Source organism: Rattus norvegicus, chromosome 1, assembly GCF_036323735.1.
Source record: "Rattus norvegicus strain BN/NHsdMcwi chromosome 1, GRCr8, whole genome shotgun sequence".
Classification (NCBI taxonomy): domain Eukaryota; kingdom Metazoa; phylum Chordata; class Mammalia; order Rodentia; family Muridae; genus Rattus; species Rattus norvegicus.
In genome coordinates this window covers 197,365,283-197,437,371 of record NC_086019.1, presented here as the reverse complement: position 1 = coordinate 197,437,371, position 72,089 = coordinate 197,365,283, and the positions used below count along the sequence as shown (strand labels likewise).

At 46.1% G+C, this 72,089-nt stretch overlaps 3 pseudogenes; 1 reads left to right on the top strand and 2 right to left on the bottom strand.

Moving 5' to 3' along the window:
- Window positions 1-1,318: 1,318 nt before the first annotated feature.
- Window positions 1,319-2,067, top strand: LOC108349861 (high mobility group protein B1 pseudogene; annotated as a pseudogene).
- A 3,618-nt stretch (window positions 2,068-5,685) lies between these two features.
- LOC108349784 (ATP synthase subunit g, mitochondrial pseudogene) lies at window positions 5,686-6,061 on the bottom strand (annotated as a pseudogene).
- A 17,262-nt stretch (window positions 6,062-23,323) lies between these two features.
- Window positions 23,324-71,286, bottom strand: LOC134484825 (small ribosomal subunit protein eS21-like; annotated as a pseudogene).
- Between the last annotated feature and the right edge of the window lie 803 nt (window positions 71,287-72,089).

The window sequence follows — 72,089 nt, the reverse complement described above, 5'->3', positions numbered from 1 at the left end:
TTACAGTTAAGAGGTTTCTTTGCTGGGCGTGGTAGCACACTCCTTTAATGCCAGCATTTAGAGGGAAGAAAGGCAGGTAGATCTCTCTGAATTCAAGGCCAGCCTAGTCTCCAGAATAAGTTCCAAGACAGCCAGGGCTTTGGACTTTCTAATTTTAAAGGCTGTTAAGAGAGAGACTTTTGATGTTGGACTAAACGCATTTTACATTATGCTATGATCACAAGGCTGGGGGAGCCAGAGTTAGAATATAGTGGTTTGAATGAGATGTTCACTATTTGAGTACTTGGTTCCCAGTTTAGCACCATTCCAGTGTATTTAGGACATGTAGCATTGGTAGAGCAATTATGTCACTGGGGGTGGTTCAATGACTCAGGCCATTTCTAGTTCACTCTCCACTTCCCAATTGCTGCTAAAAATGTGACCCCAGTTTCTCCTCCAGCTGCTGTCGTCTGCTGCTTGCTGCCATCCCCCTCCCCCACCCCACCCCACCATAAGGCACTCTTTTCCCCTCTGGATCAAAAGCCAAGTAAACCTTCCAGTCTCTGAGTTGCCTTGGTCATGGTGTTTTGTCACAACAATAGAAACATAACTAACACGTGGAGGCCAAATTACTTAAAACATGCCATTTGTAGTAGAGCATCTAGTGACACATTCCTGTGGAATCATGGTACACGTTACCCTTTATGTGGTGATGTCTTGGTGAATCTCTGTTACTATGTTACTAGTTTGTTAGACTCACTTCTGAAGTGCTACCTGCTCCATTGTTTTAATCACCATAAAAATATTGAATAAAAGACAGGCATAGTGGTCCACACCTTTAATCCAGCACTTGGAAGGCAGAGGCAGGAGGAAATCTGTGAATTCAGTCAGCCTGGTCTACATAGTGAGTTCCAAGAGAGCCAAAGCTACATAGTGAGACCATATCAAGAAAAAGAAAGAGAGAAAGGGGGAGGAGGGAGTGGTAGAGAGAGGAAGGAGGAAAGGACTGAAGGAAGGAGAGAGAGAGAAGGAGGGAGGAAGAAAGGAAGGAAAAGAGAGAAAAGAAAATATAGCATAAAAATTTTAATTTTAGACCTCTGAAAAATATTTATGCCTTTAGAGAAAAAATTATCAGAGTCATGGTTTTTCAAGATCAAAATTAAATATTTCCATGTTTTTTTAAAGGAAAAAATAAAAATAATTTTAAAAATTCTGGTACTGTGTACAGTTAGCAACAGTGATAGTCTTGAAAGCACCTGTTAGAAGATTGGTACACGGCGTCTGGCTCGCGCTCTCACAGCCATTGCAGTACATCGAGCTCCATAGAGATAGCGCCCGGGCAAGCGAGAGCCGGACGGGCACTGGGCGACTCTGTGCCTCGCGGAGGAAAATCAACTAAACATGGGCAAAGGAGATCCTAAGAAGCCGAGAGGCAAAATGTCCTCATATGCATTCTTTATGCAACCTGCCGGGAGGAGCACAAGAAGAAGCACCCGGATGCTTCTGTCAACTTCTCAGAGTTCTCCAAGAAGTGCTCAGAGAGGTGGAAGACCATGTCTGCTAAAGAAAAGGGGAAATGTGAAGATATGGCAAAGGCTGACAAGGCTCGTTATGAAAGAGAAATGAAAACCTACATCCCCCACAAAGGGGAGACCAAAAAGAAGTTCAAGGACCCCAGTGCCCCCAAGAGGCCTCCTTCGGCCTTCTACTTGTTCTGTTCTGAGCACCGCCCAAAAATCAAAGGCGAGCATCCTGGCTTATCCATTGGTGATGTTGCGAGGAAACTAGGAGAGATGTGGAACAGCACTGCCACGGACGACAAGCAGCCCTGTGGGAAGATGGCCGCCAAGCTGAAGGAGAAGTGTGAGAAGAATATCGCTGCCTACAGAGCTAAAGGAAAACCTGATGCAGCGAAAAAGGGGGTGGTCAAGGCTGAGAAGAGCAAGAAAAAGAAGGAAGAGGAAGACGACGAGGAGGATGAAGAGGATGAGGAAGAGGAGGAAGAAGAGGAAGACGAAGATGAAGAAGAAGATGATGATGATGAATAAGTTGGTTCTAGCACAGTTTTTTTTTCTTGTCTATAAAGCATTTAACCCCCCTGTATAAAGAAAAAAATTGAAAGCACAAGGCCCTGGGTTCGGTCCCCAGCTCTGAAAAAAAGAAAAAGAAAAAAAGATTTGTTTTTAAACTGTACAGTGTCTTTTTTTGTATAGTTAACACACTACCGAATGTGTCTTTAGCTAGCCCTGTCCTGGTGGTATTTTCAATAGCCACTAACCTTGCCTGGTACAGTCTGGGGGTTGTAAATTGGCATGGAAATTAAAGCAGGTTCTTGTTGGTGCACAGCACAAATTAGTTATATATGGGGACAGTAGTTTGGTTTTTGGTTTCTTTCTTTTTTTTGTTTTTGTTTTTTTCTTTTGGTTTTCTTTTTTTTTTTTTTTCCATCTTCAGTTGTCTCTGATGCAGCTTATACGAAGGTAATTGTTGTTCTGTTAACTGAATACCACTCTGTAATTGCAAAAAAATGGCGGCTGTTTTGTTGACATTCTGAATGCTTCTAAGTAAATACAATTCTTTTTTATTAGTAAAAAAAAAGAAAAGAAAAAAAAAATTGGTACACAGTACCAGCTGTAAGAATTCTTGCCAGGTGGTGGCACTGCACACCTTTAAGGAGGCAGAGGCAGGTGAATCTCTGTGAGTTCAAAGCCAGCCTGGTCTACAAAGTGAGTTCCAGGACAGCCAGAGCAACACAGGAAAACCCTGTCTCAAACAAAAAAAGAAAGAAAGGAAGGAGGGAACAAAGGAAGGAAGGAAGGAAGGAAGGAAGGAAGGAAGGAAGGAAGGAAGGAAGGAAGGGAGGAAGAAAGGAAAGAAGAAAGGAAGGGAGGGAGGGAGGAAGGAAAGAGAAAGAAAGAAAGAGAGAGAGAGAGAGAGAGAGAGAGAGAGAGAGAGAGAGAGAGAGAGATAGAGATAGAAAAAGAAAGAAAAAGAATTATAACCACAATTGATTGAGTGTGGACTCAGCAAGTTCAAGGACAGATGATCTAACGTGTAAGTGATTCTTCAACCAAGGGTGATTTTGTTGTTATTATTGTTGTTGATGTTGTTCTTCTTCTTTGTCTTCTCCTCCTCCTCCTCCTCTTCCTCCTCCTCCTCCTCCTCCTCCTCCTCTTCCTCCTCCTCCTCCTCTTCCTCCTCCTTCTCCTTCTTCTCCCTCTTCTCAGGGAATAATTGACAATGGGTTTACAAAAAAGGTTTTGGTTGTCACAAGTGGGAAAGGGGAGTGGGCTGCTGGGGAGTGGAGACAGTTTGTTCCTTAAACATTCTAGAATGAACAGGACGGGCTCCCACTACAAAAACCAGGAGCAACCCCAGTGTGGTTGTCCATTAATCTGCAACACAAGCTCCCAAGAATGTGTACTGTGGGGCACTCACAGACCCAGCCTATAGGTAAGGAGGTTGAGTTCAGGAATTAAGAAGACTATGTCAGCCTTTCCATAATTAATTTGTAAATCCTTAGACTTTTCTATGAGAATAGAAACAAAACAGCAGACACCAGACAAAACAGAAACTAGAGAGGAGATTCAAGACAGCAAGAATTTGGGGCTAGGACAGTAGCCCAGTGGCTAAAGTGCTGACCTAGCATGCATGACGCTTTGGATTCAAACACTACAGACAGGAGAAACAGAAATTCATCAATAGTGAGTTCGAGGTCAACCTGGGTTATATGGGACAGTATCTCAGGAAACAAAAATCAAGAAATTGAGGATATTGTTGGCACTCAACAGTAAGTAGGAGTGTTACTGTAACCCTTGTGGCTGCCTGTTTTGAGTGTTGACCATGAGCCCATCATGACGTCAAGGTGATCGAGTTCTTACACAACCTGCTGACCCAACTCTGCCTTTCTCAGAATTTTCTCTGAGCTTTATCATCCATAATTGGATAACTTTGCTCCAATTTTCTCCTTGCAACAGGGAAGATAAGGTCTCTGTTTAATCATCCCCCTCTAAGCACTTGCAATCAGGCAGGATATTGCTGCTTTTAAAATAAGACAATGACATTTAACGACTTTCATTTCTTCCTATACAAAAGATTAATTTATATGCTAGAGTCATCGGTTCTTTGGAAAACTCAGCCTATTCTTTTAGAAACACAGAGATATGATTAACAACTCAATCCCTCCTTTATATTTTTTAATCTTGTGACTTTTTCCTGTGTATTTACCTACAGGGTCTAGTTCGGTCTTTGCTTTATTATGATGCTAATATTAGCAAGCAGGACAGAGGAGTAACAGGACCTCTCAGAGGTGCCCCAAATCAATCTGCACCATCACTAGGTATCAACAAAACAGGGCCACCAGGGATGGAGGCCTAGGGACCTCACCTGGAATGCCTGCCTAGCCCACAAATCAAGCTCCTTAGGATCTGACCCACTGCAGAATCTTTTCACCCCTCCTTTTACCTCCAGCCATTCCAGGTAATGTTTTATTCCCCAGATCCTCGGTGATGCCCACACAGCTGTTTCTTCTCAGGATCTCCCTTCCACCTCCTCTCGGCCACCTCCACCAACGTCTCATTTGTCCTTCAATGTCCACCCAGAACATCTCTCCCTGGAAGTCTTTGTAGAGTCCCCTGTGGAAATGGCTCCCTCCATCCTGACTCATACGGTCCTTGTTCTGAATGTCCTTAATCTATCCTGTCTTCTATAGCGTGAATGGCTGTCACATGCTGATTTCTCTTGGTCACCAATCATCATGGTGTCTGTGTGAAGCTTTGCGACAGCCCTGTGCTACCTGTCACCTTATAGATGAGAAGAACGAAGTTCAGAGAATTCAAGTTCACAGTTATTCAGGGGAGATAATCAAATATAGGCTCAAATATTGGGGAACCTTGGTCTTCCTCGAGTTCAGTGACAAGCCCCAGTAGTCTGAGACACGTTTGCCAGCAGCAAGGAGTCATTGAGCCCACAGTTGAATGGACCTTCACGAGCCACATGGACCAACGCTTCCAATTGCTCTAAATGGTGGCCACACCCCAAGATCCACCTATAGCCATGGGTTTTTATTTAAAAATTTCATTTAAAAATTACCACATAAAATATGCATATATTAAATCTTATAAAACTTCTAAAAAATGGTGCCAGGAGTTAATATTGATAAATATATTTATCCATCATTTGCAAGAAGATTTTTTTTTGTTTGGTTGGTTTGGTTTATTGTTGTTGCTCTGTTGTGTTTTGTTTGAGTCAGGGTTTCTCTGTGTAGCTCTGGTTATCCTGGAACTTGCTCTGTAAACCAGGCTGGCCTCAAACTCACAGAGATCTGCCTGCCTCTGCCACCCACCCCCGACTCCCACCCTAACTGGTGCACAGGCCACCAGTGCCTGCAACAAGGTTTTTTCTTTTTCAAAGACAGAATTTCATTTAGCCCAAGCTGGCCTCAAACTGGATTATAGAGCTGAGAATGGCTGTGAACGCCCATGTCCATGGAAGCACAGCCTCCATGTCTTGAGGGCCAGGATAACCACAAACATACACTATCAACCCTGTTCACACAATGTTGGGAATTTGTGGTGATTTCTAAATGAACCCAGGGCTTTGCCTTTGTACATGCTAGGCAAGGAATCTACAAACTGAGTTCTATCTCAAGCCCTCGCCTCAAGATTTTTACCATTTAAAAAAAATTTTTTCCCCACAGCTAGTATTCTATTCAGATAGCACTCTCATTACACATGGTCCAAGAACATTCGAATAAGAACTCAAATTGGAAGTTAAAGATTGATCTTCAAACATCATAGCCACAATGCCATGTTTGCCTGTGATCTCTCCGATATAAAACCATGTCCACACCTCAGTGGCCAACAGACCACTGAGCACAGCTTCCTTCACTGTAAGGTGTTTGGATAACTTTGAATAACTTTTTTCACGCTCTGAATAGCTGTAGGGATTTCACCAGGGATTGGGGAACCTGCTCAACCTTGGCATAGCGCCAAAATGTGGCCACTCAAAGCTTCGAGTAAGTCAGAGCAGTGGCCACCACTGACGGGGCCTCCTCCGAGAAGTTACAGATGAACTTGGCCATGGTCTAAGGTGGAAAACACCTCTCCTCGGATCCAATTGTTTTTGTCACAAGTTTCAAAGATGGCTCAGCAGATAATGCTCATCCAGAGAATCGAGCTAGGTTCCCAACAACCTTTTCAGGCAGTTCACAGTCTCCAGTAACTCTCGCACCAGGGCTTCCAGGGCTCTCTCCTGTCTTCCATGGGCACCTGTACTTGTGCGTACATCCATACACTCGTACACACAGACATAATTTATTAACTCATGTGATAAGCAGAAAAAAAAGTCTGAGCCAATCCTCAGGCCAAGTTCTGACCTGAGCAACTTGCGGTTAATTCTTCCTGATGATAACTACCCATGTGTGCTCTGTTTTCTGAGAGAAAAGACTCCCCTTTGGATGGAATCTGGTAGTCCCTGTTGTCTCTAAAGCTCTTAGATGACTTGATACGTAATGGCATGATCCTGCTATTCTCAAAGCTGTGCATTAGAGAAACTCAGAATTCCTACTGCAAAGGGTGAAGGAGAACATCCCGTCAGAAACAGGATCATGTCTGCAGCCATTTTTACAGACTGGCTCATCTCCAATAGAGAATGTCCGCGTGTCTCTCTGTGTTCAGTGATACTCCCGTAACCACCGATGTGGACTGAGGAGTGGTCCTCCCTTCCCTTCCTAGGTCCTCCCACTGTCAGCCACAGTCTACTTTAACCCACCTTGAACTTCCAGAGAACTAAAGGCAGTCCAGAAAACAGTGGCAGCCAAAGCTGGAGTGGCCCCAGCCAGAGTCATACTTGTCAGTTCCAGACCCTTTAAAGAGAAAGCCAAACACTGAGAAGGCCAAACACTGGTGAGGTGAGGAATCCCCCATGGCTGGGAGAGATGTGGAAAAGGACAGTTCCTGTGGAAGGCATTTGGGGGCTCTCTCACAAAACCACCAGACTCCGATACGATGAGGAGTAGAGATAGGAGGATGACAGCAGCTTTCACCATGTTCTCACTGTATGAGTTTCACTTAAATGATTTGTTTCTTAAACAAATGGTAGGCCTAAGTTTTTTGTTTATTTTTTGTTTAGGGTTTTAGGTCTTATCAGTTGGTTTGTTTTTGTTTGTTTGTAAATTTGAGGGGTGGTTTATTTGCTGTGTTGTGCTGTGGTGTGGTACTACGGTTTAAAGAGAGAGACTCATGAATATTAGGCAACGCTTCCACACGCTGAGCGACATCCTGGCCCTAACTCAGTTTTACTGCTGTGGACATTTGTATTATTTTTACTTAGGGGACTTTTTCTGCAGCAAAGGATCTCTTATCATTAAATGCACACAACGACTTTAAGCACACACATGTTAGTGGAGAATGTATTTTGTTTCAGTTTGGTGTGCAAACCAAAGGTGTGTGATTCACACCTTTTAAATTTTTTCAATATTTTAAATTTTTATTTTATGTATATGCGTGTGTGACTGAGTGTATAAACATGTGTGCTGGAACCTGCATGAGCCAGACGTGGTTATCAGTCTCTTAGAACTGGAGTTACAGGATGTGAGCTAGCACGTGAGTGCTGGGAGCTGAACTGGGTCTTCTCTAAGAAGAGTACACGCTCGTAATCCCCAAGCCATCTCTCTCACTATTCTTATAAAACATTTGTTCAAGTTCTTCTACCCACCTGCCTGTGCTTTTCTGTTGGGCTGTGTTTTGTCTTTTTCTTTCTGGCTTTGAGAGTCCTTGACATCGATGAGTCCTTACTCAAATAGATGTACTTGGGAGGCTGGAGGCATAGCTTAGTTAGTAAGGTTGCTGTGCACATGCCTGGGTTTCATCCCCAACACTGAAAAAAAAAATTGTCATGGTGGTGCAGGCCTGTAATCTCAGTATTTGTGAAATAGTGGCAGGAAGGAGAGACGTTCAAGGTCATCCTTGGCTATATCACTTAGTTCAGGCCAGCCTGGACTACATGCAACCTTGTATGGACAACAAATATATATATATACACACATATATAGTAAGATTTGTCTTCTTATGTGTGTTTGCAAACAAAAATGTTAAAGAAGTTTAAGATATATATAGATATAGTGTTTTTGTGTCTCACCTTATAATTTATCCCTAAATCATGAAAATATTCCCTGTAATTTCTTTGAGAATCTTTGAGAATTGTTTTCGATATATTGCCCACACTTGGGTCTGTGATTCTCCTGGAAAACTTCTTTGCATAGCACTTGGGGTTTCCTTTTCTTTCCCATACGAATTCAGTGCCACTTATTAAAGAATACCTTGTGAGTGCTCTAGCAGAACCCTGAGACTCTCTGGTCAGTTCCGTGTCCTTCCCTAGATCCAGTGTAGCAGCCAGGGAGACAACGCTCTAACTGTGTGGCCCAGATGAGGGGAGCCAACCTTACTCCAACCCAAAGACCCCAAGGAGTGGGAAGATTAGTGTTCTCCCAAGGAAAGTGAAGGAATTATTATCAGAAGACAGTGATGGCTGCCCGCTGGGGAAGGCGGAAGCCTTGCTGCCTGACTGAGGAGACAGCCCAGCAGGAAGGCTGTTATCTAACCCAGCTAGCAAATTGCCCCTGGGGACCCAGCTGTCTCTAAAGAAAACACAATGGCTCTCAGCCAAAGCTACCATAACTACCTAAGGCTCGTCTCCAGCACGGCTGGTTATGCCGTAGAGCTCTACCCACTGGAATATGACCCTCTAACCTGTCTGATTGCTGAAGCTTCTGGAACCTTCAGTGGCTGGGATTCCATTCACAGTGTGACAGCTGCTTCTCATGGAGTCTCAAGCTCACTGCTCTACCTTCCTCTGACTCTTGGCTGTTTGCGCCTCCCTGAGGAGGATTACCCCTGCCTTGGGGAGGAGACATCAGTTTCCTCCCCAGAGAGCTGTAGCTCCTCCACTTCTTTTGATCTCTGCTCCTAGGGGAAGGCACCATTACTCTTTTCCCAGCTATTGGTGACAGGTGCCTCTCCTGCAGGTGACAAGGCTTTTTCTAGAGTGGCATTCCCTGGTCAGCTTCCATAAGCACAAAATGCCTTGAGCCAGTGTACATAACCTTTGATTTATACCATTCCCATTTCTAAGTATTTATCTTAAGGAAGTTATCGCAGCCATTCGCAGAGGTACTTGGTAAGTGTTGTTCACTGAGGCATTAACCTTAACAGTAAGAAAGCAAGACCTTCATGTCTACCAATAGCACAAAGAATGCAGGAAGGATGCCCTCAGCTGAGCGAAGGAACCTTTAGCAAAGTCATACTTGGTAACTTGCTTAAGTGGGAGAGAGGGCTCAAAAGTGGTGTTTCCAATTTGACCTTCTAAAGCGTAACTCTAACGTCTTTGTAAATTCATGCAAGAAACTGATTCACAGGGAAATTCTAGCTGTGGTTGCCGCTGGGTAGTGTGACACCCAGCAGCTTTTGACTCTTGTGTATGACAAGCCAGCATCCTTAGTGAGATGGCAAACCTCTACACCTGTCCCCACAGCAAGGGCTTTGTCCGAATCGGTCCCAAAATACAACATCTGTTTTGAAGAAACACACTTCCATTAACTGGGCTCCAAAGGACAATTGAATTTTTTAAAGCAGGAATATTAGGGCTGAACATGGTTTTATTAGTGGGGGAAAAAAATGAATGCTATAATGTTGGGAAAGGGCCCAAGTCTCAAAACCAGAAGCAGGTTTGTGAAAGCCAAGAGTCCCAGCCTGGACATAAAAGTCGGAGGCAGGCCTCCCACTGGGCTGAGCAGAGACAGCACTTCCCTTCCCTGCCTGGCCAGTTCCAGACTATTGTCTCTATGACAATGAGGTTCCCAAGGATGAAACAAGGGGTGCACATAAGGTTCCAGAGGGTCTGCCAAGCCCAAGGTTCACTCAAGTTTGGCCAGAAACGAACTCCAGGATGAAAGGTGCCAGGTAGGAATGTGAACCTCTTCTAAATGTTCAGTTTTTGCTATCCCTGGTCTCCTTTTTTGTTTCTTTTTCCTGCTTTTCATTATCTCTTAAGTTTGATCATTATTTTAACTTATAACAAATACATGGAGATGGAGGCAAATGGATCAGAAGTTTTGCAGCCTGGGCTATAAGAGACCCTGTGCCCCCCTCAAAAAGAAGAAGAAGGAGGAGGAGGAGGAGGAGGAGGAGGAGGAGGAAGAGGAGGAGGAGGAAGAGGAGGAGGAGGAGGAGGAGAAGAAGGCGGCATTGTTTTAAGCGCCTTTAAGCGCTATTTGAAGAAATGATATTTTGTGTTAACTTAATTTACCAAATGCACAGCCTCGTTTAGGGGGAGATAGGAGAGACTGACATGATAGATGGTGACTCAACTAGCTGTTGGCCCCAAAGGCAATAATTCATGTTTTGAAATTCCTTAATTATATATGTACACAGCAACTCTAAGAGCCCCAGTAGAGGCACATAGGTTGGCCAGAGTCCCTCAACACAACACTGTCACAAAACCAGGAACGAAAACTTCTAAAGGAAGAGTTATAAATCAGTGACGGGGATAGATCATATTTTTAAAAGATCTGCCATACAGAACATAAGACATTCTAATCACCGTATCTGTAATTACAGAGCAGAATAAATCACTAACAAAAATGAAATGCCTTTGGTGCGATAAAGAAGAATAATTAACTTTTAATTCAAAGCTGCCATCTCAGCGTTTGATGTTTGGGCTAGCCCTAGGGGTTGGCAAGGAGGATACAGGAAATCAACTTCCGAAAGGGACCCCGATGGCCAGATGATTCCCAGGACCACAGTGGGAAATATATCTTATTGTTTCCCACGGCAAGATGAATAAATGAGCAGCTAAAGTGATCAAGAGTAACCACACCTCTGGGAAAGTGCTCACACTTTACACACAAAAATGGTAGGCATGATGTGTCTCCCAACAGGCAAAGAGTAGCTTCACACAAAGCTGGTAGTGTGGGCTAGGGATAGCCTGCTGGCCCAGCTGCATGCAAGCAGGGTGGGGTCGTGTTCCAAAGTGACCCAAGCAGAACCCAAGTCAGCCTCTGAGCTGCTGTCCAACAGGTAGCAAGGCAGGCCCAGGAGAAACTAAACAAGTCACCTGCCCCCTGGGACATGGGCCACATAAGAGGCTGGAAGAATGCTGCTCCACAGAGCTGGAACCCAGAAACAGTGGCCAGGCATCGTTGGGGCAAGCTAAGTAAAAAGGAGTTGCTTCTGCCTGGAGCCCAACTCTCTACTCTTACTGGTGGCCCAGCTCCCCTCTAAGGAGGCAGCAACCTGGGGACACAGGCTAGTCTCACGATCATCCCCTAGGATATCTTGAGCAACACACAGAAATGTTTCCCATATGTTTCTTCTCTTTGTAGGCAGACCAAGACTCGGGAAAGGGAGACAAGAAGATTATGATGAACATGTAAGCAGGAGAAGCCACTGGCCTCGTGGGAAAAGAAGAGGAAGAATAAAGAGATGGAACTAAGTCTCAAAAATCTTAGGCAAGCACTCCACCACACCCACCCGCCCCGGCTTCTAAACTATACTGAAAATAGAACAGCGCTCTGAGTCTCCACTGTGACTCTGGCCACTCGCAGCAGCAGCAAACAAACGGCATCCCAACAGTGTAGAAAGTTACCTGTCTAGATTACACACTTTTCTCAATGCTATGAGAACTAGCCAAGAAGCAGCAACTTAAAGGAAGGGTATATTTTAGTTCCCAGTTCAAGAGGTTGCAGACCCTTACAGTAGGTTTTGTACAAGACTAATCTCTGAACCAAACCTTCAACTTGTGTGTGTGTGTGTGTGTGTGTGTGTTTGTGTGTGTGTGTGTGTGTGTGTGTACTTGCAAATGATGTCCACAGCTGGGCTTGTTGACAATGTCCCCTCATCAAAGGAGCAATAGAGATGGCAGTGGAACCCTCAATGGAGTATCCAGCTGTTCCTCCAAACCAGGTGTATGTAAGTCTGCCCTAGTGCCCATGACCTCTGGGAGGGACTAGAAGTGTATAGGCAAGGAAGGACTGGGTGGGGCGCTCCATTTGTGCAGCCATAGGGGAGTCATCGTCAATACTGAATGCACTCCTTAGTGTGGCTGTTTTAAGGCCACCCATACTCTTGCCTATAACCCCCATTGCTCCCTAACAACCTCGTTGATTCCCCCAGATCAGTGGAACAGTACCTTAGTTTGTGCCTTTGGAGAAAGGGTGCATGTTGTTTATGCCTCCCCAAGGAGAGGAATTTTAGTGGGAGGCTTAGCAGCAAGAGGGAACACATCTGGATGTGCAGCAATTGGGAAGCAAAGTGAACAGGAAGTGGGATATGGCTATAAAATCTCAAGGCCTGGACCAGCAAGATGGCTCAGTAGCAAAGGCACTTGCATGCAAGTCTAATGGCCTGACTTCAGTACTGGATCCCACAATCCCACATAAAGGTGGAAGGAGAGACTGACTTCAGAAGTGCATTGTGGCACAGCATATCCTCTCCACACTGGTACACTATACATACACAATAATAATAAAGGAAGTGTTCTTTAAAAAAAATAACGACCCACTTCTTCCAGCAAGACCCTATTTTAAAGGCTCAAAAATCTTCCCAGAGAGTGTCACCAGCTGAGGACTGGGTGCTCAAACTCATGAGCCTATGAAAGACATTTCAAATTCAAATGCCAACAAAATCCTAGGAGTTGAGAGAATTCAAGTCTAGACCCAACTTTCCCTGATGCTTTCATGAACTTGAACAAGAACACCTGCCTTCCAAAGCCTCATTCCTGAACTGCTCAAAATCCTTTGACACTCTCCAACATCTCTTCCACCTTTTCCTACATCATAGCAGGTGAAGAGGCATCCTGTTAGTTTGTTTATTAACAGTATAGATTCTTGCGCCGCCCCTACAGAGATGTTAATTCTATAGAAGGCATAGAAACCCATCTGCTTGTGTGACAGGCTGGCCAGGGAATTCTGGTCACACACAAGTCAGGAAGCAATAGTACCTCCCAGGGGACAGAGACAGCCCCTCTGAAGAAACATGAACCACCCAGCATTGTACCCCATCAGTGAGATTCCCCTCTGCCAGCTTTGAAAAACCTTAGACCCCATAGTGCACCCCAAAACCACATCCCTGAGCTCAGCTACAACTCTGAGCTTCCTAGTTTCTTCCTGTCCTTGCCCAAAGCTGTCACCTCCAAAAACAACACTTCACTGCCCCTCCCCCATCACAGTGATAAGGGATTCTGGGCCAGGCCCATCCCACCCTTTTTTTTTTTTTTAAGCTGGGGACCGAACCCAGGGCCTTGCGCTTGCTAGGCAAGCACTCTACCACTGAGCTAAATCCCCAACCCATCCCACCCTTTCTTGATCCCAGGTGTTTTGGTCCCAGGACCCACTGGATCAGAAGCAGCCATACACACAGCATTCAAGAGGAAGGTCACTCCAATTCTAGGTACTTGTCACAGTGCCTGCTTCTCTGACGGGGGCATGCAGATCCAGCTGGCTTTCTTCTGGCTTCAGGTTCTCAGGAGCCTGGGGTGACATGGACACCACTAGTCAGTTAGATCAGTCCTTCCCATTGCCTACCAGCTCTGTAATCTTGTTCAAGGACTCTGTCCTTATCTTTGAGGAAGGGATAATAAAACACCCATCTGGAGGGGCTGTCCCCCTGGACAGCGGGCATAGATGGCTGTTGCCTTCAACTGAACCCCACACTGGCCCAGGAAGAAGCCAAAGGTCCACATGGGTCCTGCAAGGCAGGTTTGCCATGTTCACACCCAGAGATTTGGAGGAAACGTGATCATGGACAAAGGGGTCAAGTGGAAGCCTGGCTAATCGGTCCAGGACTGGCTGAGGTCAGGAGCCCTGTAAGAGTATGTAAAATGGGGGTCTGAGGGAGGCAGGGTCAGGGAAAGCACCAAGCAAAGACCATCTCCCAAAACCTTACTCAGCTTCTGACAGTTGTCCTTCAGCCCTACCCCTCATAACCAGCAGGCCTTTCTCTACCCACCCAGACGGCCCACACAGCAAAGCATGCCCTAGGTAGTTGAGAGAGAGTAGGGGGTGGGGGTGGCTTCCAAAGGCCTGGACCTAAGCAGTTTAGAGAAGTCGAATCCAAGGTCATACTTGAGGCAAGTGCACGAACCAACCGGAGGGTGAGTAATCCTCATTAGCTGGTGTGTGCTGACCATCCATCCACACTTCAGGGAGCAGATTTCAGCACACTGCTGGTCAGAGTCCTACATACAACCGGAGGCTCTCTCAGGCCTCAGTGAGAAGCTAGCCCTCATTTGACCCAAACCTGAAGATTTTCTGTGACACATCAAGCAGAAGGTGCCGATCCAAAGGGCCCCTGCAATCCCATCTCATCTCCATGCACCTCTTCACAGACAGAGGGCTAAGGGGAAAGTGGCCGTGGGCCGTAAGTCATTTTTGGTGAGTGGAGAGTAAGTTCCCTTGGAAATTAAGGGACGGCTGTTGACAAGCTGGACCATCAAAGCAGCAGCTGCCTAATGAAGCAATAAAGACCTTTGTTTCCCTCTTCTCACTGCTCTTACACATACAATTACTACAAAAATCAAAGAGAGGAATGTTGCCTTGAGATATGATTTCCATATTGGTATGGATTTTATTATACACGCAGTACAATACGCCCCATTATCATTTTGATTATATGTGCCTTTCATTTGCACCATCGGACCATTATCTGCAGTTCATTCATTACATTATAAGAAACTGGAATTCCATCCCAAAGATGAATTGTTTAAAAAAAAAAAAAGGAGTTTCTATTTTTTTGCAGATTGATATTTCAGGAGAGAACATTAAACAGCAAACATTATTTGTAAAGTTATTCTTTTTTAGTAACATAAACTCTTAAAAGAAGGAAATAACCCTGATATTTCTAACAGACAGAAAAGCCCCAGGCTAGATACAATGAATGATTGCAATTTAGAATGCGTGTACTATTAGGGGCTCCTGATTAAATTGTAAGTTCCTTGAGAGAAAGGAAGTCAAACAGATGAGGTTGGAGAGTCTGCCTGGTGCGGGGAGAGGGCAGATCTTGGACTTGGTGAACAGAAGGCTTCCCCTTGAGCCATGGGCTCCGCACTGGGAAGTCAGATTCACAAGGTTTCTGGGGAGAGACGTGGTTATTCATAAGGCTGGGTAGAGGCTCGATGCTGCCAAGCTCAGATTTCCTTCTGGAGAAATTGACCTGGCTGGGGTTCCGAGACATATATGTCAGCCTGTGCTGCCGTCTGAGCAGGAGAGGAAGGTGGACAGGAGATTCTGTGCAGCTCAAAGCAAATGCTTGGGATCCTCCCTCCCTCCCCCTGCCCCACCAAGCCTACCCAGAGATTCAGCCCCCAGTTTCCCAATGCCAAGGAGACTCAGAGGCGGCAAATCAGCAGACTGAAGTTCATACCTGGCTCAGCCAAAGCCTGACAAAGCCTGCAAGCTGTGGATCTGTGGGCAAGGTCCTTCCTTGTTCTGTGTAATGGTTAATAATGTCAGCTTGACAGCGTCTAGAATCACTTAGAACAACCTCTGGACATGTCTGTGAGGAAGTTTCTAGATTGGGTTAAGTGTGAACACTTACCCTAAGTGTTGATGGCACCAACCTGTGGGCTAAGTGAAAAGAAGAAAGCATCCTTCTCTCTGCTCCCTGATGGCAGGCACAATGTGACTGGCCACCTTATATCTCTGCCACCATGGCTTCCTCATCATGATGGACTATGTCTTCAAACCGAGTCTGTGGCCAAGGTCAAAACTCTGGTAGGCAGTGGAGAAGGAACAGCCTAACTGGCTAAGGAAATCCATCTCAACCCTGGGTCCTGAGAATCTGGAGCCAGAAGAAAGCCAGAGAGGTCTGCATGTCCCTGTCAGAGGGGGGGGGGCTGTGGCACATATCTAGAACTGGAGCAAACCTATACCTTGCTCTCGAATGCTGTGAATCTGGCCAACTTCTGGTCCAGTGAGACTTGGGATCAAGAAAGGATGGGATGGGCCTGGCCCAGGAGCTCTCATCACTGTGATGGGGAGGGGACAGTGCAGCCAGTGTTTCTGGAGGTGTCTGCTTTGGACAAGAACAGAAAGAAATTAGAAATTTCAGAACTGTAGCTGAGCCCAGAAAGGTAGTCTTGGGGTGTATGATGGGGACTAGGCTCTTCAAAGCTGGCAGAGGAGGGTCTCGTTGATGGGATGCAATGTTGGGTGGTTCATAGTTCTCCAGATCACAGGGAAATAAACCCTTCCTTCCTTACGTTGGTTTTTGTCAGATGTTTTGGAACAACACAAAAAGCACAAAGTCTCTGTTTCCCCTTTTGATAAAATGTCATCAGTATAATACCGTGTCTGGTTAGTTCATAGGTGTGTAAGGACACGTTAACAGAGTCATAGGTGGGACTGTCCCTTAAAAAGGAAAGAATCATTTCATTTATTAATAAAATTATATGAAGTAGGCTGGGGGTAGTAGTCCACAGAGGTAATTTCAGAGCTGGGGAAGCTACAGCAGACAAGCTCAAGACCAGCTTTGGCTATACAACGAGACCAGACCCTTCGTTTCTGTCACTGTGATGAAGCACCCTGACCAGAAGCAACGTTGAGGGATGAAGGGGTTTGTTTTAAATTAAAGTTCCAGGTACACTCACTGCAAGCAAGTGAAGGCTGGAACATCCTGCCTCACACATACAGTTGCCAGCAGAGAGAGCCAACATGTGGATCTGCGCCCGCCACTGCTGCGCCCGCTGCTGCTGCTGCTCCTGCTCAGCCCTGCCCCTCCTGTCCTTTACTCTACAGCTCAGGGCCCCACATTCAGGGTGGGCTTCCTCATTGACAATAAAGATAGGCCCCACACTCAAGCCCAAAGTCCAGATAAATCCTCACTAAGACTCACTTCCCAAGTGATTCCAGATTGTGTCAAGTTGATAGTTAAAATTAGGGGCTGAAACACAGCTCAGCAATTAAGAGTACTTCCTACTCTTGGAAAGGATCCGGGTTCTTGCGAAGTTCCCAGCACCCATATGATGGCTCAGAACTATCTGTAACTCCAGCTCCAAGGGATACAACAACTCTACAGGCACCTGCATTTTCAGAGTGCATATACATACATACATACATACATACATACATACATACATACATACATCATACATACATACATACATACATACATACATACATACATACATACATCATACATACAGGTGCCTATACATAAAAATAAATACAAATATGCTATCATAATTTTAACTCAAAAAGTAAATAAACCAAAACATAATAACCTGAGTTATTATGTCACAAACTTCATGACTCCTTCATGACTCAGAGCAGCTCCTGGAAGGCATTTGTCTGTTCTGTCATCAGGCCCATCTTAGATGTCACCTCCTCTGTGACACCCTCCATGACACTCTTCCTGATGCCCCAGTCAGAAAGCCATAGCCTGGGGTTGGGGATTTAGCTCAGTGGTAGAGCGCTTGCCTAGCAAGCGCAAGGCCCTGAGTTCGGTCCCCAGCTCCGAAAAAAAAGAAAAAAAGAAAAAAAAAGAAAGAAAGAAAGCCATAGACTCTCTTCACTCTGTCAATCACAGGCTCTTCTGTATCACTTTCCCCTTGTGTTGTCCAGTTAGAGAGGAATTTTTTCAAACTTCAAGACACTATATATTAGTTGCATGTTATGTAACTTGCTTAATACATATTGCACATAATTATGCCTGTACACATATGCATATTAATAGAAAGCCAGGAGATCAATTTTTCAGTTAGCAAATAGCATTTTGTTTTCCTTTCAACAAAAGAGACTGCAGTAGAAATACCAACACACTTCATAATGCAGAAGCAGACAGTGGAGCACACTTCTTATCAAGAAGCACAGGATGGACTTTCTGTCAGTGGGTCAAGTCTCAAAAATTGGAAAGCCAGAGTTGGGACATTAGCTCAGAGGTTGAGCTCTTTCCTAACATGTGTGACACCCTAGGTTCAACACCCAGTACTGACTGCCAGGGGGAAAAAAAAACAGGGGAAATCATTGAGTGGAGGCAGCCTTGGCAATATTTTTCAGGGTTGGGAGATGGCTTAGTGGGTAAAGGGATTGCTAAACAAGCATGAAGAGGTGAGTTTGAATCCCAAGAGCCCACATGGAAACCAGGCACAGTAGTGTATTTCTCATCCCAATGCTCCTACAGCAGTGTGGGAACTGGAAATAGACAACACCAGGAAGTCTGTGGGTCAGCTAGGTCATATCATGCAGCAACAAAAAACAGACCCCTCTCAACCAAGGTAGGTGTCAACCGACACGTGAGGTGGCCAGCTGCCCTCCACATGCATGCTGTGGCACAAAAGTGCCTATACACATGATTGTATACACACACACACACACACACACACACACACACACACACACACACACACACAAAGATTATTTTTCTGTAAGTTGGAAGACTTACCTTAATCAAATTCCCTCGGTCCAAAGCTTTGATGACAAGTTTGTATGTTTAGAGCACAGAACTCAGCCCCTGATTTACAGGAGGAATTTAGTGTTTGTTGAATGAATCTTAGTTATTACCATAGTTATTATATGACTGCACAGCTTTCAGCTCCAACATGAGGACAGCAAAGAAAAGCATCACTTTTGTCTGATGGGAAAAGTCAGATCTGCATTACCTTCTCCAGAAACCGCTAGCATCCATTGGGTTTGGACTTTAGTTATTGTTTGTTCAAGACAGGCTGTCACACAGTCCAGTTGGCCCACAACTCACCATGTAGCCCAAGATGACCTTGAATGCCTAATCCTCCTGCCCCTGCCGTCCAAGTGCTGGGGCTACCGTTAGGCTCTACCACACCCAGCTTGTTTGCAATGGGTGCTCTTTAGAAAGCTTCTCCACCTGCATGAAAAATCGTACAACTACTCCCCTCCCTTTAGCTGCGAGCCTGGAAGAACTAATGTTCTCCTCTCCTATCAGTCACTGTGGTCCACTTGTCTGCGGACGGGGCTGACACAGTCTTTAGAAGATCCTTTTATATACTGTGGTATTGATTTTTAAAACATTTTTAGTCGACACAATGAAAAGCTCACCCAGGGGTCCTCCTTCAAATCTAGAGTTTAAAAAAAAATCCATATCTTAACCCCTTTTACTGTCTGAGCCTCCCTGGGCCACAGTGACTCTGAAGGCTGCACTGGGTGAGGGTGGGGGTGGGGAGGAGTTCTACTCACGCTGGTTTTTTTTTTTTTTTAACCCTTCTTAGGATAAAGTCATTGATTTTTGAATAAACATTTTCATCGTCCCATTTCCTAATTGCTTGACATAGAGTCTCCTGGGGCGAGTTGCGTGTTGATCTTTGCTGCATTTAAGGGAAAAGAAAAATGGAGGAGGAAGAGGTGAAGGAAGGGGGTAGAAGGAGGGGGAGAGGAATAAGAGAGGAGAGGAAGAGCAGGAGAAAGAGGAAGAAGAGGGAGAATAGGGGGAGGGGGAGGGGAGGGGGAGGAGAGAGAGAGCACGAGAGAGAGCGCCTGGAGTGTTATTGTTAAGGCTCATAGCTCTGAATCTCCTGGACAAGTTCATCCATTACTTTAATGCTCACTCAGTGTGGCACCAAATGGTGATTGCTGCCAGAAGGTTCATGCACCCTTTTAGTTCTTGGTGTAAATCTTTTTTAAATATTTTTAATGTGTGTGTGTGTGTGTGTGTGTGTGTGTGTGTGTGTGTGCGCACCGCACAAGCACCATACTTCAACATGTGTTTGGAGGTCAGAAACTAGTTCTCTCTTACTACTGTATGGGTCCGAGGGATCAAACTCAAGTTACCAGCTTCGGCAGAAGTGGTCTCCACCGTCCCTGAGAAAGGTAGGGTCTGGATGGGGGTGCAGAGAAAGAGGTGGAGGGGTCTTGCCTTTTTTCTGTGAAGACACTGATAGAAGGGCAGGGGATGTAGCTCAGCTGGGGTAGCATTTGTCCAGTGTGCGTGAAGCCTTCAGTTTCCCCTCTAGCACTGTGTAAACAGACTGCAGCTTCGCACGCTCACAATCCCCGTATTCAGTAGATGACTTTGCTGCATAGTGAGTGCAAAGGAACCAGCTAGTAAATATTTTAGGCTTTTCACAAATTTTTATTGATCGGTGAAGCTGATCAATGGAACTCCTAATGTGTTTCTGTAACACCGGTGGAAGCTCAGAAGAATAGGAACCTTTGTAGGAAGGGTGGAGCTTCGGTTTGGCGAGGACTGTATTAATGTTCCCTAGTGTCACATGAATTGCCAGCATTCATCTATAAAAGTCATTCTTACCTTGAGGCCTGTACCCAAATGGGTGACCTCAGCCTGAGCATGTGCAGCTCAAGACAGACTAGAGGTTGGGCTAAATGTATTTTGCCTTATGATAAGGCCTTGAGCCTATGGGTGCAGGGAATGGATGTGACGGTTTGTTTGCATGAGAAATGTACCCCATAACCTCGGGTGTTTGAACACTTGGGGCCCAGTTGGTGGCGTTGTTCGGGGATATTTGGAAGGAGCAGTCTTGCTGAAGGAAGGCTTTGAGATTAAAACTCAGAAGCCATTTCAAGTCTCCTCTCTCTGCTTTGCACTTGTATTTCAAGATGTGAGTGCTCAGTTTCCTGCCCCTGCCGCCTGCCGCCAACTGTCGCTGCTAGCCTTGCTGCTAACGTTTGGGGACTGTAAACTTCTTCTTCTTCTATCGTGTTTTCTCACAGTGACAGAAAAGTAACTAATCTGGAAACTGGAGAAAGAGTCCCAAGCCTTGGGAGGAAGAAAATCCAGAGGAAGCTCCGAGGAAGGCATCTTGGAGGAGGCAGGACCAAAGGACAGTACAGAACCTGGGGGAGGGACACAATACCCTGTAGCCACAGTTGGCCATCCCAGTCACAGGGCCAGGTATCCTGGGAACAAGCTGGTGCTGCAGGGCTCACAGTGAATGTGTGGTGGGGTGGGGGGATCCAGAGCTCCCCAGAAGAGGATGAAAGCAGTCATTTGAAAGATCTCTTTCAGCTCCTGGACAGAGAAGGAACCCAGAGGTTTGGACTGGATTAGAAAAGAGAGCTGCTGAGCTTCAGGTAACAAAGACACCGCCTGCAGGCAGGAGTGGTGAGGCTGCAAAGGAAGCCATTGGGAGAGAGATGTGGGTACCTGGGACGGGAGGACGTAGGTATCTGTCTTGCCTTTACAGGAGCTCTGGAGTTTAGGGTGATATTCAGGGGTTCCTGATGCCGTCAAGGATACCATCCTGTAATTTAGCATCAATAACTGAGCACAAGAGGTCTAGTACAAGACTTAAAAAGAGTTGGTCCCTCAGGGTCTACTAGAGAGAAAGCCTGGAATGGAAGATTGATGGTAGAAAGGGGGAGGGACCAAGGAAGAGGAGCTGAAGAACAAGAACACCAGACATATGAGAAAGCCAGAACAGCGCACCCAAAGACAATTCTACCCAGTGGGAAGGCCAGTACTGCTGGACGAGGAAGCGGTAGGAAAGGGCAGTCAAGGCTGTCATGGGGTGGGGACAGAAGTAGGAGATGCAACAGGAGGGCCAGAGCAAGGGAGGAAGAGACACGATGCAGAATAGGACAGGGAACCTCTCCCAGAAGCTTGTCCGGGAGGGAAAAGAAAGACTGGGACGGAGCTGCAGAGCAATGCGAACTCTGATTAGGAACCAAGAAGGAACAGAGAATGAACGTGGATGTTTTGATGCTAGAGATGCCACAAATGGGCCTATGAGTCGGTTCAGCAGGTAAAGGTGCCTGCTGCCAAGCCTGAGAACCTGAGTTCAGATCCCCCGAAATCCACATAGGATCCTCTCCTAAGAAAAGCAGTACCCCTGAGTTATCTTCCAGCCTTCATGAAAGCACCATGACACCCAAGTTCTACACACACACACACACACACACACACACACACACACACACACACACACACATAAATAATAATGTTTCTTTTAAAAAAGAGAGCACAACTCTATGCAAGTCTACCCTGCACAAACTAAACTGCGAGAACCAAGTTCTCTGTTGAGGGTAGAGTTAGCTTTCTTCTTAGTCCTCTCCTCCCGCCTTTTCTCTGTTTATAGTTCCAGGAGTCCCTATGTATGTGAGCATGAGGGCTTGCAAAGGCGGGGTGTGTGTGTGTGCACATGTGTGTGTGTGTGCATGTGCGTGTGTATGTGTGTGCACTGATGTTTGAGTGGAGGAAGACGCAGACATCAGGCATCCTCCTCCATCAGGCATCCTCCTCCACCACTCTCCACCTTATTTTTAGAGGCAGAGACTGGCACTGAAGCTGGAGCTCATCAATTGCGCTACGGTGCTTGGTCAATGAGTTCTAAGGGATCCTTTTGTTTCTGTCTTTACAGATTCATAACACAAGCCAGGTTTTTGTGTGAGTCCTAGGAATCTGAACTCGGGTCATCTGGCTTGGTGATGGGCACCTTTACCTAGTAAACCATATTGCAGGACCATTTGTGGAATCTTTTGCATTGTTCGTGGAATCTTTAGCATCAAAAACATCAACACAGGCACTTTCCTGACCGAGCCATCTCCCTAGTCCCTTGGATTCCAACCCTATTTTTCCCTTTTTGTGCTTATATTACACTGTTTTTCTCCTGGTAGCTCATCCGAAATATGCTGTGGAATGAAACAACACTTCTATCAACTATTCTGCTTTTGACAGGACTTACCCCAGGCCTCGTCACTGGATACCAGAATGCCAAAGTTCTGCAGCACATGCAAGATGCATCAAGACACGAGGTCTCTATTTATGGCCCCCACCCTCCCAGCTCTAGACTCAAGGCCACTGTCATTAAACTACTGCTTACATGTTTGGTGAAGAAAGCAGGAGAGAGCCAGTGCAATTTCTAACTAATCAGGAATAAGTCAGATATAGGAGGTTTTTTCCCCACCTCTGGGAAGATTGTCAAGTGAAACAATGTGGCTTTGAGCTTCTGACAGATGCTAATGAATTGTTGTTTACATTTTTGATTTACTGCCTAAACAAAGATAAGACATGCTCTTGAAAACACATTGAATGCACAATCCAAACACATCCATTAAATCTGTCACAATAAACATGACAGCTTTCTTCTAACCTAACAACTGGCATGCCTCATTTGCATATTAATGAGAAAACCAGGATCAGCCCGCACAAATTACTTATATCTCATGAAGGGGCTGCTCCTGATGACAGCGAAGCATTCCGGGTGTAAAAACACCAAGTTAATACCTTTGCCGGCTTGCCGGCTTCTCCCTCACTTTGTTTCTGCAGCCCTGGAGCTCTGACATGTTTCCTTCTGATGATGATATTGGATACAAAGGTCCCTGGTAAGTGGGGTCAGCATGACTCAGAAAGAACAGGCTCTGCTGTCAATACTTCAAGGATACTTGCTGGGCACCTGCGATGACTAACTCGATGTTTTCTAAGGAGCCTACTTGATTGTTAATTGAGTTGGAGGGAACTGAAAGAAATACACAAAGAGGTATTGATAACAGCCAGATATGAAGAGCTTTCATGTGCATTTTCCCAAAGTCACCAGAAGTCTTCAGACAAAATAGACAAAAAAACAAACAAGCAAAAAAACCAAATAACAACAGAAAAAATAAAGATGCATATACCTCTCCTTCCCTTCCTCACCTGTGGCAGACATGACTAATCAATGCCAGAACTCCTTTCAGTTTACTTTAAAACTCACAGTTGCCAACCTGAAGACTTCATGAAAGCCACGAAGCCCGGTAGCACAACTGTTTCTAGCAGAGAAACCCAGAAAGGCCTGCTCGGAAAGATTGGGTCACCTTACAGAGAAGTAAAATTGAGATTCAAGTCTAGATCCTTCAGCTACCAGCCAATCCTCTCCCTTTCTGCATCTTCCAGAGCATCACCCCTTGTTTGCACAGATTCACCTAAGCATCTTGGTAGATGTCTGCGTGGCTAGAAAGAATGTGTATGGACAATAACTCAGACTTAAGGGCCCAGAAAAAAAATGCTTCCCCAGTCAGAAGCGTTCCAATGCCAACACAGCCAGGGTCCTTTTCAGCAACCCTGGCGCCCTCTTCCCTTTCCTGCATCCCAAACGGATATGAGTTTAAACAACACTCCGGTGGTCAGTGTACTTGGCCCTCTGAATCTTCTCTGTGCTGGGAAAACAGCAAGCTCTCACATCCTCCAGCTGAGGTGGTGCTCAAAAAAGAGCTTGAAACCAATGACTCAGAAATACGACCTACCAGTTCTGGTGGCTTCCTAGCTCATGATCTCCACGGTTCTGCCCTAAACCCTTTCTACTTAATATTAACTAACCAAGGGAGTAGCAGGTTCGTCTCCCCCCAGAGGACCAGTCTCTGAGACCTGGGCCCTGCCTACACCCCAACATGCCAAGGTCAAGTAACTCAGCCATGGTTGGCCCCTTTCAAACCCTCCACGCTTGTTTGCAGTTGGCACTGCCCTACCTTCAGGACTTTGCCCCAAGGCTTTAAAGGGCCTCCTAATAATGACACTTAGGATCTTAGAGGCGAGGTGGTCAGAATAAGCTGGCAAGAGAATCTGAGGAGCACAGGATACAGTAGGCCAAAGATTCTGCCTAAAGTAAGCATCTAGAACTGCCCTCAGTGGTAGGTTTCACTCCAAGATGTTCCACATCGTCTCATGGGAGGAAAAGCTTCCTATTCTCATTAAGACGAAAGCGGAACCCTCTCCACAGCTGCAGTTGTCTCCCCTCGTTGACGTCCTTTGCCATCTCTGGCAGCTGCTTTTGGCTGAGTGTCACATGCTGTAGCAGGAAGCTGCCGAGATGTGATCTTGCCTCATGGTTTGGCACCTTTGCCTGGAGTGTGGGCAGCCGTGATAAAATATCGCTTCCCAGATTAGATTCCAAAAAGGCTTTAACCTCAGGCTGCTCCATTGCTCTGTGGATAAAGGTGTTTGCAAAGAAGGGCTAACAACAACTTGAGTTCAGTTCCTGGAACCCACATAGTTGAAGAAGAGAACCTACTCCCAAGGGCTGTCCTCTGATGCCACGGTGTGTGTGTGTGTGTGTGTGTGTGCGCGCGCGCGCACGCGCGCATGTGTGTGCTATTTAACATAAATGTCAATCTGTGGAAAGGCCTGTGTGGCAGAAAACCAGGGTCACCCTCCACCAATGGCCAGCAAGAAATTTAGGAGCCCTCCCCTCAGCTCACAGGTTTATTGTGGATGCACACAGCGTCTAGTGGGGATTCCTCATGGCTGGGTTTTCAGAGGTAGCAGTAGCTCTGGCCCACAGCCTGACTCAGTCCTGCAGAAGCCAAGAGGGGGAGCTCCAGCTCAGCCCCACTGGAGATCCCGATGGCCAGAAAGTGTAAGAAGGACTTGTTTCATCTGCTGTTTAAAGACAGTTCATAATGTAGCAATAAGCAATACTAGTAGTGGAGACCTATGGCATTGCTGTTCGGTTAGTTAAATATCAGCAACTTCTTAGGAGTCGATCTAAACTCTTTAACCTAATCATTCCCCCTCTGCATCCCTCAAGCTGTGCATGATTGCTTTAAAAACACAGAGGCTTGAACTCAGGACCTAAGACATCCTAAGCTAACACTCTACCCACTGAGCTACATTCCCATGCCTAAGCTATGTACTACTTAGCTTTGCTCCAGACATGAAACTGGGCTCTCAGAGGTTACATGACGCCTCCCCCCTCTAATGTGTACAATGTCAGAAACCTGAATTCAGGACACCAATTCTTAGGTTCTTGTCAGCGCTCTGAGACAAACACAGCACAGTACCCAGGGCCAGGAGAATGTGTGAATGGACAATGTACCATAGCCACTGAGTCTCTAACAGGCTTCAAAGAGAAAGCTAAACTGCCCTGGAGGCAGAGCCAAATTTGGGATCATTTGGGTGGTGGGGGATCCTTCAAACTCCCCAGCTGACCCAAGGGTAGAATATGAAACACGCAGCCATCAGACAGTAATTGTCTCTGATACATAAGACGGGTGACATTTGTAAAAGGAGACCAGTTCTGCCACAATTCCTTCATCAATTAGTCACTCTCTCACAATTATTTTGCCTTTTCTAATCAGCACACAGACGCTTAAAGCCCTCTCTTGAGCACATTCATCATGTCCCCTTCTACACTGAGAGCATCAATGTTATTTACAATTGCTAAGCCCACAGAATCCATTTGTAACTAGGAAAGGGACCATTGATGCCTAAAACCAGGCAAATGTTCCCATCCTTGGAATGTCCACAACATGCCTGGACGACTGTTCAGGGGCAGCTCAAGACACTGGATAAGTTCCTTCCCTTAAATCAATAGTCAAATCTTCCTGTCTTGGTTAGGGTTTCATTGCTGTGAAGAGACACTGTGACCAAGGCATCTTTTATAAAGGACAACATTTAGTTGAGGCTGGTTTCAGAGGTTTAGTCTACTATCATCATGGTGGGAACATGGCAGCATCCAGGCAGACATGATGCTGGAGAAGGAGATAAGAGTTCTACACCTTAATCCAAAAGCAACCAGAAGGAGATTGTCTTCTGCAGGCAGACAGGAGGAGGTTTCCTTCTGAGCTCTGTAGTGGGCAGAGCTCAAGCACTAGGAGACCCCAAAGCCCACCTACACAAGGACACACTCCCTCCAACACAGTGACACGCTCCCTCCAACAAGAACACACCTCCCAATACTGCCACTTCCCGTGGTCCAAGCATATTGAAACCACTGCTCATGGCCTGCCTAAGTTACTTCAGGAACTGCCTCTGCTGTCTCCAGACTGTCCAAGGGAACTGTTCTAGAGAGAGATTGCTCCCAACCTTCTGCAGCTACACTGGTCTTGTCCAGCTCTAGCAAGATCTTCAGATGAGGACGAAGCCACAGAAGATCAAGGGAGATGTCTCTTCCAAAGACAGGAAACATGCAGAAGGAGAACAGATTTGATTCTCCATCTATGTCTCTTTTTCAAGAACCGTGAGGGCATCACTGATCAGCTGTGGAGTCTCTTGGGAAGCAGGGAGAAGAGACTTCCATTTCAGCTCACAACCTTGAGCCCTGCTGGAAAAGCTGGTCCAATGTCAGCAGAGCCCCACCCTCCTCATGGGCGATCTGGCAATATTTCCAGGTCAGGATCGGCCCCACACTACAGCTCCCCTCTACTGTCCCCACACAAAATAGACTTGTCTTACAGCTTCTTTGACAACAAAAAAGGGGGCCAGGGATAGGAAGAGCAATATCCCAAGGCAGGAATCCAACAGACTCTTCATTTCTTTCCTTTTCACATTAAAGTTCTCACTGACAGCCTGCCCCACGGAGAAGCCTCATAGGAATTAAGATATTCCAGATATTCTTAGAAAAATGAAATGTTGAAGAATGGCTTCCTGAGCTGATAATAGCGGTACATTTGAAAAATAGGCCCGAATGCCGCGTTTAAAAGCCCGAAGTCATAAAAGGCATTATGAATGAACAGAGTGTGAGCCTCTACAAGCAGACTTCATCGGTGTCACCGTAAACGATGAATGCTGTCACTCTTTTTTATATATAACAGGAAGATATGCCGCTGCATCCAGATCTCAATGTAGGCACTGTCAGGCTCACTGGAACGGCATTGCACGAGCTATTTACGACAATACCAGAGGAAATACAAGGTTAGAAGATCTTTATCTGCTGTCTGTGGAAAACGTGCTTCCACGCTGACGCGCTGGTGAAATAGCCTGTGACAGCGAGGGAGCTGGGAAGTGCGATTAGGCAGTGCAGGAGGGACTGTGTCCAGACAATACTGATGCTCACACTGGTGAGCCTCCTGAGCCTTTCTCCCAGCATCCTCCAGGAAAAACCCATACTGGTATTGACAGCAATGGCTGGTATATCATTCACAACTGATCCAGCCAGGAATGCCTGTTCCACCTTCCAGAATGCAGTGAGGCTTCTAGGAAGAGCTGCCAGCTGGGGACTACATCTCCCAGACATCCTTGCCTCCAAGTGTGGCCCTGAACCAATTACCTGAATCTGGTGAGATTGTCACTTTAGAGAGGCACAGGGACTTTTGAATGGCAAGTGAGCATCTTCCCTGGTTTCTCTCCCTTTCTAGTGGCTAAAGAGAGAGGAGTCCCAGGTCCTAGAGGATAGTGGAGCTGAGCATGAAAGGACCTGAATCTTCTGAATGACATCGCAGAATAATAGCTCCCCAACTCAGGGCCAACCAGTAGCTGCACTGTATGTTAATGAGCTATACTACTGGGCCAATCAAACTGCAGCCTATATTTCAGCAGCTATTCCTGGGTTTGCTACTACAATTAGCACCTGCCTTCTGCAGCACTCGCTCAGTTGTCCATCTCTGAAGATGGTTCTTCCATCACGTGAAGAAATGTGAAGTAAAAACCTATAGGCATGGACTTAGGAGTAACCCCTGTCCTTACGTGGCCTGTCACTTGGGGTGTCTTGGAAAAGTGCTTCCTCTCTTACAGCCTTCGTCTTCATGTTGGTAACTTGAAGATTTTTAAACTCCTGGACCATAGTCACAACAGGTGGGAGCAACTGGTTAATAAATAAACAGTGGGCGGGGAGGAGGGAACGGGGATGGGGGGGACAGATAGCACAATGGTTAATATCATTGTCCGCTGCTGCAAAGGACCCAGGTTCAGTTCTCAACACTCACATCAGTCAGGCCATCACTGCTGTTAACTCCAGCTCCAGGGGATCTGACGCTTCTGACCTTCAAGGACACCCAACTCACAAATTAATTCACACACAGGCACAAACACACATGCACCTGTGTGTGCACATGCACACCCACAAACACACCTGCAAGCGTGCGCGTGCACACACACACACACACACACACACACACACACACACTTTTAATATAAGATAGATTTTTTTTTAATGTGTAGGATAAGGCCAGGAATGGTGGCACATACCTTTAAGCCCAGCACTCAGGAAGCTGACACAGACAGAGCTATGTGAGTTTGAAGCCAGCCTGATCTGTACAGTGAGTTCCAAGTATGTAGTGAGACTATCTCTAAAAATTAAAATAAGTTTTAAAAAGTTAAAAGTCAGGAGGTAGAGGCACACACCTTTAATCCCAACACCTGGAAGGCAGAGACAGGTGGAACTCTGTGAGTTCAAGGCCAGCCTGGTCTACAAAGGAAGTTCCATGACAGCCAGGGCTATGAGAGAAACCCTGTCTCAAAAAAATATTTAAAATTAAAAATTAACTGTGGGATATACATTGATAGTGACATTATTCCACATTAAAAGGGAAAGAACATGTGATGTGGGTTGGGAGACTCCAGTCATAAGGGACAGATATTGTTAGGATTCCACATTTAGAGGATTCCCAAGGTTTACAAATCATAGAGACAAAACGTAAAATGGGGTCTGGGACAGACGGTAGAGGAAGTTGGCTGTTACCATTTAATGAGGACAGGGCTTCAGAGATGAAGACATGCACCCACCCAGTAATGCAATAGCAGCATGGTTGTTGTGGGAGTAACCAACTGCTCTCTGCTTCAGCTGAGGCCCTTCCCACATGTAGAGGGAGTCCATTTATGCTACTGTAAGCCTGGTCCTAGTAAAGCTCCCAGCTTGGAAGGTCACGGGCCCTGAGGGAATGGTGGGGACCTGCTACTACTATTGGTCCATGGCTTGGGAGATCATAGGCCCTGAGGGAATGGAGGGACCTGCTACTATTCTTTTGCTAAATGACCATGTTGTCAAACTGCCTCCTAAATGTTTATGTTCATACGCAGGGATCAACGCAGCTCTCAACCTTCTCAGAAAAGCTTCCCTTTACAGTAAGCAGAGGTTAACGCAGAGACTCACCAATGGTCAAAGCGCTGAGAATAGGTGAGTGCTCAGCCCTAAATGAACATTTCTATCAAATTGACCTCTACTCCTAGGCTCCGGGAACACTACAAAAGAGAAAGCAGAACGGAGACACAAAGAAGGGAGTAGGGCTGTCTTCTGGACAGGACATAGCATTGCACTCATGGATTCACTGCACAAGACATGCACAACATCAAGCCAGTCTAGAGTCCAGCATAAGTTGGGGAGCTGTTCATGTAGCCCCATGCCTCATGAGGAAGTACTAACAATGATGGCTACTGAAGGAGACCGGGTCCTTTTTCTTCAAGGCGAGGCTGCTGATAGGTTTTCTGAGTTCTAGTTAATGGCCCCACACACATTCAAGCAGGACTAATCAGACTGAGTGGTTTATTTTAAAAAATGGTGAAGTGTGGTGGTTTGAATACACTTGACCCATGGGAAGTGGCACTGTTAGGAGGTGTGGGTGTAGGTGTCACTGTTGGGGTGGGCCACCTCCTGGCTGCCTGCTGATGAAAGTCCCCTTCTGCTGCCTGTGGATCAAGATGTAAAACTTTGGGATCTTCCAGCACCATACCTGCCTGAATGCTGCTATGATTCCTGCTATGATGATAGTGGACTGAACCTCTGAAACTGTAAGCCAGTCCAATCAAATGTTGTCCTTTATAAGAGTTACATTGGTCATGGTGTCTCTTCACAGCAATGAAAACCCTCACCAAGACAAGAACATGAAATGGGAGGGGGATATTTTGGAAGGGGGAGTCCAGGCAGAGTTGGAAAGCAGAGCTGAGGGAATGACTATGATCAGGAAGGATTACACACATGCATAAAGTGGTCAAACAATTAGACTAAAATGTGATTTTTAAAAAGGGTTAGAATGGTAAACTTTGCACAATGCATGTTTTACCAAACAAAAGTTTAATAGAATGAAGGCTGGGCCCTATGGAGCCACTGGAAGAATAAGTCAAATGATGTAAAGTGCCCAGCACAATGTATGACAGCAAAGTCTCCATGCTGGGCAAGCATCAGCTATGTACTAAGGGCAAACTATGTGTCATGCTGGTTCTGGGACGCCACCGTCAGTAGGGAAAGGGGAGACAGGTAGGCCAGTGAGCAAGGCCAACTTGGACAGAAGTTATCAAGAGCCAAGGGCTGAGAAGTCCACAGGAATTCACCACACAACCTTAGGGGGCAGCTAAGACTTCCTATGCCCCATCAAAAGTCCTCAGGCTTAGGCATCCTCTCGCCCCTGTCCCTAAGCGTTGGCCCAAGACCACTCCCATAAGCTCGTCTCATTTTCTCCATTGATTTCTTGGAGTTTCTTGGAGGCAAGACTTTTATTTTCAAGATCCAGGTCTGGAAGGAAAAACTAGACCAATATCAAGATGTCCAAAGACATGGGCCATCCACATAAACCATCTCCTGATTCACAGCTCAGAGCCTCTCTGGTAGAAGCATAGAGACCTAGATAGCTATTGAAAGCCTGATAAAGAAACCAGACACGGCCCTCCGAAACCCGCAGGCAGCAGCGGGAAGAACAGTTCCCATTCTGTGGGAATGCCTCAATGGAAAAACAAACTGCAGTTGTAACGGCTCCAGGAGAAGAGTTTGGCCCATTCTGGATAGCCAAGGAAGGGTAAGGGAATTTAGGGTCTTGACAGATGAATGAAGTAGACCCTTGCTGTCTACTCTTATTCAGCACCCCAGAGAATCTTGGATACTCACCTGCCCGGCCTCAGTCTACCTGAGCTCCCTGAGACTCAAGCAACTTGGGTGTCATTCCACACCATTCCACAGGAGGCGCTGCTGTCCGCATAGGAATGTAACAGCCCCCTTCTCAGGCAGCAAAAATCAAGAGGCCTCTCTGCAATATCCTAGTAAGAGCACCAGTGGAAGGGGAAGCCCTGGGTCCTGCTAAGACTGAACCCCCAGTGAACTAGACTGTAGAGGGGAGGGCGGCAATGGGGGGAGGGTTGGGAGGGGAACACCCATAAGGAAGGGGAGAGGGGAGGGGGATGTTTGCCCGGAAACCAAAGAATTATTATTAAGTATTAAATAAATTTTAAAAAAAAGAGGCCTCTCTGCAAAATTTCATTATGTCTTTGTTTTTAATAGCTGAGTAGTATTCCATTGTATAAATGTGCCACATTTTTTTGTATCCATTCTTCAATCGAAGGACATCTGGTTTTTTGTTTGTTTTTGTTTTTGTTTTTTTCAGTTTCTGGCTATTAAGAATATTGTTTCTGTGAATACAGTTGAACAAGCCCTTGCGGTACGGTAGAACATTTTTGGGTATATGCCCAGGAATGGTACAGCTGGGTCTTGAGGTAGAATTATTTCCAACTTTCTGAGAAACTGCCAGATTGATTTCCAAAGTGGTTGTATGAGTTTGCACTCCCACCAACAATAGAGGAGTTTTCCCCTTACGCCATATCCTCACCAGCATGTGGAAACTCACTTGAGTTTTTGATCTTAGCCATTCTTGTTGCAGTAAAAAATAAATAAAGCACACGACCGGTTCCTGCACTTACCACTCCGCACTTTCTCTCCCGGGCTCCCTCTGACCCGGGCGATCTGCTAGCTGTGGCACCCTGCCCTCACTCACAGCTCCATCCCATCTCATACTGCCAACGGCTACTCTCTGAGCCCGGCAGCAATCTCTCTACCCATCTAGTTCCCAAGGTGGGTCGCTGCGGTGCCAGTTTCATACAAAGACTGTCTAACTCGAGGCTCTCCTACTGTGGACTCAAGTCGCCACATGAAAGAACACACCACACAATAACCTCTGATCCAATTGATAAGATATAATTCGCCCATCTACACAGCACAAAATCCTGTACATACCCATCCCTTAAAAATAGTCATAACAACCTGTATCTATGTGCAGAGAAGAATCTTAACATCTGCCACCAAGTTCTCCTAGCTCCTTATCCTCAGGCCTCTTCTCTCTGCCTCTCCCTACCTTTTAAAACCTCTGTTCCCGCCTCCCTTCCTTCTCGTCCAATGACAGGTCTTGTTTTATCTTGTCTGCCTTGACCTGCATAATGACATCAACCTACACTTCACCGTTTCTGTCCAAACAAAACTACTTTTCTCTCAAACATAAGCTGAGCACAACTATTATCATTTTGTAATTTAAAAGTATAAAATATACCTAACACCCAGTCCAACACTTTATCAGTTAAACAGAACATTTAGTTATCTGTTCCAGCTTAAGAAAGGCTTAAAGTTCATGTTATATCCTGGCTAACTTGTATACTATTCAATAACTATCTGATTAAATATGTATTCTCAAAGTTAAACAGCCTGGGCAGACTATAAGACTATAATTAGTCTTCAACCCCATCAGAAATCTGAGAATGACCAATATCTCTGTAAATATAGGAAACCTGACACAGCTTCTAGAACTGAGACAGGTTATAGAGACGATTTTCTACTTGCACAGTCACCTGTCAGCAACACGTGAGAGCAAGTCTTCAGCCTTCTGGCCGAGGATCATCTGACAGACTTTTGAAACACAGAATTTTGAAGGGCTGATCATCTGGGTCAGCAGAAATTATCAGTCGACTATTCTGTAATGTGTCCTTTTCTGGACAGCATTTAATCTGTAGATGAATTGAGGCCAGTCTTGCCTAGTGGCTGTCTCTCCACAATACATCACCTCACCTGGAGGTGAAGATGTTCAATTTCTTCTTTGAATCCACCAAAGGGAAGCTGTTACGAGCAGACGTGTCTCAACAAAAGATAAATAACATTAAATGTCAGATTTTGTGGATTTCTGATGTTTTTGAAAACCATCTAACTATGTAAGTAATCTGGACTGTTGTCCATTAATTATCTTAATAAATTATCTTGAAAGCATTCCAACAATAAACTTAGAGCCATGAATTTGCTATCTGGCCCTCAACTCGCATGTTTAATCATCTCAGATTAGTTTTTTGTTTTTTCAGATTAGTTTTTTTATATCACTCTTCATTTATTAAATACATATTTTTACTTTTTCTGTTCTTTGTGCTTGCTTTAACCAAGATAAATGTACCACAGAGTGAAACTTGCTTAACATTGTCTGCATACTTCTTTTTTTTATTAACTTGAGTATTTCTTATTTACATTTTGAATGTTATCCCCCTAACCCCTCCCCCTCATCAGATTAGTTTTTTAAGAGCAGTAAAGAGCTGGGTATAAGTCTTGTGTACTTAAATATGTTATAGAGGCACAATGTCTATATATGAGAGTAACAATATTAATTTTAAATCGATAAGAAATTCATATCAAAGAAAATCTAAACATATCAAATAAATTCTGTACCAATGTAAAAGACATTAACTTTAGCTTGGTAACAAATGTAAGGATTTCTACCAAATGAGATTATGGCTGTACAATCAATTCTAGTTCATTCCTCCCTGTCAAATTATGACCATTTCTAAGTTCTCTAGAAAAGCAACCTTAGAATTTTAGCCTCCCAAAGTTTAGGAAATCGGGGCGATGACTCTTCAATGACTTCTTCAAGCTCTATGTGGGCGTTGAGATATCCTTGGGGGCAGGGGGTTGGGGGTAGGGAAGGTGAGGGAGTTGTAGCCTGATGTCTGTCTTGACTGGACCCAGCTGAAAGTCCTTGAGATCAGGAATCCAAGCAGGTACATTCTGCAGTATATAATTCTCAAAACAAGAGTTTAGTGTCAAGATATCTTTTTGTTTGATTCTCTTGAATTTAGTTTTTCAGGAGGTCTACCTGTATCGAATCTAATCCGTATAACTCTGGAAGGCGTCTAATGCCTAATCACCCTTTTTGTAAACACAAAGATAAAAACTTTCTCCCAAAATACCGTGTTCTTTAGTCTGTGACCAGAAAAGCTTGTATCTTGTACTCTCTCCCAGAGAAATAATATAACCATAAGACTCAAAATCACACCAATTATGAAAATTAAAACAATTTTTAAAAAAGAAGCAAGCTAAACAATACAGTCTGAGCCTGTTTAGGCTTTTCTAATTTGTCATGCCAGGAAATTAACCCAAAACTCCCATGGAGCCCATGTAAAGAGAATCTGAGCCTACTACTGTGGTAAATATTAAAATAACCACAAAACCTCGCTAGCCAGCATCGTCGAGCCATATGGCATTAGCAAGTTAATTTATAAACCAATTTAATCACCTTTTTATTAATACTATACCAATAAGAAGTAAGCAACTTGTCAAGCTAAGATTTTTAGCCCAAAATACATCTATCTGTTAAGCTCTCTGCCTGGAGTGTCAGACTTTTATTTATTAATAACTTCTATAATATATGTCTGTTTTCACTCTGCCTGATGTTACAGACTTTTATTTATTTCTACCTAGTTCTGAAATAGGTGGACTCTCAAAGTTGTTTTGATTTGCACTTCTCTGATGACCAAGAACACTAAACATTTATTTCTTTAAGTGCTTCTCGGCAATTAGAGATTCCTCTGTTGAGAATTCTATTAAGCTCTGTAGCCCATTTTTAATTGGGTCATTTGGGTTGTTTGTGTGTAATTTCTTGAGTTCTTTATATGTTTTGGACATTAGCCCCCTGTCAGATGTGTGGTTGGTAAAGATCTTTTCCCATTCTGGAGGGTGCTGTTTCGTCCTGTTGATGGTGTCCTTTGCCTTACAGAAATTTTCAGTTTCATGAGGTCCCATTTATAAGTTGTTTATCTTAGTGCCTGGGCTATTGGTGCTCTGTTCATGAAGTTGTCTCCTGTACCATTGCATTCAAGGCTATTCCCCACTTTCTCTTCAATTAGATTTAGTGTATCCGGTTTTAAGTGGAGAATTCTGATGCACTTTGGACTTGAGTTTTGTTCAGGGTAATAAATATGGATATCTTCTACACACAGACATTCAGTTAGACCAGCACCATTTGTTAAAAATGCTTTCTTCTTTCCACTGAATGGTTTTGCCTTGTTTGTCAAAAATCGAGTGTCCACAGGTGTGTGGGTGTATTTCTGGATCTTCAATTCCATTCCATTGATCTGTTCATATGCCAATACCATGCCCTTTTTTTTTATTACTATTTCTCTGTAGTACAGCTTGAGATCAGGAACTCAAATGCCTCCAGAAGTTCTTTTATTGTACAGGATTGTTTTCACTATCCCGGGTAGAAAACCATGCTACGATCCACAGACTCAAAGAAGCTAAGTAACAAGGAGAGTCCAAGGGAGGGGGATGCTTGAATCTCACTCAGAAGGGGAAATAAAATAGTCGTCGGAGGTGAATGGAGAGAGGGAACTGGGTGGGGGAGGGGTTGGGAAGGGGAATGAGGGTGGGGATCAGGCGCAGGGAGAGCAGAGATGGGGTGGGGGTAAGAGGACCAGGAGAGAGAAGGGAAATCAGTGGCGGCTGGGCATCTCTGGGACAAACTGAAGACCTGGGATGTGGGAGGCTCTGGGGAGGATATGGAGATGACCCTAGAACTGAGACTCCTAGCAACAAAGAATATGGACCTTGAAGTAGTCATCTCCTGCAGCCAGACAGGACTCTCAGTGAAAGGAGGGTGACAACAACTCACCCACAAAATCTTTGACCCAAAATTTGCCTACAAGATGTCCAGGGACAAAGATGGAGCAGATTGAGGGAACAGCCGACCAATGACTGACCCAGCATGAGACCCACCCAATGGGGGTGAGCCCACCCCTGACACTGGTGCTCTGCTAGGCTTGCAGTCGGGAGCCTAGCATAGCTGTCTTCTGAGAGGCTGCATCCAGCAGCTAAAGAAAGCAGATGCAGCAACCCACAGCCAAACATTAGGCAGAGCTCAGGGACTCTTGTGGAGGAGTCGAGGTCAGAGTTCAGAGGAGCCAGAAGTGTTAGAGACACCACAAGAAGACATACACAGCCAACGAAGCTGGGCCTCTGGGGAGTGAACAGAAACTGAACCACCAACCAAAGAGCATGCGTGGACTGGACCCAGGCCCTCTACCTATATGTAGCAGATGAGTCACTTGGTCCTCGTGTGGGTCCCCCAACAATTAGAGCCAGTGCTGTTCCTGACTCAGACTCTGTTGCCTACCTTTGGATCTCTTTCCCCTAGCTGGGCTGCCTTGTCAGGCCTCAGTGGGAGAGGATGTGCTGTCATGGTGCACCTGATGAGACTTGATGTGCCAGGACTAGCACATCCTTTTTGGTACCCAGATAGGGGATAGGGGCTTCCTTTCTCTAAAGAGAAGGGAGGGGGGAAAGGGAGAAGGAGGTGAGAGGGTGGGGCTAAGATGGGGATATAAAGTGAATAAATAAAAAGTTAATTTAAAAAAGAGATCTCTCTGCTTTGGGCTACCTGATTCAGTAAACTCTAGCCTAAGGCGATTTGAATAATTCCCTAAACTGGCATCAGTCTCTCTCTGATCCTGAAGGTGTCTTGTTCAGCACTCAGTCACCAGCTCTAAGCCTGGGAATAACTGCTAAACAAAAGATGTTCATTTTGTGGGTGACCAATCAACACAGTCTTCTGGGGACAGATGTTTAAGTGCTGAAAGGAGCTGTCAGGAACACAGGGACAGTTGACCCTGCCGTGTTTGTTCCCAGTCTCCCTCACTTAGTTGTAAAACTATCTGTACTTCCTGGGAGAGAGCAGTGGGAGTCAGGAAGGTCCCCAGGAGAGGGCTAAACCCATCACCACTGTCCATGTGCAGAACTCTTCCCAGTCAACACGTCACAGTCTGTTCTGGGCAGGGTTATCAAGAAGAATGCCAAGCCTGGACACCACTCCACAGCTGCTGGTCTCCAAAATGGCCTCTCTTCGGGTGCTCTGAGCTGAGGCCTGCCATCCACAAAAGCATCCAGTGGTTTCTCCCTCTGGCAATGAACTATCTTCGAGTCAGTATCAAAGGAAAAAAAAAAGTATAGGAGAAGACGTTTCTATAAAGTGAGGTGTGTGTGTACACGCATGTGCATGTGCATGTGTGTGTGTGTGTGTGTGTGTGTGTGTGTGTGTGTGTGTGTGTAGAGGTGAGAAAGGGACATCAAAAGCCCTGCTTTATCACTCTGACAGCCTTTCACTGGGAGCTGGAGCTAGCCTGGCAGCCAGCAATCCCCAGAGATGCTCTTGTCTGCCACCCTGACAGGACTGTTTTTAAGTATGTGTGCATTTTTTATGTGTGCACTGGAGATCCGAACTCAGGTCTTCACATTTGTAGAGCAAACACTCTTACCCACCGGGCTGTCTTTCCAGTCCCAGAAAGTGAGATGGTTCTTCCCTTCTCCCACCATCTTCGATTATGTTCTTCTGGTGACTGATGAGGAAGGCTAGTTCCACACACTTTCCAGACTCTCAGGAACCCTTTTCAAACTGCAGCTCCCAGACACGGCAGACCTGGCATCCGTACAGGACCCAGACATCGGTGCTGAAGGTAGTGGGGACAATCTGTTTGAGGGGAGAGGGGTATATACACTGTGAAGCAGACTGCAGGGAAACCCTGCTGTGAAGTAGATCACGGCACCCCCACCTCCAGCAACACTCTCCAGCCTTCTCCTTCCTGTCAATATGCCATTATCTCCAGTGACTCCTGTCCTCCCAAGAAAAACGAGGCAGGAAGTAGACAGGGTGATAGGAAATGCGGGGAATACACACTTCCTGTCAACAGTGTGCCTTACTAATAGGTCGTCAGACGAGTGTTTTATTAGAACAAGGATAATGAAGGCAACGATAACTCCAGAGACAAACCAGGGAGGGTCTGAGTCAGAGCAGGACAAGAAGAACCATGCCAAGAAACAGCATGGGCGGCGGGGCTCGAGAGCCACAAACCTACCCGTTCTAATCTTAGATCTGGCTCCAGCTTCCAACTGGCCATGTGCCTGGCCTGGACAGGGACTCTATGTGTCCCCTCCTTTCTCCCTCTCTGGCCTTTGGTGGGTACCACTCCCCAGTCTCTATACCTCCCCAGGCTCCCTTCTGCATGCCTGCTGATGAAAGAGTCCTAAGCAGATGGCCCCCCAGGGTGCTGAGGTCTCCCAACTCTGTTGTAAGAAGCAGCCTCCTTCATCTGCAGGGTTCCTCCCAGCTCCTCGGCTTCATCAAGGGGAGGCTGATCTAACTGGAACCAGACACTTTCCCTGTCACACTCCCACAGAGCTGGGGCTCAGAGCCCAGGTCCATTGCAGCTTGCCTGGCAGCCCATGCAGTGGATGCCATCCAGGGACACAGATGCCCCCAGAGTACAGAAGAGAAGGCAGCAGGCTACAGAACGCTGCTGTTCGCGTAGGTGTCATGATTGAAAGTGTCCCACGCTAGAAAATCCCCTCGGTAGTGCAACAGCATTGGGGTGGAGCCAATGAGGCTCTGTCCTTAACAATGAATTAATGACACGGCCCTGGTAAGGTCTCTGTATCTCAGAAATGGACTTGTTATAAAAGCTAGGAATGGCAGGGGATAGGGTGGGGCTGAAGGTCTAGATGGCTTAGTGCTTAAGAACACTGGCTGTTCTTCCAAAGGACCCAGATTCGATTCCCACAGTCCCAGCACTCACATAGTAGCTCACAACCACTGTCCATGATTCCAGTTCCAGGAGATCTGATGTCCTTTACTGGCCTCCACAGGCACAAGGTTCACACATGGTGTACATAGAGTCAGACAAAACACACACACACACACACACACACACACACACACACACACACACACCCCTAAGCTGCTTCCTATCATAGGAGAGTACAGCATACAAACTCTGTCAGATGCCAGGACTGTTGGTTTGGATTCGGACACCAAATTTTTTTTTTCATTATAAATTACCAGTCTGTCGTATTTAGTTAGAATACTCTAAAATAGACCATGAAAGCAAGCCCCTTTCTAGCTTTAAAGAATCCCATGGGCATCTGAAAGCAGACCCACAGTGTTACAGACCCCTTCTACCTCTCATGAGCTGAATTCAGACCCCTTGACCCCAGATTCACATAGTGTAGACCTGTGGTGGCTTGATAAATGTCCACCTCCCCTGAAGGACTGGGCACTCCCAGGGCAAGGGTCAGTTGAGCTTTGTTCACATTTTTTCTTGAAGTGTAAAGCTGCCACGGCACTTTCTAACTGCCCAATAAACATGTGTCTGTGGGTGCATGGCTCTGTGTGGCACACATGCAAATGTACAACATGTGTGTGGAAGCCGGAGAACAACATCAGCCAGCACTATCCACATTGGTATGTGTGTGTGTGTGTGCATGTGCTCACGCGTGCGCACACACGTGCAAGTATGCATGCTGCTATACATGTGTGCAGGTTAGAGGACAATTCTGTGGAGGGAGTTGGCTCTTTTCTCCACCTTTACATGGATTCCAGGGCTCAAACTCAAGCCATCAGGCATTTGGCACGAGCTTTCGACCACTGAACTATCTCTCTGCCTGCTCCACTTTATCTTTTTGAGACAGGGTTCCTCACAAGTCTGGAATTTACTGATTAAGCTAGCCTGGCTGGCCAGAGAGCCTCCGAAATCCTCCTGTCTGCCTCTCCAGAGCATGCATCACCACTTCTGGCGTTTATTGATTAGGAGGTGTGCACAATTTTTATTTACATGGACGCATCTGTGTGAGTCTATCTGCACTACATGCATTCGGTTCCCACAGAGGCCGGAGAGTATCAGATTCCCTGGAACTGGAGTTGTGAGACACTTGCATGGGTGCTGGGAACTGAACCAAAGCCTTCTGTAAGAGCAGTATACATTTTCAACTGCTGAGCTGTCTCTCCAAGCCTACCCCTAGCATTGGGCTCTGTGTGGTGTGTGGTATGGTCTGATGTGTGTGTGTGTATGTGTGTGTGTGTGTGTGTGTGTGTGTGTGTGTGTGTGTGTGTGTGTGTGTGTTTTCAGGTAGCCCATTGCATGGGTGCACTGAGGATCAAACCTGGACTCACCTGCTTACAAGCAAGCAAGCACTTTACTGGCTAAGTCATCGATAAATATTTATTGAATGAGTGAACGCATGAAGCTTTTGGTTTTGAGCAACTATCGTAACAGGCTTGCTATTATTCTCTTCGCATCCCATTCACATATAGGACTGAGGCCCACTGAGTATCAAACCTCCCCAAGAAACATGGTAAGTCTTCCTTCTTCTGCTTAAGTAGCTTGAGACCCAGAAACCAGTGTGTGTGTCTGCTTCCAGAGGGACTGTGAATCTAGCTAGTGAACAGGTCTTTTGCTAATGGGAGCTGGAAAGGAGAGGTGTGGGAGCGCAGCTTCCTTGCTTCCGGATTTAGCATACCCAGAAGGAGTCACGCTCCATTGTCCCTGGGACTTAAAAGACTACATGAGGATGAAGAGTTCCTTTATCTGGTGAATGATGAACAAAGACGGCACAGGAGAGACAGGCAAGTCCAGGGGGATCTTTGTTCTCTTCACAGCAAGTTTACTCCCAAAATGTGTCTTTACCGAGTGGGGATTGCTCAGACCATGCCAATTTCAGACTTCGGCTGATTTTGACATATCGAGGCCCACTCCATCAGGTTAGTGAGCAAAGAAAAATGAGCTAGGCATGATAGCAGACACCCTTCACTCAGCACTCAGGAGACCGAGGCTGCAAGATTGAGAGTTCAAGGCCAGCCTGAACAGGGCAAGTGTTCCAGCCCCGAAAAGAGAGAGAAGAGGCAGGCAGTTTGCATTAGCCACCACCACCCCCCAGAAAACCCCCAGAAACTTAATCTCTAGAACAGAGTCCATTAATAAAACTCCTAACTTGGGGAGAATCAATGGTTAGGCAAAATCGAGTAGGCTCTTAAAGAACAAAAGGATTTGTATAGCAATCACACTCAATTTATAGAGCTAGTTCCAATGAGTCCGTAAGACAGTCAGAACGTAACCAACCAAGCCGCCCCTGCTAGCCTCCTCCATCTCCCAGAGCAGCCCTGTAAGCCCTAAGACCTGTGGATGTTGTCCTTTCAGATGACCCGAGCTATGTTCCCAGCAACCATATTAGTTGGCTTCCAACCACTTATAACTCCAGGCCCATGGGAAATGATGCCCCTGGCCTCCACAAGTACCTGCATTCATGTGCACTTGCCCCACCCAGACACACATGCGTGCATGTCATATTAAAATTATTTAAGATAAATTTAAAATATAAAATTTAAATATTCCATAAACTACCAGTTAGAGATCATCCTTATCCAATAAATATACATGTGCTATAAGTAGTCTGAAATATTCACATATCCTATCTGTGCTGGCTAGTTTTATGACAACATCAAAAAGACAGAGTCATTTGGAAAGAGGGAACCTCAATTGAGAAAAATGCTCCCCGACCCACCCAGATTTGCCTGTGGGCAAGCCTACGGGGCATTTTCTTAATTGACGGCTGATGTGGGAGGGACCAGCTCACTGTGGGCCATGCCAACCATGGGTCCTGAGTAATATAAGGAAGCTAACTGAGCAAACTAGGAGGAGAAAGCCAGTATGCAGCACTCCTCTGTGGTTTCTGTTTCAGTTCCTGACTGTATGTTCTTGCCTTGAATTTCTGTCCTGACTTACTGCGATGATGGATTGTAATGTGGAACTGGAAGTTGAAGCAAACCTTTCCTTCCTGAGTTGCTTTTGGTCAGTGTTCTGTCACAGCCACAGGAGCCCTAACCAAGACAATATCACAAGTAGTGTGTTACATCAGCAAACACTCTGAAAGTGCAATGCCTAAGCTGTGAGATATCTCTCTAACACCCATATTGCCATTTTTGTGGCCCTACTGATGGACATCTGAGTCTAGATTCCAGACTGTCTCCAATCAGGAGACACAAGACACGACGACAGCAATTCTCTCATGGAGAATCATCTGAGAGCAAGTCAAATCATTTTCACAATATAGAGTCATGGAAATGGACTTATGAGCTTAAGGAGAGCATGCTAAAATGCACAGATACATATGTCACAGTGGATTGAGGAGTGACTGCATCAAGTAATAGGACAGTTTATATGCTTCCTGGCTGCTGGCTCACACGGAGTACAATATATATATATATATATATATATATATATATATATATATATATATATATCATTGCTTGTACTATAGGATTTTTAAAGTAGACTAGGTCTTCCCAATGTTTAATCAGGACTTTCCCTGAAGGAAGTAGGATTTGCTATAACAAATAGGTTCTATCATGGAGTGAATGGAGCTCAAAGTGGTGGGAGAATTCTCTAAGTGAGGGAGGAGAAACAGTTACACATACTACAGGGACAGTCAGTGTCTTGCTTGCAATGCTCCCAATAGGCTCATGTTTAAACCCTTGTTCACCTGTTGGGTAGTGTCATTTTGGGAGGTGGGCCCTGACTGGAGGAAGGACGTCGTTGGTGTCAGGTCCTTGGGATTCTGTTACCTGTGCATTTCCTGTCTTGATGATTCCTGTCTGCTATGATATGTATACCCTTCTTCCTCACACACTCCCAGTGCCATGACAAAGCTCCCCTACTGTACCTTTCCCACCAAAACTCCCTAAAACCATGAGCCAGGCCACACATGGTAGCACACAGCTATAATCTGTTTTCAGAAAACTGAGGCAAGAGGTTCGTCGGAAGTTACAGGGCCTGATCTACACAGTGAGAACAGACCAACCAGGACTACGTAAGGAAATTCTCTGCACAAAGAATAATAAATAAGTGGACAATGGTGGTATGCATCTTTAATCCCAGGAACTCAGGAGGCAGAGGGTAATGGGAACTCTGTGAGTTCAAATTTGAGGCAAACCTGATCTATAGAGTGGGTCCAATCCAGCCATGGCTACATAGTAAGACCATGTCTCAAGATAAGTAGACAGGTGGACGACAAACAGACGGACAGACAGAGAAAAACAGGAGTGATCACCCCTTCTTCCACTCAGCTGTTTCTGTAAGCTATTACAGCACCCAACAGTAAAGAACATGTTATGAAAGGAAAGCGGTGTGTGAGGGACTGAAAGGAAGGGCCAGGAGCAAAGCAGGCCCAGATGCCAGCAGAGTGGAACAACTTGTTGATTACACACACACACACACACACACACACACACACACAAAGGGGGAGGGGACACTGAAGCTTGGGAGGGTCATGCTGTGGCCTTCCAGAAAAGTCACTGCCTGAACACAAAGAGAAGATGGAGTGAGGAGGAACCAACTGCAGAGTACAGTTGGGAGGCTGCCACTCGGACCAGGGGGAGGAGCATGTCAGCAGCCTTCAGTGATGGGAAGAAGCCCGGGCCTCAAGTGTTCCTGTGCACAGAAAAAGCCATAGAGAAGCAAGTGTCATATCCTCTCCATGCAGTCCTTTAACATCCAGGCAGGCCGAGGCTTCCTCTCTTCTAGTCAAAGTTTCCAGCGTAGTAAACGGGGGGTATACTTAGCCAATCTGAAAGACTCCATCTGATTTTACTCATTCAAGAAATGTGTGAGAAACACACACGAAACTGACTCAGCTGCTGGCATCCTGAAGACACAGTTGCAGGCTTTGCCTGAGCAGCCTACAGGAGAGACAGCTGCCCAAGGCCTGGACTCAGCCTCTCAGCAAAGGCTGAGCCTTGTCAGGGTGACGAAAGCCATTGGCCATTGACATTTTCTTTCTTGAAGGGTGAGAGAACATGGTCTGATGGAAATTTCGACTCAAATAAGAGCAGAGGGGTCTGGATTAGTGTTTGTTGTCCTAGGGCGGCTACAAATTGTCCTTGATATCAGAGGTCTGGAGACTGACTAAACTGGAGTGGTAGCAGTGAGCAGGCCTCGGAGTCTCCTCTGTGGAGTAAGTGAAGGTGACAAGTTAAAATGGACTACAAAACAAAGGATGGATGAGGGACACCTTTGGAGACAGGTGAAGGGAGGACATGATGTTCTGGAGGGCCACAGGTCAGCAGAGGGTGGAGGTACCCCCAAGCTGAAAGAGTGCTGAGGGCGGTCTGGAGTGAGTTTTGAAGTCCCTAGTGAGGTCATTAGGACCTAAGGCAGACTCCTTGTATTATTTGAGATACTCATTGCCCCTTATCCCAGGGTTCTGACTGAACTCTGGCTGCAGAGGAACTTCTACAACTGTTCACACTGTCACCACACACATCCTTAGTGGTGGCCTGATACACAGGCCCCACCCCCACCCCCATATCTCTCCAAAGCTCTCTGAGGAGCTTAACACACAAAAGTGCAAAGTCAAGCCCTCCCTTGTTCTCCACACCAGCCTCCATATCACAAGTGCGACAATTCCAGCCATGTCCCATCATGCTTGGTTGATGGTGCTTCAGATGAAGCCCAGGGTCTTGTGCATGCCAGACAAGCATTCTACCAACTGAGCCACATCCTCAAGCCCGAGAAGGGTCTCCTTAAAACAAGAATTTACAGAAGTAAAAGCAAGATTTAAAAAAACATCAAGAAGGGGGGGGGGGGTAGGGGACACAGGTTTCTGGAGACCATGATGGCAGGGAGCCCTGGACATTTCTGGGATTTAGGAGTGAGAGATGAGAACAGCATTTCAAAGTTTAACCCATGGGAACAATAAAAGAGCCCAGGAGCTCTGTCTGCCACTGACAAACCAAACAGAAGCCCCAGGGCAAGGAAAGTAGTGATGTGAACACAGACTCCCATGACACAAAGAAGTCCAGAGAGGAAGAGCAAACCTAGACTGGGGATAGTGGCCCAGAAGCGTCCTGTTGGCTAACTAGTGGCAGAGGGAGCTAGTTTGGCAACCCACACCTTCATCTCTGTCCTGCATCTCCCCCTTGGCTTCAGGGCACTGTGGTACCCGGAGCTTCATGGCTCCAGCACCCACATGCTGCTTGACCAACAAATGGGTTCAATGTGATAGGTTCAGATGCTGCAGTCCACCCTGAGTTCAAATTCTAGGCTTACCAACCTGGACCACTGATTTCCCTGTCTCTGAGCCTCAGTTTCCTCTCCTGAGATGATAACAGGAGACGATATGCAAAGCCATCGGCACCAGTAAGTATGGGCCACGGTTCCACAGATGACGTCACTCCTGAGTGCTGGCAATATGTCTGGTGACGTAGACTTGGCATTCGCTATGGTCGCACTTGGCTAGAATGAGCTCCCAATGTGTTGTGTGTTGAAATCTAATCTCCATTGAGAGATATGATGGGTGGGGACATTCCCATCGCTCTGCTATCACCGTGCCACACGGTGTGTGCTCTGCAACCCTCAGGCGCTTCTAGAGTTCACGCACCTGGAGTTAGTGGGTCACCCAAGACAATTCTTCTTCATCCGGTGTGGCCCAGAGAAGCCAAAAGATTGGAAATCTTTGCTACAGGGTTTAAAGGAAGGGTTTTGGGGGTTGGTTAAGATTGGCTCAGGTCCTCAGGGTGTCCATGATTGGCTCCTGATGTCTTTCTACAAGGAAGACTAGAAGAGAGATGTGCTAGTGCGTAATCCTGGTCTCTCACCACATGACACCCTGTGCCACCTTGGAACTCTGCCAGCAAAAGGCCACCAGCTGTCCCAATCTCGATCTCCAGAAGCACAGACAGAATCAACCCCACTCTTTTCAACTTACCCAGCATGTGGTACTGTGACAACAGCAACCAAAAAAAATGTGTGTGTGTGTATATATATATATATATATGTATATATGTATATATATATATATTCAGCACATCATCGGCTGTTCTCATTTGCTGTGTTGCAAGGGGGAGGTGGGAGACGGGTCGAGAAGGGCTGGTGGAAGAAACTCGCTCAACACCACAGCTCCCAGCCCTGCTGACTGACCCTTATATTCTAGATCTGGGGACAAAGAGCCACGCTGACTTCGTTCGACCTGAGTGTTGCATCAAGCAATACATTAGTGTCTGTCGGAGTGTAGCATTAAGCAATGCGTTAGTGTCTAACTGTGGCACTTGATAAATTTTCCATTTACCTCATTAGTTTTTACAGCCTGCAATATTGGTGAGAACACTTCCAATTAACCATATGGGAAGCTTCAGTATGGAATCACAACAATTTTTAAAAATGTGTTACTTAACCAAGTCAGACTCACAGCCCCCAGAAACCAAGGGCCTAGAAAGCAGCTTCCATGAGGCTGGCAGCCTGGGCTTTGAGTGTCCTCACCTGGATGCTTCCCTCCCTTCTCTTTTGGTTTTTTTTTTTTTTTTCTTTTCTTTTTTTCAGAGCTGGGGACCAAACCCAGGGCCTTGCGCTTGCTAGGCAAGTGCTCTACCACTGAGCCAAATCCCCAACTCTTTCCCTCCCTTCTCAAGGGGAGCTCCAAAAGGAAGCAGGGCCTGGTGCCGAGACTGGAGAAGGTGACTGGAAACCAATAGATCCGCTCTGAAATCTAACCCGTAGCTATGGGTGCTTCGCTTAGAATTAGCTGTTAAATATTGTTCAATTCTTATCACGCTTTTGACAGCGTTGACAGCTGGGCATGGTAGCACACACCTTTAATCCCAGCACTTGGGAGGCAGAGGTAGGCAGATCTCTATGAGTTCAAGGCCAGACTGGTCTTCGTGAGTTCCAGGACAACCAGGGTTACACAGAGACCCTGTCTTAAAAAGAGGGGGTGGGTGTTTCTGACACAGGAAGTGACTCCTGCCTGAGCAGCAGAGGTTGTAGGACTGCCCAAAGCCAAGTTCAAGTCACAGCCTTGCTGGAGATCAGGCACTCTGTGTACAGCTGGCTCCACTCATGCATGGTGGGACTTGGAACAGAGACAGCCTGGGACTGTCCCACTCAGTCCTTTCCCAGAGCCCCTGATTATGCTGCCTGCCTAGTCCCCAACTGAGCTCATTACAGAAGATGGCCCTCAGCTGTCACATACTCCTGACACTGGGTATGGACCAAACCATGGCTTGGACCCACATGTGTTGCAACCAGAAATCCCATCCCTGAGCCGAGCATAAAAGGGTTGTCTAAAGATAAAGGCAGCCGTAATCTTGGCCATGAAAGAACCCAGACAGCAGGGTCAACAATGTCAGCATCTAGACACCAACTGATTGAGTGGCATGAGCTGTTGTGACTTCCTGACACCAGGGAAGTGGAGGATCCTGAGTTCCAGGCCAGCCTGGGGGAAAGGATGAGAAAAAGGGATGGAGAGAAAGGAAAAGGAATGGGTGGGGGCAGGGAACAGAGGGGAAGAGGAAGAGCAGGGAAGGGTAGCCGATGCACTGAAGGTTTCCCGTCTCAGTGTGCCTGAGACCAGCTCCATTCCTTCCCTGACCACCAGGCTGTCCATCACAATTCCAGGTCATGGCAGTCTTCGCCTCAGTTTCCTTATGTGTAAACAGACTTAGGAACTATATCTTCTGGTTTCATTCTTTCCCCATGGGCCCTGGTACAGAGGGAGAAGTGCTCAGGCCTCCTGTCGCCACTATGGCTTCCAGGTATTCTCCCATTAGTCTCAACAAAGGGCACAAACTCCCCACTGATGAGCCAGCAGCTGACATCCTGGTTTTCACACAGGGGCCTCAGGGACTACCGAGGGCTTATCCTGTGGGCAACTTCTTCCCTTGGGAACCAGCAACTGGATGCCCTACCTCCGGGAAGGGAGTGTGTGGTCTTCTCTCTCCATGCTCGAAGTAGATAAAGTTTGGATTTCTGCTCCCCACAGGTCCAGTGCCCAGGCCTGGATGGAAACTGGAAGACCAGAGTCTTCCCAGCTAATGGCTTTCTCTACCACAAGTCCAAGGGGCCTGTGATTCCAGAACTTCCTTACTACAAAGGGAAGCGCCTCACAGCAGGTCAAGTGCAACAAATCCACACTCATCATCAAAGGTTTAAGGTCTTCCTCTCCTCCTGCCCTGGCATCTAAGCTAGCTGTGAAGAGTCACCTACTGGTGACTCAGGGCCATGCCCTTCCCTGCCCACACTTCAGCAAGTTCCACCTCCCATGGATGTAGGGAGAGGTTGGCCAATAGGAGGTAGTGTGGAGGAGGGTTGGAGGGCAGACGTGGGGTAAAGCTAGGTCATTGTCCTCACTCTGGATTTCCTGTGCTGTTCCCAATGGTGCCTGAGCCTACACATACTGTGGCTCCTTTTCTCACCAGACAACCACCCCACTCCCACCCTTGCCCTTCCAGATCCTTCTATGCTCTTAGGCATGAGTTTAGATCCCGGGGACAGCTTCTTGGATCTTTCCCCCTTTCTCCTCTGTCCCTCCAGCCCTAAAACAGTTAACAGTGTTCTGCAGTGGCTAAATCCTTGGGGAATGGGAACCTCAGCTTATCAACTCTTCCATCAGCTATGCAAGCAACCCCTCGCTTTCTCTAGAATAGTTTGCTTCTTGCCCAAACCACACCCCACCTAATACAATGCGTTTTCTCCGTGCTTTGTTCATTTTCAAAAGTATCTTTATTTATTTTTATTGTGTGAATGTTTTGCCTGCCTGTATGTCTGTTCACCATGTGTGTTCTTGGTCTTGTGGAGGTCAGAAGAGGGCATGAGATTTCCAGAACGGAGGTTACAGGCAGCTACGTGTCATTGTATGAGTGCTGGGAATCTAACCCAGGTCTTCTGCAAGAGCAGCCATTGCTCTTAATCGATGAGCCCATCTTGCTGACCCCTCAAGCTTTATTCTTGAAGCTACAGGGAGCTGCCCCAACTTCAGTCACCACATGTTTATCACAACCACATTTCAAAGTCAAGAGTAAAGATAATTTCTTCCTGCTTGCTTCTCTTACCAGGGAGATAAACCTTTCCCATAACTAGATCACTGTTCGTGGTCTATCCAGAAGAGGAATGACCAGTACTTTAATGACCTTTATGTGTGATGAACTACCCAGAAGTCCCTACCCTAAAGCTCCCTAAAATATAGGCAGAGTCCCCGAGTCACTAACCAACTGACTTTCACAGTCACTAAAGGTACCAAGACAGAAGCCAAGCATGACTGCCTCGTTGGCCTTGCATGTGACCTCGGGTAAGTCACCCCCTTCTGTTCCTCCACTTCCTCATCGGAAAGATGAGAGAACTTGGTGAAATCTGGGCCTTCCAACTATTCTTCAGGTCCCTTGGGTTTCAAAGACATACCTCAGGGACTAACTGTTGGGGCCACTGCTGAAAACAGGAAACAGGATCCTGACCAATGTCAACAAGGGTAATTTCATTTGATTGCTTTGGAAATAAAAGATTCTGCTATGTGTACTGGCTGGGATGCTTTGTTTTGATATAGGGTCTCATGTAGCCCAGGATAGCCTCAAACTTAATATGTAGCAAAGGATGGCCTTGAACTTCAAATTTGCCCACCTTTGCTTCCTAAATGCTAGGATTATATGCATGAGCCACTACATACAGTACAGGGTGCTGTGTGCAGAACCCAGGGCTTCTTGCGTGCTAGGCAAGCTCCCTACCAACTAAGCCACATCCCCAGTCCCATGATACCCTGATTTTTAATGTCTCTTGCAGCTTTCTCAAGGACACAAATTGAAAGTCAGAGGTCAATTCATGAAAAGAGTGAGGTGGCATGATAGCACAATCCTTTAGTTCCAGTGTTCTGGAGACAGGGACAGGCAGATCTCTGTGAATTTGAGGCCAGCCTGATCTATATAGTGAGTTCTAGGCTTGCTGGTGCTATGTACTGATATGAGAGAGAGGGGAAAGGGAGAGGGAGAGGGAGATGGAGGAGGGGAAGGGGAAGGGAGGGGAAGTGGAAGGAGAGGGAAGGGAAGGGGAGGGAAAGGAAGAGAAGAGGGAGGGACAGGGAGAAAAGAGGAAGGGGGAGAGGGGGAGAGAGAGAGAGAACAAGCCAGGACAATGTTCATACAAAGAATAATCCATTTTACTTTGAGGTTGTTCATAATTAAATTTATAGATTGATTAAGCTTTTTGGCTCTGTGCCAGCACCGTACCCATCTGGTGGACCCACCAGGTCCACCGCCTCTCTGTCTTGGGGTAAAAAACACTTGCCTGGAAATATTCAAGAATCCATGTTTTCTTCAAGTAGGAGAAAGCAAACCCTTTACATATATACAGCTATTTTTAACCATGTATCTCACACAAGAGCTTTGATCTCTGGGGGTCTTTCTCGATGGCCTCGACACTGATGGATCTCCAGGGAGATGTTCTCAGAGAGGGCAGATGCGGCCCCTAATGGATGGCTCTCCTCCGCTTCCATTTCCCCTGGAGGATCTTCTCCATCTGGAACTTCCTTGTTTCCTTTGTGGATTTAACTCTGTAAGTGCCATATTGAAGACTGGACTCCCTTTACCTCTGTCATCGAAAGACCTGATCAAAGGTCTCAAGACACAAACTGGGCAAAACAGTGAAGGTCCAAGAACCTCCCAGCCTTTGCCAAGCCTCAGCCCTCCACGGAGGATTTCAATGCCTTTCATGATGATCGCTTTGAATGCCCATGTCCCACAAATTAGGACTAGTTCATTAAGGAGCCTCAACTGGGGAATAATCCTAAATTGCCTTAGCTGATTGGGAAAGACCCACCCCAAATGTGGGTGGCAGCTTCTGGTTGCTCCCTGGATTTTAAAGAAGGAGTGGGACACAGCAGAAAGATTCTCTTCTTGTTCTCTTGTCTTTCCCCCTTGCCTCTGAGTTTATTTACGCTGCTGCAACTGCTGCTGCTACTGCTCGTGGTTCCCTGTGATCGCTGATCACAGAACCAGCATTTCCATGTGTTCATTGTTGACTGAGGACAAGCGGCTCCCCAGAAAGCCTCCAGGTTTCTGGAACCAGATGGGGAATCCTGAGGCACCCACCCTCAAGGGTTGAGCACTGATTGGGTTCTCAGCCTCGGTGTACAACAGCTGCTGTTATTACTTCAATGAAAGCTGATTTAATAAATTATACTTGGAGAGATGGACACACATATATTCATCCTATTGACCCTGTTCTTCCAGAGAAACTTTCATCAGCTGTCTCCCAGGAAAATCCTGTCATCTTCTCTCCTATATCCAGGCACTCGTGGAACAATACCAGCCCAGCCTCACTTGTGTGTAGTGGGGGGCAGGAGGGTTGCTGGAGAGTAAACCCAGCTTTGAACTCACTTTGGAGTCCAAACGGGCTTTGAAACTGTGAACTTTCTGCCTCATCCTTCTGAGTCACTAGAACCAGAAGCCTGTACTGCCGGGACAAGCCATCCTACCCGACCCAGGATTTATGTGACCCTTTGCACTTTGTAACAGAGGCCTATGGGACCCCACAGGCTGTGATGTTCAAGTATAAAACACCACGTATTTTTTCAGGGTGCAAATAAGTCACTGCACCCCCATTTTACAGATAACAAAAAAAAGGAAGACCCAAAGGTGCTGAATGGGTAAAGTTCTCATACGAGGTCACACAGGTGATTCCACAGGATCAAGGCTTGAGCAGACGATTCTGAACTGAATGTCCCCACAGGGGCTGACTGTATCACTGGGTTCCACGCTCTAACTCCTCGGTAAGTGCCAAGTCCCTCCTACTCCTCCCTCTCCTCGCTCTCTCTCCCCCTTGTTCCCTTCCTTTCTGGTTGTCTTATGAGTCAGCAAAGACGAAACAAGAGGGCCAAAGGCCAAACCTCCTAGCTGGTGTCACAGGAGTTTTCAGGGCCCAGGTTAAATGTCAGCGTTCTGTGTCAGTCATCCGTGCCTCGAGTGTGAAATAGGAAGACAGCTTCACACCGAAACACTGCCGATTGTAGACAGCGCTCCTGGAACTTTAGGCTAAGATCACGTAAGTACAGGTGAAGAGCCAGGACAGTGCACACCTGCAATTGCTGCTACCTGGGAGGCTGAGGCAGAGAGATTTCAAGTTTGAGGCCTGCCTGAGTTACATAGGAAGACCAAATCCGTCCGTATCTCATTATGTATCCCAGACCTTGTAATAATAATAATAATCATCATCATCATCATCATAACAACAACAACAACAACAACAATGTAAACTTCCAGTGAGGTCCCATGAGGACCTGGCCTGACACCCTAGCTTTCCCAGGAATTACTGACATTTGTCTTTTGTAGATATTTTCAGATAGGTCTATGCATTTATAATTATAAGCAGATAAAGGCCCACATAGAGAGGGGCACAGTGGGCTCTGCTGGCTTCCACATCACACCTCTGGTTTCTGATTCCATGTGCATCCTATAACTTGTTTTACAACATGTTTCAAGCCAATGTGGGATATTGACAAGAGTCTAGGGAGATGGGTAAGTTTGGCGTGCAAACGGGGTGCTACTTAGAGTGCAATTTCTGTCCGGCATTTCCTCAGAGACCAGTGTTCTGTGCTTACACTGTTCACTTACAGGACGTGCTCAGGCTCAGGAGGGTAGTACCGAGAGAGTAGGAACCGTGCACTTGATCGTACAGGCTTAGGGGTGACCTGGATTCCCTCCAGACAGCAAAGGAGCAATGTCTGCAGAGGCTCCTGGCCCTAGGCCTTCCATCAGCTGGCCTTGTTCCCAGGGGACATTGATCCCTCAGGAATGGTAGGACCTTTTGTGGGAAGATCAGATGAAGAGACCACACATGAAGCTCATTCGGGGAGTTCTCCATGCAACTTGAGAGTCTCTGTCCCGTGTCGCAACACTCAGGTGACTCACTAAAGTCAGAACATGCAGGCACATATCCTGTCTAATTCTCTCAAAGGGGGAATCCTCTACCCTGCTCTACCCAAGGAGTGCCTCGAGGTCCCTGGGCTCAACTTGGTGACGGTATCCCCAGCTGGCCGAACCCTGCACAGGGGCTCTGACAAACACCACAGCTGGCTCCAAGATTCTGCCCTTGCAGAAGACTGGAGCTGCAGTTCTGTGCCCTGTTTCTCCTCCATCACCACTGGGCCAATCACAGCAGGAACACGGGCCAGACCACGTGACAGTTTCACCAGGCACGTACTTCACCCGGGAGCTGCAGCAGCTGTTTAAAAACTGGTTTATGAACTTGCAGTCATTCTCTGACCAAGACTGGAAAGCAGAAGTGGCAGCTGCCCTTGCTTCCCGTAACTGCGATAGGCCTTTTCTGAAAGGGCGGGCAAAGATAAAAAAAATCCATGAAAGCCATAAAGCCAGTTTATGTAGAAGGAATGACAGCCTATAAAATCAAACATAAATAAACAACTCAAAACCATTGGGAAGCTAGCAAGCTGGAGCTGCTCTAAGTCAGGGAACATTTGAGTCATGTTTACTAGGAAACTCCTTCCTGGTCTTTCAGGAATCAGGGCTAACTTGGAGACAGACCCTCGGCCCATTTAGATCGACATAGCCTGGTCCTATGTATCCATGGGCCAGATAGAATCTGGGGCCCATAGGAGGTTCTCTGTGAAAAGCACCCAGATCTGCAATATCCCTGCAAATGTTTCCTATTTTTAATAACATAGTATCAATTTGCAAACAGAGTAATGATCTCTGCTACTTTTCAGGAAATTATGTTTAATATCATTTACTAGAGCTAAGGAAGAACAATTTAATTGAAAGAGCCGCTCTGAACCATATTTAACCTCACATGTACTAAATGGAGTGTCTGGGAGATAAGTTATGGTTTTTAATTTAATGTAAACTATTCTGTGCATAAGCACTGTGTTTTTGCCACACTACTAATGACTGGTTTGGGTTTATGAGATTCGTTTTTGGGGGGTTTTGGTTTTTGGGGGGTTTTTGGTTTTCTTTTTTCCTTATTGACTCTGATGAGGAAAAGCAATGTTCCTTATGAGGTTAAGTGTGATCTGGGGACTGGTTTTGGTTTCTGGGTTTAGGGGGGTTTTTTGGGTTTTTTTTCCACACAGGATCTCAGTGAGGGGTCTACAGACTGACACCCTTGCAGCCCCAAGACTTCAGTACCTCTAACAAGAGCTCTTTAATGCTAGGTAAAAGCCTGAGTTTCTAAGAGGTGCCCATATTTCACTGGCAGGGCTGATCCCTCACCAGGCTGGCTCCTCCAGCCCTGATTAATGGATGCCAACCACTGTACTGGCACATTCAATGGACTTTAGTGCTCGCTGAGATTAATAGCTGGATGAGAAATATTGAAACTTTATTATTCATATAATTCATTTGAAAGGATAATCCCAGGAAAATGTAGTGCGTGGCTGAAGCTAGTCACTTGACAGTAATCGATGGGAATCCAGCCGGAGGGACAGGTGCAGTGTCTCCCAGCTCAGCTACCTACAATGAAGGCTTGGGTGCGGGTCTGGGGGATGAACACGGCATTGGGGCAGCTGCCTGCTCACCCACTGGTGATCTAGAAAAGCTCACCTCCAGGGCTCCTTCTCCCCATCCCCCACTTTGCAGATCCGCAGGTGGCTAGCTTGTTGCTGCCCTGTTTTTTGTTGGTTTTGTTTGTTTGTTTGTTTGTTTGTTTTTGTTTTACTTAATTCATCTTTCCTTTTGCTTTTTCACTCATTTGCTTCTCAGTGCGGAAATTGGACACTTTCTGGCCAATGGGGCACCAGCTCCCTCTGATCTCTCTCCCAGTCTATCTTTCCCAGCTGTTTGGCTCTATTGTTCAGGGAGGACTTTTTCAGAAAGAGCATGGAAGCAGGTGTTTCATCATCAAGAGGATGGCATGCCCCTGGCCGTGGTGCTTACCTCAGAAATACATACATCCTCAGGATCTGGGGAGATGGCTCCGCAGTTAAAAGTACCTGCTGTTCTTCCAGAGGACCTGAGTAAAGTTCCCATATCAGACAGCTCACAACCACCCGAGTAACTCCAGCTCCGTTTCTGGCCTCAGCAGGCAACTGCGCATATGTGTGCATACACATACAGACACACAAACATGCGCATAAATAAAAATAAAAAAAATAAACGAACACATGACCTGACTTGGTGAGAGACCACAAGCCCTCCACTGAGACAGCTAATAGACAAGGAAACTGAAGCCTCAGGAGTCACCATGACAACGCAGGGGGATAAGGGTGGTGCCATTTAGGTCAGTGGTCGAGGAATACCTGAGGCTGGCCTTAATTCTGAGCACTGAATGCTTTTCATACATGAGCTGTGTTTGTACTTTGAAGCCACTTTGAATGAAGTGATTTTCTTTAAGATCTTGAGTGAAATGATGAAAGGCAAGCCTTTGCTAGTGACGTCATGACAAGGCCGTGAGATCACCCCTGCCCAGATTCCCACAGGTTGTCCTTGGACTGCGACATGAATGCTATGGGGTGTCCCTTCCACACACAGAACAAATAAATATTTTTAAAAATGCAAGTCAGGGTGTTGGGGATTTAGCTCAGTGGTAGAGCGCTTGCCTAGGAAGCACAAGGCCCTGGGTTTGGTCCCCAGCTCCGAAAAAAAAAAAAAATGCAAGTCAGACATGGTGGCAAAACACATTTAGTCCTAGCACCTGGGAGGCTGAGGTCAGTGGGTCTCTATGAGTTGGAGGTCAGCCTGGTCTACCTAGTTCCATCCACCAGGGCTGTGTAAAGAGAAGCTGTCTAAACGAATCTTTATTTAAATCTTTTAATTAAAAAAAAAAAAAAACCTTAAACCGAGTAGATGCAAAGGTCTAAGAAAAACATGGCTGCCTGTGACCTCTCTCCACAGCTGAGCATACCTACTTTGGACAGTTCATCTGACCCTTTGTACAGTGGCTACAGAACAAATTCCCTTCCAGGCCTCAGCACAAACTGAAATGAATTTGGGGTCAGGAAAAGGTTGATGGTCAGTCTTGATTGTCATCTTGACCAGATTTCGACACCGAGGAAGCATCGTTCCACATGTGTCTATGAGGGACTGTTTTAGACGAGGTTCACTGAGGTGGTAGCATCCTATGGGATGAGACTATATCCGAGACTGTGTGAGAGAAAGTGAGATGAGCACAGACACTGGTCTCTCTGCTTCCTGACTACAGACACGGGATGATCTATCTCACACTCCTGCTGCCTCAACTCCCCACCATGATAGATTATACCAGCAAACGAGAAGCCAAAGTAAACCCTCTGCCCTTGAGTTGCTTTTCCGGACCTAACACCAGACACACTGGTTGTTTTGTTGTTGTTGTTGTTGAAGAACAGGGTTTCTCTGTGTAGCCCTGACTGCCCTGGAACTCCCTCTGTAGACCAGGCTGGCCTCCAACTCACAAAGATCTGCCTACTTCCACTTTCTGAGTGCTGCAATTAAAGGAGTGCCACCACCACCATGGGCACAGTTTGATGGCTAGTTTCTCTGTTCAAAGCCAGGTGGCGGGGCTGGAGCGACGGCTCAGCGGTTAAGAGCACTGACTGCCCTTCCAGAGGTCCTGAGTTCAAATCCCAGCAACCACATGATGGCTCACAACCATCTGTAATGAGATCTGATGCCCTCTTCTGGTGTGTCTGAGGACAGCTACAGTGTACTCGCATATATAAAATAAATAAAATCTTTTAAAAAAAAAAAAGCCAGATGGCTGCCAAGGAGAGGACAAAGGGGGCTACGGCACACACAACCTCACCACCGGCAGGTGCTTGCGATAAATGCTTTCTGAGCACCAACTCCTTCAGCCCCGCCCGGTAAAGCAGTTGGTTGTTAAAATTCCCACTTTCCAGAGGAGGAAACTGAGGCCCAGGGATATAAGAGTCTGCCTGAGGTCACACAGCTCACATGGACGTCCAGGTTTCTATACTGGACGGTTCCTCTCTCCCTAACCTGCTTCTCAGGGGAGCTGCAATCTGTTGAAAATGCAGTGTGTGTGGCAGGGCTGGGTGCTCTCAGACGTGGCTCTCTCCACCCATGCAGTAAAGAATCTCACCAGTGCTGCCATCCCGTTATATAGGGGAGGCTCAGAAATGGCATCGCACCTCTGAATGAGCAGGCATGGCTGACTCCTGACCCCAGCTCTTTCCCTCAGCCAGGAGGTCTTTAAGGCGACAAGATTCCTGAGCCGGCTCTTTCCTGACCCTTGTGAGATTTCCCGTACTGAGCCAGGCAGCCAGCGAGCCCTGGAGAGCTCTGCACACGGCTCCTTGGCAGAGGTTAGCTCTGAAGGCGGGGCAGGCCTGCGCATCCCAGCCAGCCTCCCGCTGGTGAGTTCATCCGAGCACAACTCTGCGCATCCAACCAATGAATAATAAATTTAATAATTAAAGAATAATTAATTACACCTGAAACTTCTCACTTGGGGGTACAATTAGCCTCTGGCGCCTTTAGAATGAGTTGCCAGTGACTAATGGTGCCCTTAAGGAAGCATTTGTAAGTACAGTTAATTGTGTGCAAAATTGAACCCACAAATACATGGGAGCATAAAAATTATTCCCACAAAAAGAGTTTGTTCAAAATCCAGCCCTCGGTTTTTAAAAGAGCCCCGTGGCTGGTTCTATAAAGTCAGGAAGATGTTAGAGGCCTGCGTGGGGGGCCGTCCTCCCCGGCACCAGGGTCACCTGAGGGCAGAAGGCTCCAGGAGGTTGAAACCCAGGCAGACACACAGCCGTGCAGGGCGTTGTGCAAATCCATAAGGAATTAATGAGACCTTATGGAAAGAACAGAGCAGGATAAAGCAAGATTTAAGGGCAAAGCTCTCCTTTGTTCTTTCAAACTTCTCGGCCAAAGCCAAATCCTCCCGAGTCAGGGGACTGGTTGCCAGCTTCTTGTTCTAGCTCTCACCTGAAATATCCCCATCTGTGGCTGCTTCCAAGCATCCTGACACAAAAAGTGTGGGAGTGTGAGAGGAATGCCTCACCTGCCCTTGGCACACCGTTCTCTTCATTATCCGTGATGCTCCGGGACTCACAGACACTGTCTTGAGTCCTCAGGTAGTCTCCAAGGAGCAAAAACCATTCAACTCCTCTCACCATCTGTTACCTAGCACCTCTTCTTCAATATCCCACAATGTCCACTCCCAGTCATATGTCCCCACCACCTGCTGTTTCCTCTGCCCAGCATATCCTGCCACAACCTCAATGCACGCGTGTATACACTGAGCTCACGCACACATAGAGGCACATGAACAGACTGATTCAAGACAGTACACGTCTATACAGATGCATGCTCAAGTATATCTATAAACACACAAGCTCATAGTCATACAAGCAACCACGGCTACACTTTCACAGTGCCACATGTATATACTAAACACACAAACACAAATAAACTCATATGTGCAAACATATATCTGATGTATATGATTGAGATATTACACATATGTATACATACATGATAGCATACTGTATGCTCATATACAGATATGAAAAACCCTCACATATATACTGAACACAGAACATATGTAAGTGCATATGAATAGATGAATTGTACATACATATGTATAAACCATGCACCTGCATGACCATACACATGTATAAGCACATGTGCTTATAATCGTACATGCAACCCCCCACATACATACATTCACAATGCATATCTGTATAAACAACATATACACGCACAGATACTCTGACACCCATATATGTATTCAGTCATTCATATATACATACACATATATACATACCCTTTTACCCATATGTACAGATACATAAATATGTATTAGCCATCCATACTGACATTTGCATTCATGTAAAAACAACAGGGTCACTTGAGTATGGAAGTCACAGAAATACACACAAATGTGTCACATGTGTGTGTCCTCTTTTCTCAGATGGTGCACCAATATTGCCAAGGCTACAAGCTTTTCGTAGTTACCTTCTCCCTAGCTAAGCACTCTCTCTCCTCTGGACCATTCTCAAACTGTCTCCCTGTGTCTGACTGACTCCCCTCCTGTTTAGGGGCCCTCAGGACAGGGTCTAAGGCCATCCCTTTGTATCCTGTAGCATCATAGTGCACAGCACATAGCAGATGTTCCTTATGTGTTTAGGAACATAAATGACAAGAGAACAAGGAAGGACTGTGCGTCTGTGTGCCTGTGAAGAATCCATGTGGAATTACTCCAGGACAGCAAGTCCCAACCTGTGAGTCTCAACCCCTTTGTGGTGTCAAACAACCCTTTCATGGGGTTCTCCTAAGACCATCGGAAAACACAGATATTTACATTATGATTCATAACAGTAGCAGAATTACAGTTGTAAAGTAGCAATGAAAATAATTTTATGGTGGGGGGGTCGCCACAGCATGAGGAACTGTATTAAAGGGTCGCAACATTAGGAAGGTTGAAAACCACTGCTCTAGAACACATCTCAGAGAACACCAAGGCAGTAGTCACTCTCTGGAGCTGCCTTCTTGAAGGCCCAAAGCAAAGGAGACACTAGTTCATAATTCTCAGAAGAGAGAAGCCACTGCCACTGAAAAGCTCTGAGGCTGGAGGTGTTTCTCTAAACAACTCAGACTTTCAAGAACACCATCCTATGCTGTGTGCCAAGAGACTTCAAGGGTAACAGGAAAGATAGAGCCTTCACTCAACAACACTGGATATAGGTCAGGAGGCGAGCATCCCAGGCAGAAGACAGAAAGGGCAGGGCTAGGGGATGAAAAGACAGTAGTTACGAGCACTGGATATTTTTCCAGAAGACCTGGATTTGATTCCCAGCACCTACATGACAGCTCATAGCCATCTATAACTCCAGTTCTAGATCTAATACCTTCTTCAGATCTCTGAAGGTGTCAGGCATGCATATAGCACACAGACGTCTATACAGGCAAAATCGCCACACACATATAAAAATAAAAATTAAAAATGTCTTTAGTATGGAGCTGGAGAAAGCAAAAGATAGCAACAGATGTAGCAAGGTCATTATATTGTGTGTGACATCTACTACGCGTGAGAGAGATTTTGTCACAGCCCGGTAGAATTGAACTGGGAAGCCCCTGCAGACTCCAATAGAGAGGAACACAGGGTAGAAGGCCTTCAACTCCAGCAGAGAACTTGAACAATGTCTACTAGGGACCAGTGAGTATTTAACATTCTTTGTGTGCCCTTATTGTGCTGTGCAACCCTATTAACCCTTCCAAATTTCACTCTGACACCATAGCTTGGGTATTTCCCACCAGGAAAACACAGTATACCACTAGGAACCAGCCCCAGAGAGGGTATCTTAGAGCCTTTGGTTACTAGTTAGTTGACTGCCCTGTCCTCACCTCAGGCAGATTTCCTCATTATCCACCTCAAGGCCAATCAATATTTGGTGCCAGCAAATGTAGAAGAAAATGTGGGCAGCCCGGAATGGTGGTCTTTCCGCCCAAAGAAGTGGCAGACAAATGCCATTTCACACAGCCAAACTCTTGGTCCTGCTTTTTGTCACACTTCTTCTGGAAGACAGACACCCTTGGGGCCATAAACATGTGCCCTGGGTCTCCCGGATAGAAATCTGCATTCCCTTATTGGTTTTCTTCTTGGCAGTTTCTCAGAATGTCACCCCATTGTCTTCTGGTATGGGTGTGAGGTCCTGAGCATCTAGAAGCCCCTGGAAAGTCACTTCGGGGCAAAACAGCGCTGTGTTTCTTGTTGGAAGCTTCAGAACTTTGAGACGTTTTAATGAGTCCCAAGGAGGGGTTCAATTGCAAAACGAGGCCAGCCACTAAAGAAAGCCCAATACTTGCCCTGGGGAGATAGTTCTGTGGGTAAAAACTTTGCCTTGCAAGCACAAGGAATTGAGTTCAGTCACCTCAGACATGGTGACAAACTGGTAACATCAGCACCTGGAAGGACAGAAAGAATCTGAGGGAGGGGCTGGCGAGGTAGCTCAGCGGTTAAGAGCACTGCCTGTTCTTCCAGAGGACCCAGGTTCAGTTCCCAACGTCCAATGGCAGCTCACAATTGACTGTAACTCCTGTTCCAAGGGAGCCGACACCCTCATACAGTCAAAACACCAGAGCCAGAGGATGCTATGAAAGGATGTCTTCTGGCCGTGACATGGCTATTGTACCCTGAACCCACAGCAGCTCTGGCTACCTGCACAAGACCTATTCAAGATCAAGCCAGCCAGAGTCCAGTGTGGACCTTAAGGGGCTCATATGGCCCCATTCCTAGCTGAGGACCAATCTTGGGTTTTCTACAAGAGCAGGAAATGGTGTTAATCACTGAGCTATCTCCAGCCCTCTCCTCTGCTTTTCATACCACATACTCTACTGCCCTTCCCCACTTAAGAGCTCTGTTGCTCTTGTGAACAGAGCAAATGAGGCTGGCTGCACAGACACAGGTGAGTGCCCTTTGTCTGTAGCATGTTCCAGGTCTGGGTGATGCAGTACAGATCAGTGCATTTTCCTATCTGACCCTCCACATCTCAATTCTGAGCTTGTGTTGAAAGTCCTCCCTAATTAGGAGGCTCCCTGCTCCCTGTTGGGCTGACCTTTTGGGCTGTGTTTATAATTAGAGTGTTAGACTGGTTTTCTATTAATTGCAAAAAATGGTGATTCTTAGATTGAGTTAATTGCTGGTATATGTGTGCAATGGTCCCAGAAGATACTATACATTACAGTAAATAAACCTCTGGTCTGAACCTCATGACATGCTCACAGACTTGATAAGTGCCCTGTCTTGCTGATGGAAGGCCCCAGCAAGTCTAGGCCCCTCCCAAGTACCCTCTGCTCAGGCTTTTTGAAAGTAAGCCCATGGGGGTTTGGAGAGATGGCTCAGGGGTTAAGAGCACTGGCTGCTCTTCCAGAGGTCCTGAGTTCAAATCCCAGCCACTACATGGTGGCTCACACCCATCTGTAATGAGATCTGATGTTCTCTTCTAGTGTGTCTGAAGACAATGACAGTGTACTTCTACATAATAAATAAATAAATCATTTAAAAAAAAATAAAAGGAGGGGTTGGGGATTTAGCTCAGTGGTAGAGCACTTGCCTAGCAAGCGCAAGGCCCTGGGTTCAGTCCCCAGCTCCAAAAAAAAAAAAAAAAAAAAGAAAAAAAAAGAAAGAAATAAAAGGAAAGTAAGCCCACTCCTGGGAGAGGTAGCCCCCTGATTCTCTTTGTTTGTTTTAAATTATGTATAAGTGTGTGTGTGTGCGCGCATGTGTGTGTTCACACATGTGCACATGAGTACACGTACCAGGGAGGCCAGAGGCCATGGATATCTTTGAGCTGGAGCTACAGACCCTCATGAGCACCCTGACATATGTACCAGGAACTAACCTTGGTTCCTCTGAGAGAGCAACAAGTGGTCTTAACTGCTAATGCCTCCTCTTTTGGTCTTTCAAGAAAACAGGCCAGCCAGGCAGATATGGTAGTGCACATCTTTAATCCCAGAACTGAACTTGGGAGGGAGACAGAAATAGGTAGATATCTGAGTTCAAGGCCAGCTTGATCGTGTAGTGAGCTCCAGGCCAGCCAGGGCTACACAATAAGGACTTGTTTAAAAAAAAAAAATAGAAAGGTGGGGAGAAAAGACAGACACAGAGAAAGAGAGACAGAGACAGAGAGACAGAGACAAAGAGAGACGGAGACAGAGAGAGACGGAGACAGAGAGAGACAAAGAGAGACAGAGACACAGAGAGCAACAGAGAGATAGAGACACACAGAGACACACCGAGAGAGACATAGAAAGAGGAGAAAAGCAATCATCAGACCTCCCAGCCAAGATCCTCGACAGTTCCCTTTACAGAAACATGCCAACAAACCGAGTCAGTCATCTCACTGGTTGTGATGGAAACAGCTACACACAGTGCTAGCAGCCCTTCCCCATCCAACCCATTGGGAAGTATTTGGTAATAGAGTCAAGAACCCTAAAACCACCTACCTTGCTTTCTTCTGTAAAGTAACATTGCATTAGTTACCTTCCTTACTGCAGAGGGTCTGAGGTCATCTTCCAGCGCCCACTCCGGGCAGTTCACAACTACCTGTAACTCTCTTCTGGCTCCCAAGGCACCTGAACTCATACACACAGACCACAGGCAAACACACATACACATACATGTCAATTTTTTAAAAGATCCAGGTGGCGATGGCACATAATTTTTATTTCAGCACTAGAGAGGCAGAGACAGGCAGATGCCAGTTAGTTCAAGGCCAGCCCGGTCTACAGAATAAGTTCCAGGATACCCAAGGCTACTTAGAGAAATCCTGTCTCCAAAAACCATAATAAATAAATAAATAAATAAATAAATAAATAAATAAATAAATAAGAGAAATAAGGAAGAAAGGAAGAAAATTACATTATGTATTTGACGTGGCAAATTAAACTCGAAGTTAAAAATAAACCCTTCCCTGTCTTAAACTTCCTTCAAAATGGTCACATTAATTTTTTCCTCAGGCGTGAAGTTCCTGCAGCATTTATGAGGGACTCGGGGCTGTGCTTTCTGTTGTAGGGAAGCAGGAATGTCTTGTTTGTGAGGGAGCAGGCTTCTCTTCAAGTGTGTTGACTGTGCAGTTCTCAGATAATTCAGACCACTCCTTGGGCGCACTTGGGCAGCACTCCAAAGCCGGCACTTCCTCTGTCACACCAGACGCCTCACCCTGCATTCTCTGCTGCTGAATGGAGTGTGGAGTCTGAAAATGGACAGTCACTCCCACTTGCCAGAGAGTGCTCCCAGTGCGCTGTCCTCTTCTGCCTGAAACATCAGGCACACTGTCTCTCTGGGCGCCACTCCCCCCCAGGACAGACTCTGCTGCAAGGGCCGCTCGCTGCTCCTCTTCTGGCCATGAGCTCATCTCACACATCCTCTCCCATCTCTCTAAGTGTGTGATGGCACCACCAAAAGCCCTGCATCCCCTAGAACTGAGGGCCCCAAAGGCTCTTCCAGCCTACCCTGCTGATAAGCACTATTTTTTATTGGTTATTTTATTTATTTACATTTCAAATGTTGTCCCCCCTTCCTGGTTTCCCTTCTGCAAACCCCCTATCCCACACCCTTCCCCCTATTTCTATGAGTGTGCTCCCCCAACACCTACCCACTCCCCAGTCCCGTCTCACTGCCCTAGCATTCCCCTGCTCTGGGGCATCAAGCCTCCACAGGACCAAGGGCCTACCCTCCCACTGATGCCAGATAAGGCCCTCCTCTGCTACCTATGCAGCTGGAGCCATGGGTCCCTCCTTGTGTACTCTTTGGTTGGTGGTTTAATCCCTGGGAGCTCTGGGGGTGGGGGTGTCTGATTGGTTTGTATCATTCTTCCTATGGGTTTGCAAACCCCTTCAGCTCCTTCAGTCCTTCCCCTAACTCCTCCATTGGGGTTTCTGTGCTCAGTCCAATGGTTGACTGTGAGAATTCACATCTGTATTGGTCAGGCTCTGGCAGAGCCTCTCAGGGGACAGCTACACCAGCATTCACTTCTTAGCATCCACAATAGTGTCTGGGTTTGGTGTCTGCAGATGGGATGGATCCCTAGGTGGGACAGTCTCTGGAAGGCCTTTTCTTCAGCCTCTGCTCCACTGGGTCACTATTTTTGAGATGGTTGGGTGGCACCATCCCTCAACTGGGGGCGTACCTAACCTCTGGAGATAGTCTCTACAGGTTCTCTCTCCCCTTTGTGGGGTATTTCAGCTAAGGTCATCCCTGTTGGGTCCGGGGATCCTCTTGCTTTCCTGGCATGTGGGACTTTCTAGTGGCTACCCCCAGTTCCCCTTCCCCCACTGCCTCACACCTCTGTTCAGTTTCCTAACACTCTGTACTTCTCCCCACCCCACCAACCCCTGTCTCCTCCCACACTGGATAAGCATTCTTTTATACTGACCCTTTAAAAGCCAGGATCAAAAAAGACAGCTGGTGAGTGTGAACTGGCGAAGGGATTGACAACGACTACATTTTGCTTTGACTTTATTCTTTTTTTCAATTATAAAAGTAATATGCACTAGTTTTCTTTTTATTGAAAACTGCTGGCAAGATGGCTCAGTACATAAGAGCAACTGTGTATCAAAGACTGATGGCCCGAGTTCACGATCCCTGGGATTCATATGGTGGAAGGAGAAAACTGACACTTGCAGGTCGTAGTCTGACCTCCACAAGCAGGACAAGTGTGCTTGCCTGCGCAGACACACACACACACACACACACACACACAAGCACAGGCGCACTCATGCACACACACACACACTCGCATGCACACTGCCCCAAACACTAGAGTAATCTATTTTTTAAAACTGCAAAAAGCATACAAAATGAAAGAAAACAAAGGCAGTTACTTCTCAGCTCTTCCAATCTCGCTCCCTAGAGTGTGATGGAATCCATTTGAGAATTTGTTCTCATTATCCTATCCTTCAAATTTCATTATTTCTTGGCTGGGCATGATGGGTCATGTCATGTCTGCAGTATGAACACTCAGGCAGGAGAATTCAAATTTGAGGTCACCCTAGGGTTATATAGGCCAGCTTTGGTTAGATAGTGAGACATTATCTCCCCTCCCCACTCCTTCTCCTCCTCCTCCTCCTCTTCTTCTTTTGATCTGAGAAGAAGTTACTGTCCCAGCTCTCAGGTTACAGCCCTACCTGTCCTGAAACTCGATCAGCAGATCAGGCTGCCCTCCAACTCACAGAGATCCACCTGCCTCTGCCTCCCAAGGACTGGGATTGAAAGTATGAGCCATCACCACCACCTGCCAGAGACCTTGTCTTTCTTTCTTTCTTTCTTTATTTATTTATTTATTTATTTATTTATTTATTTATTTATTTATTTTTACTTACTGTCACTTTTATTTACAACAAATTATTCCCGGATTGGAGAGATGGCTCAGTGGTTAAGAGCACTGACTGCTCTTTCAGAGGTCCTGAGTTCAAATCCCAGCAGCCACATGGTGGCTCACAACCATCTGTAATGAGATCTGATGCCCTCTTCTGGTGTCTGAAGACAGCTACAGTGTACTTATAAATAAATAAATAAATAAATAAATAAATAAATAAATAAATAAATATTTATAACAAATTATTCCCGATTTCTTCTGCTCAAAGTTCTTTGAGACAATTCCATCAACCTTAGCCAATGAGAGAATAGAATCATCTGACTCGCCCATCCTGTGAATGGCCCCGCAGATGCTGTAGGTTTTTAAACTGGCCATTAAACCAGCCTGTGCTCCTGTCAACCTTGGCCACATTCAACTGGATGGACGTGTGGTCCTTGACAGTAATGATGTGGTTGCTCGAGGAGCATTTCCGAGGCACATACAGGTCCACAAACTCACCGGCGTCATTCTGCACACTGAGGCCATCCCTGCTCACTGGAATACGGAAAATGCAGAAAGTGAGACCTTGTCTTTAAAAGAAAAAAAAAAACAAAAAGCCAGTCAGAGGCTCACACCTTTAATCCCAGCACATGGAGGCAGAGGCAGGCAGATGTCTATGAGGCCAGCAGACAGTCAGAGCTACACAGTGAAACCCTGTTTTGAAGATGCAAAACAGGGCTAGAGAGATGGCTCAGCGGTTAAGAGCACTGACTGTCCTTCCAAAAGTCCTGAGTTCAATCCCCAGCAACCACATAGTGACTCACAACCATCTGTAGTGGGACGGGATGCCCTCTTCTAGTGTGTCTAAAGACAGCAACGGTGTACCCATATCTCATGGCCATAAAACAAATAAATAAGTCTTTTAAAAAGAAAGAAAATGCAAAAATAAATAAGTTGCTTTATTTATTTAGCAAGATGGTTCAGCAGGTAAAGGTGTCTGTCACCAAGCCTGATTTCTTTTTTTTTTTTTTTTTGGTTCTTTTTTTCGGAGCTGGGGACCGAACCCAGGGCCTTGCGCTTCCTAGGCAAGCGCTCTACCACTGAGCTAAATCCCCAACCCCTCCAAGCCTGATTTCTAGGTCCCACATAGAAGGAAATCTATACACACACTAATGTAACATAAAATCTAATGGCTTATTTAGGATTACAAAACTGAAAACTCAAGAATAGAGGCAAACACACAAGAATACATAAGCTTAGTTCTAACCCTGGTGTCTTTGTTCATTTTCTAGATATATCTTCTATTTTTTTTTATTCTGTATAACATGCCCAGGAACCACTCAGAGTTGGGAGTTTGATTATTATTCAAAGTTCTTTTTTTTCTTCTTCTTCTTTTTTCTTTTTTTCGGAGCTGAGGACCGAACCCAGGGCCTTGCACTTGCTAGGCAAGCGCTCTACCACTGAGCTAAGTCCCCGACCCCTATTCAAAGTTCTAATATGTCTTTCCTTTTGTAAATTTTATGTATCATTTATTTTCATCTTATGTGTGTGAGCATTTTACCTACATGCGTGTCTGTGTAGCATATGCATATCTAGTACCCTCACAGACCAGAGGAGGGCGCCAGATCCCCAGGAACTTCAGCTGCAGATAGTTGTAAGGTGCCGTTTGGATTCTAGGAACTGAATCTGGGTCCTTTGCAGGTGCAGCAAGAGCTCTTACCCACTGAGCCATCCCTCCAGCCCCAAACTTAACCATCTTTTCTGAGTAAATTTACCTCACTGAACACTGATGATATTTCTCCTTTCTCCTACCTTCTGGCAGCTGCTAGAATATTTTCTGTTCACATAATCTTGAGATGCCTTGGGCAAGTAGCTTCTCACTGTGTTGGTTCCCCCTGGGGCTGATTTATTTCACTTAGTTAAAGTTCAAGTTGTCATAAATTAAAATATCTCAGGGCTGGAGAGATGGCTCAGAGGTTAAGAGCACTGACTGCTCTTCCAGAGGTCCTGAGTTCAAATCCCAGCAACCACACAGTGGCTCACAACCATCTGTAATGGGATCCGGTGCCCTCTTCTAGTGATCTGAAGATGGACAGTGTACATATGTATAAAATAAATAAACAAACCTGTTTTCAAAATCACAATATCTCCTCTTCCTTCTCATCCCTCCTTCTCTAACCCATCCCCCTCCCTCCTCTTTCCCCCATCTTTTCCTTTCCCCCTTTTTTCTCATATTTCTTCTCTTTCTCTACTTGCTCTCCCCTCCCCCTCTCTCTTCCTTCCCTCACCCTCATCTGCCTCACCTCCTCCATCTTCCTCCACCTCTACTTCCTCTCCATCTTCCTCTGTGTCCTCTTATTCCTCTCCCTCCTCTAACTCCACCTCATCTTTCCTCTCTTCCTTCTTCAGCTTGCTATTCGCTCAAGCTAGCCTGGAGCTCATGACCCACCTTCCTCTGCCCTCTCCCCAGGGCTGGGATTACAAGCATGTGCCACCATGCCTAGCTTCCACCTCCTGGTTCTTAAAGGCTGCCTGATACTTTGTTGCATATCTCTTAATCTGTCAATGAACACTTGAGTTCTTATGGGAAACGCTATAGCGAGCACATGTATACAAATATCTCTTTGAAATAGTGCTTTGAATGTCTTTAGCTATACACCCTGAAGCTGGGGCTCTGAGTCATATCATAATTCTATTTTAATTTTTTTTTGAGGAGCCTCCATACTGTTTCTGTGGAGGCTGCACCATTTGGTACCTCCACCCACAGTGCCTGGGGGTTCCCTCCAGTCTCTCCACACTGTCACCAATGCTTTATTTTTCAAGTTCTTTTGATGGGTTTGGGGGGCAGGGGACCTGAGAGTGGTTTTGTTTGTTTTTTTAAAGATTTATTCATTTTATTGAGTACACACTGGAGCTGTCTTCAGACACACCAGAAGAGGGTGTTTGATCCCATTACAGATGGTTTTTGAATAGAACTCTGGTCCTTCATGTCAGGCAAGTCACTGAGCCACTCCCAGAATGGAGTCATCAAGCCTTCCCTAGCTGACACTTGTAGAAGTGACAGGGTTAGGGAGGTTGACAACCCTTGTGATTCTTTTTTATTTTTTTTAATATCCGTTTAATTAGCAAGTGCTTCCCACACTGAGACATCCCTTCTACCCTGAGAGCGAGCTCGCTCTCTCTCTCTCTCTCTCTCTCTCTCTCTCTCTCTCTCTCTCTCTCTTCCCCCTTCTTGAAGGCAGAACCTTTTATTATGGACCAACCTTATACTGATTCTAGTTTTCCTTTTTTTTTAAGACCTTATTTTTCTGCATATGAGTACATTGTAGCTCATCTTCAGACTGTACCTGTCTGAAGATCTCATTACAGATGGTTGTGAGCCATCATGTAGTTGCTGGAAATTGAACTCAGGACCTCTGGAAGAGCAGTCAGTGTTCTTAACCGCTGAGCCATCTCTCCCACCCTCTTGTTTTCTTCTTAGAAACTTACTACATTACCCTGACTGATCTCTAACTTTTAGACTCAAGTCATCTTCTTGCTTCTGTCTCCCAAGTGGCAGGCGCTCCTCATCAAAGTTCAGACATTGTTTTTAAAGATAGAATTTCTGTGAACTGTCTCAGTGTCTCATCTGTGATCAGTATCCCTGGGGTGTAGCCTTTGTTTGTTTGTTTGTTTACTTAGATACTTACTTATTTTTGTGGTTTGTTTGTCTTTGGTTTTCCAAGACAGGGTTTCTCTATGTAGCCCTGTCTGTCCTGGAACTCACTCTGTATAGATCAGGCTGGCCTCCAACTCAGAGATCTGCCTGCCTCTGCCTCCCGAGTGCTGGGATTAAAGGCGTGTGTTACTTCTGTGAGGTTATTTTTGTAGAGTTTTTCTATTCTAAACAACTGCCTCACTGCTGAGTTTTATCATTAAGATGTAAATGGCCATTGGATCGGACATAGGCAAATGGCTGAAGGAGCCCTTGCTTCCTGTCTCCAAGTTCCTCTGCCTCCACCAAAGCCCATTGTCCTGTTCTTATATCCTTGCTGCCCCCCAAAATACAGTACGAATCAAGGCCTTAAGTAATAGGGCGTTATTTGCAAGTGTTTATTGTGTTCCCCTGAGCAGAACTGTTCCCTGTTGACAAATGAAACTTATGAAAACCTCTTTGGGAACCCGCAGGAGCTGGCAGGGTTGGACAGTCTGTTCCCAGCCACCAGTGGTGACTGATAAAAGAAAGAAAATGGCTCCCTGTCAGCCCAACAGCCCTCCCAAGGAACCTTCTTTGAAAAGTGAGGGTTACATCCATTCCCCGGAGTGTACCTTCCTGTGAACTGAAAGGTTGTGACCACTTTGCAGCCCAGCCACTCAATGGGAGCTATTTCAACCTTCCTGTCAGGCAAGTCACTGAGTCACTCCCAGAATGGAGCCATCAAGCTTTCCCTAGCTGACACTTGTAGAAGTGACAGAGTTGGGGAGGTTGACAACCCTTGTGATTCTTTTTTATTTTTTTAATATCCATTTAATTAGCTAATTAGTTTCTTGAAACAATGTCATCACCACCACCATGTCTAGCTCTCAAGATTTCTTTCCTTTTTGAAATAATATATACATTTGGGTAAACAGTCACATGTGCCACTGTGTATGTGGAAGTCAGAAGACAGCTTATGGGAGTTGGTTTTTCTCCTTCTACTGTCCCCGGGATGGAACTCAGGTACTTAGGTTTGGTAGTGTCTTAGTTAGGGTTTTACTGCTATGAACAGACACCAGGACCAAGGCAACTCTTATAAAGGACAACATTTAATTGGGGCTGGCTTCCAGGTTCAGAGGTTCAGTCCATCATCATCAAGACGGGAGCATGGCAGCGTCTAGCAGCCATGGTGCAGGCAGAGCTGAGAGTTCTACATCTTCATCTGGAGGCTGCTAGTGGAAGACTGACTTCCAGGCAGCTAGGATGAGGGTCTTATAGCTCACATTCACAGTGACACACCTACTCCAACAGGGACACACCTTCTAATAGTGCCACTCCCTGAGCCAAGCGTATATAAACCATCATAGGTAGCAAGTGCCTTTACCTTCTGAGTCATCTCCAAGATTCTTGGAACTTGCTCTGTAGACAATGCTGGCCTTGAATCCACAGAGATCTGACTGTCTCTAGCTCCTGAGTGCTGGGATTAAAGATGTGTGCCACCGATGCTGGGCCACCAAAATTCTTAAGACCAAGCAATCCCTCAGTACTTGGCGTGGGCTGGAGAAGGAGCCATCTACAAATCTGTTATCGGTCAACCTACTGGTACGGAGTTCGCCCAAATTCATTATGAAAAAGCACATAAACTGTATTATGGAAATCCATACAGAATACAGACCATGTGTGAGGACTGGGTGTCATAAGGACCCCAATAAGATATAAAGATAAATCCAAACGAAATGCTCTAAAGAAGAAATCCTGCCAACAGGTAATGTAGCTGCCTGGGGCTGTACTCACTCAGGGCCCAAGGACAAGATAAGAAGTTCCAGGACTCCAGAAAGACCTGCAGGTATCGTCAAAAAATTGCCTGAAGGGAACGGGATTCAGGCTCATGCTATAAAGGGATGAACCTTGAAAGTGGGTGAACCTAAGGAAGCTAAAAGGCAAATTGTTCTGTTTTCAGTCATCCAAAAAGATCCAGGAAAAGGCAAAATGGATGCTGGGAGCTAGGGGAAAAGAAAGGCTGGCGACTACTGACAAGTTCCAGGTTTCTTTGAGGGTGACACAAACCTGCTGGAATTGGGGCTAGAGAGATGACTTGGTGGTTCAAGGCACTTGATGCTCTTGCTGAGGACCTGAACTCAGTTCCCTGATCCCCTGTGGCAGCTGGCAACCATCTATAACTCCAATTCCAGGGACACTGACGCCCTCTTCTGACATAGAAGGGCACTTCACGCATAGCACACATACATACATGCAGACAAAACTCATATACATGAAATAAAAATGTAAGTCTGATTAAAACATTCTGGAGGTAGATATTTGGCAGGGGTAGGGAGGTCATCACTGCCCAAGCTATAAATGTGTCATAAACCATTGGAATAGGGAACACTTTAAAATGGAGACATTGCTGGGTGTGTTGACACATGCC